The sequence below is a fragment of the Sus scrofa genome, chromosome 15, assembly GCF_054392235.1.
Source record: "Sus scrofa isolate SSC_HxYL_T2T_F1_AM1 chromosome 15, Sscrofa_HxYL_maternal_Yorkshire_Landrace_v2.0, whole genome shotgun sequence".
NCBI lineage: Eukaryota > Metazoa > Chordata > Mammalia > Artiodactyla > Suidae > Sus > Sus scrofa.
The window spans coordinates 152,118,827-152,178,739 of record NC_139397.1 but is presented as its reverse complement, the minus strand read 5'-3'; the positions used below and the strand labels follow the sequence as shown (position 1 = coordinate 152,178,739).

The following is a 59,913-nucleotide window of genomic DNA, read 5'->3' as shown; positions in this document are numbered from 1 at the left end:
GAATATTTTAAAATAATAATTGCCATGACTAAAAGTCATTGCACCTACGTATGATTTTTAAAGACTCTCAGCAAACTATAACAATAGGTAGGCCTTCCCTGGTGGCTCAGGAAGTTAAGGATCTGGTGGTGTCATTGCTGTGGCCCGAGTTCAATCCCGGGCCCCAGAACTTCCACATGCCATGGGCATGGCCCAAAAAAACTATAATAATCTATGAGATAACACTTATGTTAATAATAATATGATAAAAGACACGCTCTCTTTATGACAAGGACACCTATGAAACACTAAACACCTGAGGTCCACATCATATTTTATGGTGAAATACGGAGCACTTTTTCTCCAGCTGGGACCTGGGCAAGAATGTCCACTGTCACCATTGCCATTCGACGTGGTCCTGGAGGTGCTGGCCTGTGCCTTCAGGACTGCGATGCCAAGGGTGTCTCTCGTGAAGGGGCAGTGGGGACGCGGAGGCCAACACTCCCGGCCAAGGAGCGCTGTGCAGACGTGCTCAGTGCCTTTTCAGAGTCTCTTCTCTGTGATGAGGGAAAGAAACATGGCGGCTGCCCACTCATTGCTGAGGGACCCTCCTACGACATCCTGGGGGAAAACGAACGGGCACTCACGTGACACACACACGTCTCCCCCAAACAGAGGACAGCCTTCCTGGATCTATATTTAGTTTTCATGTGTCCATTTGTTTGTGTGGTGGCACTTGCAGCACATGGATTCCCAGGCCAGGGGTGGAACCCGTGCCATAGCAGTGCCCAGAGCCGCTGAAGTGACAATGCCAGATCCTTAACCTACTGTGCCACAGGGGGACTCCAAGTTTAAAACACAAAACCCCTTCTCAGCAAGCAGCTAGCACACCAGAGACACCTCTTTACACTGGTCCCCAGACCACTCGCAGCCAGAGCGCCGGCCCTCTGGTCACCGCCTGGTTCAGGGAACTTCCCACCCACGAGGAGCAGGTGGGCCTTGTCTCATCCGTGTCTTCAGACCCTGGACACCCCTGCCCATGCCCTTGGGCCCTCCCCTGAGCTGGCTGAAGGTGTCCTTGACAGGAGCAGCCTTGCTGCCCAGTGCTGGGCATGGGGGAGGCTGGAGAGAGAGGCTCAGGGTCAGGGTCAGGGTCAGGGTCAGGCAGTCTCATCTCCAATGGCCCTAGACCCAGGAAAGGCCTCTGCAGGGCCAGAAAGATCAACAGCATCCCCTCCACCTCCTTAGAGAGGACAGGATGGCCCCTCCGCGTGGACACAGTCCTCTTCCTGGCCTCTGGCCTTTGTCTTCCCAGCTCTTGCCCCAGCTGCAGGCTCAGAAACCGTGTAACCCAGGAGGAGAGCAAGCAGTGGCCAGCACAATGCTTGTCACACTCAGTAGTTGCCTCACACACAGCTGGCTGCCCGAGTGCACATGCAAACAAGAGAGCCAGCGCGTGTCCTGGGGGCTCAGGTGCAGAGGCGCCCTGCAGGCAGGGCCCAAGCATGAGTGGACAGGGCCGAACCTAAGCCAGACCCACTGGAGGAAACAGGCTGCTAGAAATGGACCAGGGGCAGGGGCAAGCGGCCTTAGCTCGGAGGCGGGGTGAAGGCTGAGACCCGAGGCCAGCTCTTCCCACGGACAGCATCCCCCAATAGCTGGGGCCCCTGGCTCACCACCGCCCCACCAGGACATCCTTCCTGCCAGCCTGCCTTCCCCGGTGCCAGAAGTTCTGTGCGAGAGAAGACTGCTAATCCTAGCACATTCCCAGGTCAGCGTAGACTCACCAGGAAAGAATTCATTCCCCCGACCTCCCACAACCTGAAAGCACAAATGCACGCGAGCGCACACCCACGCTCAGCTACCATCAGTGTGGATGTCATCACAGCCTTGGCCTGTCCTAGGGGTTTGCGCCCTGTTGGAGCTGGGCTGGAGGCCTCTGCCCAGGTCTTTTCTGCTCACCTGGGACTCACAACCCATTTTGATGAAACTGCTTCCGGACCTGCCTCATCACCCCTCCTACACCGGGAACTCCTTCCAAGCCAAGGACCCAATGAGGGGCGTGCCCCTCAATACTCAGGTGTCAGCAACCATTTGTGGACTGAATGCAAGATTCCAATAACAAGAATGAAGAAAGCAGCTGTGAGACCCTGAGCACAGATTCGATTCTGAGGAGTTCTAGAGGCCCATGAGGCTGATAATTTCTAACAGAATGGATTTCACCTTTTACTGGATGAATGGGTGCAAACAGAAAAGGCTAAAATTAGGGAGGAAATGCGATGCTAGGCTGAAGGCAGAATATAGAGCAAGACCACAGAGCAGGTGAGCAGGAGAATCTCTGCGGGAAGTGAAAGGGCTGCCTGTTTTCTCTTGCTTCCAGAACAATGCACCTCACCATTGACGTCAATGTATGCGAAGAAACAAAAGGCCTTTGGGAGTGTGCAGGGTGCAGCTGGGCCTGGATTTGTTTGGCATTTGTGTGCACGCACTGAGGGAAGGGCGCGGGGGGTGTGCCAAGGTGTGACTGTCGGAGAAGCAGAAGGAGGGGCCACCCTCTCCAAGGAGTGCGAGCCCAGCGGCGGGTCTGCCAGCCCATATGTAGGAAGGAGGTTCCTGAAGTTGGTATCGCCCCATGTCACATCCATGTCTGATGAAGCTGCACGCGCACCTGGCCGAGGTGAGGGGAAAAACGGACTCGCACATAGAAATACCTGATGTGGATTTGGCTTTGGGAACTGGCAGCTTGGTTTGCTACAGGCCCCGGATCATAACTCTTCTTCCCTCCTGTCCCTGGTCCCCAAGAGAGCCTAGGAAGAATGGATCAGTGGAAGGACAAACCACAGGCCTCTTCAGCCCTTCAGAGCCCAGCCAGCTTCGCCTCTTCCATTGGACCCTGCAGCTTCAGAGCCTGCTGGAGCGGAGCAGCCCTGCGGGTTCCTGCCCCACAGGAAAGCCTTGGGCCTCTACCTAGTCTGCGAGGAAGTTCTACTCTCTCCTGACGCTCTAGACAGAAGGCCGGGGGCTTACATGCCCCAAACAATGCTTACTGAAAGAACAAATGGCCACAGCCTAGGTCCCCAACACCTTTCCCAGTCTTCAGGTGCTGCCTCCTCCATGGAGCCGCCGGGCATAGCTCTAGCCCTGGTTAACTTACCGTCCATATTGCCCAGTTGTGCATTTCATTAAGTTCCCTTTTCATGAGACGGTCCCTTCTCCCTAATGACGTGGCTGAGAGCAGGGACATCATTTATTCCTTTTGTACATCCTTGTAGTAACAAGGACCCTCGTTGCTAAACCAAAACTTGCGACACAAGGTCTGAAAAATAAGAAAGCCCACCTGGAAGCTAGTGTCCTGGTAGATCTGGGGCAATTGTCACCCTGAATGGTCTAGGTGGGCGTGAACCAGAAGCTCCTGCAGGGCGGTTCTGTCGGGTCCCCTGGGCAGCTTCAGCGCCCAGCGATGAATGAATGAGAGTGAGTAAATGAATGAATATGAATGAGCGGATGAAAGATGCCTGCAGGGAGTTTCCCAAGGCCTTGGCCGCGGGCGGGTGCGCCTCTGGCCAGTTGTTCCGGGTGGCAGCCTCTCGAGCCCTGGACTTCAGGCGGAGTTCGGCTGCCCAGCCCGCCGGGATGCACAGGAGCCCTTCCCGGTCCCGCGCCCAGCTCCCCCGCCCCGCGGTGGTACGCGCCACTCCGCTCTCCCTAAGCCGACAGATGAGAGCTGTCTTGAATGGAAGTCTCCGAGGCCGGAAGTGGAAGGGACCACTCAGGAGGACAGGGAGGGAGGCTCGAGCTCCCCGCGTCTTCATTGAGGAACCGACGCGGTGAACATGGAGTTCCATGTGCGTCTTATGTAAAGAGAGCGATGGGCGCCTCAGCCAATGGGTGCGCGGCGCTTGCAGGCCCGGCCCTCCCGGTATGCAGATGAGGCGGCACTGCGGCCAATGGCGGGCGCCGGGGGCGGGCACGGCGAGCGGTCACGTTTTCCACTATGTGACAGCGGCGAGTCGGCGGCGGTGGCGGAGGTGGGCGGCCCTGAGGGCTACGCGCTGCTTTTGGCGGCGACAGCGACGCGGGCGCGGGGTCGGCGGGCGACGCGCGGACGATCGGGCGGACCGGCGGGGACACGGCCCCGGTGAGTGCGCTGCGCCGCGGGCTGGGCCTGTCGGCCTGGGCGCGGACCCACGTCCGGCCTCCGGGCTTACTGGTTACGTAACCGCCGCCGGGCTGGCGGCGGTCTGGGGTCTCGGCGGCGACGGGCTCCAGACGGCGGCAAAGGCTCCTCTAGCTCGCGGAGGCGCGGTCGAGGGTTTCCTGGGCCATTTGACTCCTCCTGGTCTTGAAACCGGCCTGGGGTGGGTACTGTTCTTCCCATTTCACAGATTAGGAAACTGAGGTCCAGAGAGGTTAGGCTACATGTCTAAGGTCACAGAGCTTCTGAGTGACTCTCACATCCCACTGTCCTTCTCTACATGATTTCTCTATGCACCCTCCTCTTCTCCCCTGCTTTATCCCACCCCACCCCCACCCCCCATGAGAGAAGGCTGGAAAGGCCGAGGCAACAGAGGGTCAGTATGACAGTCCCTGGGAACATGAAGGGCCCCTCCGGGAGCTGGCATCCTGCTCAGAGGCCAGAGAGTCGAGTCTCCGGCTGGGGAAGGACCACCGCTGGGCGCTGGTCTAGGAGTCCTACCTGGCCAGCCCATGAGTCCCCTGCAGTGGGTGAGCAGAGAGACAAGATATTTCCTGGGCCAGGCAGGGCCCGGACACCTGATGTCCACCCTGGGTCTCTGCGTCTATTCTCTCTCCCCAGGTGGGGTAGAAGCCGGGGGCAGGGGCCAGCGTGGATCCTCCTTTGGGAAGCAGCAATCAGTTTATGCTTCTGGGTGTACTTTGGCAGCCAAGTCCTGGAAAGGACCCAGGGGGTGGGTGGCGGCCCGCTCCGGAAAGGCCAAGGTAAGAGATGACAACTGGTTGCCAGGGTTTCTGTAACCTACACAGAAGAAACAGTTTGGAAAGCTGATTCATACTCACAGAAAAACGGAGCCAGAAGGTACCCCGGAAACCATCCTTAGCTTGACTGTTGAGGACACTGAGGCCCAGATGCCCGCTGGGCACACGTCACGGCAAGGCCAGGCCTAGGCTCAGGGTGCCTGCAGGGTCTTTCCATCATCCGGAAGGAATTGATCTGGGTCGGTCAGAATCAGCTTCCGAAGTTCTGTCAGGGCCTAAAATTGGGTGCCGCTGAATCTCAAGGGGGCTGGAATTTGGGGGGAGGGGCCTCCGGCCCCCCAAACGTTAAGAATCCCAGCACCATGGCAGAAGCCCCTCCGTGAATACCTCTCGCCTCCCAGGCCCCTGGCAGCAAGGCCACCGGGTTCCCTCTGCTGAAAGCGGAGGTGCCCGCCTTCTGCCCCCACGCTCGGTCTCCAGGCCTGAGCGGGTTTGGCTGAGGAGGGAGCACGACTCGACCTGAAGCTTTTCAGCAGACGATGAGCTGTTCAACACAAGGCTCATCACTTTTTGTGAGGCGTCTGAGTGAAACGAGGAAAGGGACTCCTTTGCCTTAAGTGGAGCTGCGTGTGTGATATGCCAGCAGGGATGGGACCGTGGGTGTTCGCAGGTATCTGTCACTGTCATCTCCGTGTGACTCACTGTGCAGAACTAGCGCAGCCCCGGCTTTCTGGGGGGGCTGGGGTGCTGGCGAGGCTGCCGCTGGGGGACTCGGCTCCCACCTGGGGCTGGTCTGTGCCGGGGGCCGAGGGCAGACCGTGAGTCTGTTTCAGTCCCCAGCTTTTTGAATTCCTCTTGCCCTACAGGCGATTTCGCGCACAGGAGGCAGAAGTTTCTGACGTGTAGAGCCACCTAACTAACGTTAGCCTGTGAGGCAGGTCTGCCGTCCTTTCTTCGAAGGAAATAGGAGAGATTCCTCGCACTGGTACTGTTTCTCATGCCCTTCACTTTCAGAGAAACGCGGGGGCACGCCTGTGCTTTTAAATGATGATGTAACCGCACCAGCCTCAGCCCATCTCTGGCTCTGGCCGGCTGCTCTCTCTGTGGCCGGCAGGACCTCTCAGCATTGAGTCAAAAGAAAGAGTGACGCTGAGAGTGACCGTATTCGGCAAAGCTGACCAGAAACACACCACCAGGCAGCTCTGCAGCCGCTGCGCGCGTCCCCGCCTCGCGGAACACTGGCCCACCTGCCAGCCTGCAGAGACCCAGACAGGGCCTCTGATGGGCCCGCCCCCTGAGCCTTTCTGCTAAGCCCTGGTTTCAGCGCTGTGCTCTTTGCAGGCCCGTCTGAAACACGTCTGTTACTGTATTTCCAAGTCTAGAGCAGGCCGTGAGCGGGAAGCAGGGAGCGGGACCAAGGCCGCTGCCGGATCAGAGGCCGGCAGCTCCGAAGGCGGAGCTGGGCCTTCACCAGCCCCCAAGGCCTGGAGCTCCCTGGCGCTCTTCGTGAGGGGACAGAAGCCCAAGAACAGCTGGGCTGCCCCAGGCACCCAGACGCTGAAGCCAGGAAGCTGAGGTCTTTGCAGGTCCGTTGGTTTAAATGCCGTGCTTCTCCAAATGGGAGGTTCTACGTGCAGGGCAGAGATCTGGGCGGGGAGGGGCCGCTCCCCAGCCCCCTGCGCTCCCGGAGTTGGGCGGCTGCAGTCACATTTTCCTCAGTTACCCAGCCGTTTCCATGGAGAGCGCCGGTGTTTATTTGGCAGGACAAACATTTTCTCGGGATTGCAGCAGGCTGGCCTCGGGGAATTGGCTCTGACCAGGAAGTAGCAAACATGTTATAAGATCCGCGGTTGTAAAATACCCGGGGCCTGCAGAAACAAAGCACAGGCTCTGGGATCCCTGTCACACAAAGTTCGGAAACAGGCTAAAGGAAGGGGGCTAACGCATTCTGGGGGGTGGGAGGTGCCCTGGAGACCCCCCCAGGCCTTTGCGGGCTGGTGGCTTCTGCCTCGTGGGCTGGGGGCTGGGTTCAGTTTGGGGACATACATAGAGAGCTTACCTTTTGGGACTTCGGCTACTGTCTTTTTTTTTTTGTCTTTTTAGGGCCACACTGAGGCATATGGAAGTTCCCAGGCTAGGGGTCCCATCGGAGCTGCAGCTGCCGGCCTACACCACAGCCACAGCCACGCCAGATCCTTAACCCACAGAGCGAGGCCAGGGATCGAATCCACACCCTCATGGTTCCTAGTCGGATTTCTTCCTGCTGCGCCACGAAGGGAACTCCTTCTGCAACCGTCATCTCTCCACTTCAAACCCTTGATGATCCAGAGATTGGCTGTACACGGATTTCTGCTCCCACAGAGAAGAGTACATCCCGCCGAGACGCAGGGAGGCCGAGTGCGAGAAGCCTTTACCACGCTGGCTGTGGCCATGGGGGTAGAGCTGGGGCCCAGGCTGCCGCCCCTTTTCTCGACCGCGTCTTATGGAAACTATGAGCGTGTGTGAACGTAGGGAGGCCGGCGGAATGAGCGCCTCAGCCAGCCTCGGCTCCTTTCTGCCCTTGGCTGCCCTCCTTCCGAGGCCCTGCCCGCTTCCGCCCCCTCCCAGGCGGTGGCCAAGGCTTCCCAGACGCTGAGCTCATCTGGACGCTCCGAGTGCTCCTCGGTCAGGGCAGCCCTCGCTACCGAAGGTGTGGCCGGGGGCCCGGAGTCAGAGTCTGAGCTCAGCTCCTTTGCTGCCATCTGACAGTTTTCCTGGGCCCGAACCCGTGGGTGGACACCTTAGAAGTGACAGCGACAGACAAGAGGCTCCCTGGCTCCCACCCAGAGGCACGCTGGCCTCCCCAGTGCCCCTTGGCAGAAGGGCTGTCCTCTCCTTCCCAGGGCCCCTGGGCTTGTAAGGACCCCCACGCCGCCACCTCATGGAAACAGGTTTCCCGTGGCTTCCACGGGGCCCTGGCAGTGGGCACGCGCGGGCGCTCAGTGAATGTTTGTGGAGGGCAGGAGGCAAAGTCTGCTTTGACGGGTGCGTTGGTTTTGCCAACTTGGCAAAATGAGGTCGGTCCATTAGAGCTGTGGGTGCTGAGCGCCGCATTTTCTGCAACAGCGAAGCTCGGATGATTTGGTTTGGGTCGTTGTTTCCCATTCCTGCCGTGCTCGCCCTGCCCTCTCAGCAAAAAGGTTTCTCTCCCACCGAAGGTGATCCTGTGACCTTGCTCCGTGAGTCCTCAGACAGGCGCCCAGGGGCTGGGCTGGGAGGGCCAGGAGCTCCCCGGAGGAGCCGCGCAATGAGCCTGGCTGTGCGAGGAAGCAAAGTGCATGCCATCTTTGCTGCCTGGGGCAGCCAGAGCCAGCTCTCGCCACCATGAAAGAGCTCCTGTTTTTTATTTTTTGAGTTACTTTCTGTTCCCCTATTTTCCTCTAACGGTTGGCAGTGACGGTAAAAGCTCGCCTTCGCTGGGCACTGCTGCCTTCCTCACGCCGCACGGACGGTCGCACAACCCTGCCCTCACCTGTAGGAGGCAGAGGCTGCTGGTGCCCCTTACAGATGAGGAAGCCAGGCCCGGAGGTGCCGACACGTGCCAGGATGGCACAGTCAGGAGGCAGAGGACCCTGCCCACGTCCCCCTCTCCCGGGTCTGCTCGCCTAGCCGCCCCCTGCTGCTGCCCCGTCAATTTACTCAGCAGGGGGCACCGGCCCACTGCTTGTCTGGGGAGGGCTGAGGGATGAGCTGGGTAGGGTCCAGGGAGTCAGGGTCCAGAGCGGAGAATGACCTCAGCACCCGGGGCAGCCCCTCGGCCACCCCAGCAGACGACAGAGGAGCCCCCAGCCCCACGGCGGCTCCCAGCTCTGCCCGGCGCCACACCACCCAGCTCGGACCTCACCTCGCCCTCCTTCCGTTGGCCTTGCCCCCTCTGCTCCGGACGCATCTTCAACCTGCCTGGCCTGGACCTTGGCTCCTGCTGCCCCCCTGCCTAGAGTATTGTCCTCCAGCGTCCTCCTGGCCCACCTCTCACTCTCTCCCTTCAGTCGGTCTTAAATTGGATTCTCCCAAAGGCAGAGTGTGGGCCGAGGCCTAAGTGCTGGTGCTCCCGGGAGGCGCAGGCCTGGGGCAGCTGCAGTGAGGGAGGCAAAGTCAGGAGGCCGGGACACAGGCACACGCACACACGTACACGCACGCACACGCACACTGACACCCTGCTTCACAGACACCCAGCAGGCCGCTCAGCCCCTTGGGGCCTCGTCGAACAGTTTATCAAAAATAAAAGAAGAGAGGACAGAAAGAAAAACTCCAGAACAGTCCATCCAAAGGGGGGCGGAGAGGGACCCATCTTCCCTCCAGCTCCTCCTCCGCCCTGTCCTTCAAGTCCAGCTGCCCCATGGGACTTTGGGACTCCAGGGCCCATCCTCTGGTGTGGCGCTTCATCCGAGGTCACACGTGGCCAGCAGAGCCAGAGTCTCTGACGGCCTCAGACGTGAAACCAGGAGGGCCCCGGGAGTGTGTGCCCAGTGGTGGCCCAGGAGGAGCCGGGGGCTGCAGGCCTGGAGGAGGTCGAGGTCAGGGGGCTCAGGGACGAGGTCCAGTGTCACCTATGCGTGGGCCTTCCCTGGCCGCCCTTTCCTAACTGCCACCCGGCCACACCCTCAGGCCTCCTGGACCCCTGCTCTGCTCCCCTCTCTTAGCTGCTTCCCATTGCTCTGCCAAACATGCCACTGCCTGGCTAGTGGCCTGTCCTCTTCACTGGAGCATCAGCTCCGTGGGGGCAGGAAAGCTGTCCGCCCCATTCCCTGTGCCAGTGCTGGCGTCAGCGCTGGGCACAGAGCAAGCTAACCCACAGAAGTGGGCCTGGAGCGGCACTGGCAGGCGGAGCCCTGCCTAAGTGCCGCCTGTCACTTTTACCGTTTTGTTCCTTGTTGTTCTGGGACAGTCTGTTTATGCCCCAGAGTCTTTCCACATCAGCGTGTCTGGTCTCCATCTTTTTAATGGGGTACGTAGTATTCCACAGTCAGATGTCCCAGGTTTTATGCCTCCACAGCATGTGCCAGGCCCTGGGGTACAGCCGGGAGCCATGCAAAGCTCCCCTGCATCAGGGCGCAGCCGGGCAGCCGTGTCATTGCCGTGGAGTGGAAGTTGAGCAGGGGCCACAGCGCTGGTGGGGGGAAGGCGGTGCTGTCTGTGCAGGCCGGGCAGGCCATCTGCAGGACGAGGGCTGTGGGCACAGGGAGCACGAGTTTAAGATCCCCGAGGTGGGAGCACAGGGGCTGGGCCCAGGGGGCGGCTGCCCGGGGGGTTCCGGGGGGCAGCCAGGAGCTGAGCTGTCCACCCCAACGTGGAGCCGCGCTGCGCTCTGTGCCCAGTGGAGGGAGGAGCTCACTTGCCCGCATGGACCACAGTGGGGCCAGCTGAGGCGGGGGCCCAGTTTGGAGGCTGAGGTTGGCGCCTGGCCGGGATGGTCGGGGTGGACAGAATGCCTTGGACGGGGTGCCGATAACCCCCTTGCAGTGGTTCTTTCCGGATTTTTGTCTCTCCATACCCGATGCTCGCGCGTCTCTGCCCTGAGGACAAGAATTCCCACGGAGCAGCTTGGCAGGCGTGGGAAAGGGCCGGGGTGTGCGGGTGCCCTCCAGAATGACTGCGCTAGTCCAACATGGTGCGCGGGAGGGCTCCTTCTGGCCAGCCCACTGTTTGCCAGGGTGCTGTGGGTCCTGTTCGGTTTTGGAAACGCTGCCCTTTGCACCTTCCTCCTGTCTAGCAACAGGGGGCATCTTTCCAGGTTTATGGGTTTTCTCTTTGAGGGAACAGCCTGTTCTTAGCCTTTGGTCTCTCGTCCCAAACAGTAGCACTTTTCATTCTTCCATCGAATTAGCTAGAACTTCCCTGAAGTGCCAAAGCCTGAGCAGGAGGCCTGCTTGTTTTGTTGCTGACCTTTGCTGGAAGGCGCTGGCGTTTGAGGTTCTCCGTGATTCAGCACCAGTACACGGCAGCCGTCTAAACCGGTAGGAAGCTCCTCCGAGCCTTCCTCCCAGGGACCATGTCCTCTTCTCTTCGGAAGATGCCGTATCAGAGCAGAGACACCAAAGACTGGCATGGCTTAACCTCCTTCACAGGCACGCCGTCTGTCTTTCCTGTTTGGACACGTTAGAATTTTCTTTTTTCTTGAAAACATCGTTTCCATCAGAACATAGCTGGGCTGCGCGTCTCCTCGCGGGTTTGCCTGGGGCTCAGGGAGTCCCCGCAGAGGTACATCTGCCTTCAGGATGCATCTTTCTTCCTTCAAGTGTATCTTTCACTGTCGTTTGTTTCATTGTTACTGTGTCTTTTTCAGAGAGGGCTATTAGCTGCAGGTAAGAATGTGGCTTTAACTCTGGCCCTTAGGCTGCTGAGAAAGCTGCTCCCATCCCTGAGTCTGGACTTTCCTGTTTTGCTAACTCTCTGCTCTAATGTGACCTGCTCGCCACCTGCAGCTTTGGCTCATCCCTCATTACCTGTTCCGCCGGACAGTTCTTGATTTTTATTTATGGGACAGAGCAGGCGCGGCCCTCCATTCACTTGCTTCCTCGTGCTGTGGAGGTTGTGTGCATCTTGTGTGTGTTGCACTACATGTATTTTTTAAATTTCTGTTGAAATATAGTGGATTTACAGTGTTGTGTTAGTTCTGGGTGTACAGTAAGGCGATTCAGTTATGCGTGTATATATTCTTTTTTATCCTTCCATGATTGGTGATGACAAGGTGTTGACTCTAGTTCCCTGTGCTGTACAGTAGGTCCTTGTTTATTTATGTAGCCATGTGTATATTTTCATCCTGATCTCCTAACTTGTCCCTCGGCTCTCTTCTTCTTTGGTAACCATGAGTTTGTTTTCTATGTCTATAAATCTGTTTCTGTTTTGTAAATCAGTTCATTTGTATTCTTTTTTTAGATTCCACACTAAGCAACATCATATGATATTTGTCTTTCTCCGGCTCATGTCACTTAGTCCATCCATGTTGCCGCCGATGGCGTCATTTCATTCTTGTTGTGGCTGAGTAATACTCCATTGCGTGAATGTACCACATCTTCTTTATCCACTCCTCTGGGGATGGACATTTAGGGTGCTTCCGTGTCTTGGCTATTGGAAATAGCGCTGCTGGAGGCACCAGGGTGCATGCATTTTTTTCCGAATGGCTGCACCCACAGCATATGGACGTTCCCAAGCCAGGGACTGAGTCTGAGCCATAGCTGCAGCAATGCCGGATCCTTTACCCCACTGCGCCTGAATCCATGGGGACTGAATCCATGCCTCCACAGCGACCCACACTGCTGCAGCAGGATTCTTAACCCGCTGCCCCACAACAGGACTTTTTTTTTTTTTTTTGTCTTTTTAGGGCTCCACCCGTGGCATGGAAGTTCCCAGACTACAGGTAGAATCAGAGCTAGAGCTGCTGACCTATACCACAGCCATAGCAACACAGAATCCAAGCCACATCTGAGACCTACACCACAGCTCACGGCTCTGGATCCTTAACCCACTGAGCAAGGCCAGGGATCGAACCCATGTCCTCATGGATGCTAGTCAGGTTCGTTACCACTGAGCTAGGTTCGTTACCACTGAGCCAAGAAGGGAATTGCTCCTGTATTTTTTTTTTAATGTCTTTTCTAGGGCTGCACCCATGGCATATGGAGATTCCCAGGCTAGGGGTCTAATCGAAGCTGTAGCCACCGGCCTATGCCAGAGCCACAGCAAAGCTGGATCCGAGCCGCGTCTTGGACCTACACCACAGCCTATGGCAACACCGGCTCCTTAACCCACTGAGTGAGGCCAGGGATTGAACCCACAACCTCATGGTTCCTAGTCGGATTCGTTAACCACTGAGCCACAATGGGAACTCCTCTCCTGTATCTTTTTGAATCATGTTTTCCTCTAGATAGATGCCTAAGAGTGGGATTGCTGGATCGTGCGGTAACTCTATTTTTAATTTCTTGAGGTCCCCATGTGTTCGTCACAGTGGCGGTACCAATTTACGTTCCCACCAACCGTGGAGGAGGGTTCCCTTCCCTCCTCACCCTCTCCAGCATTTCTTGTTTGTAGACGTTTCCATGACAAGCCTCTTGACAGGTGTGAGATGGTACCTCATGGTGGTTTTGATTTGTGCTTCTCTCATAATTAGTGATGCTGAGCATCTTTCCCTGTGCCTTTTGGCCAAGTGTCTGTCTTCTCTGGTCACTTCTTTTCAGAAGCTGCATGTTGGCTTCTCTCTGCTTCTTGGTTTGTGAACATGGCAGGGTCTGAGCAAATCTACAGTTTTCCGAAGGTAATATGGTTGAATTCCCCACGGGTCCCATCTCTGGGGGCAGGCAGGCCCCGCATCCGGTGCTGCCTCCTGCTACGTGTGGCCTTGAGCAAGTCAATAGCCTTAATTTTCCCACTGAGATTGGAGTCCTGCGCGCACCGTGGGCAGTGATGGCGAGGGTTGCATGAGACAGCGGGGGTCACGTCCTCAGCTCGGTGTCTGCAGTCACCATCACCTGCCAAAGCCCTCCCCGCGACCTCTCGTCCAGGCCCCTGAGCGCAGGAGAGCTTGGGGGCATGTTCTGTCTCCTGGGGACCTCCAGATCGTCCCCCCACTCACGCCGAGGCTGGCCCTGGGGACTGCGTCAGTGGGTCCCCTTGCCTTCTGGCTTCCTGACCTCGGAGGTCAGGAGAGAAGCCCCGGCTGTGTCCCCAGGCTGCAGGCTGTCTGGGTACCTCTGGTTTCAGGAGCCGCTCTTCCTGGCCCTCCAGGCCCCGGGCCGAGAGCCACTCCCTCTCCTATCTGGTGGCCCTGGGAGCCCGACCACACCCTTTCTACTGGTTCGAGTGGCTGTCTGCTTCCTGCAGGGACCTTGAGGGGACACCATCCTGGCTCCTGCTTTCACCCTCTAAGTCTCTGGTCCTCAGGCCTCAGGTCCACTGGCCCTGTCCTGTGTACTCACTGTCCTGTGGCTGGCTGGTCAGTCTCCCTTTTATCGACCCCCTCCCCGGTCCACTACCCCCAAAGCACCAAAGTTAAACTTTCTGTCCAAACACAGGAGTCGCTGCTTCCAGCGCTTCGGCAGCATCTCATCCAGATGAAGCATGCGTCCACGCTGGCCTCGGACCGGCCCCTCCCCGCTATACCCACTCTCCTCTCCTCTCCTCAGCCGCCGAGCACTGGGACCACCCCTGCCCCGACCCTGTGCGGGCTCCCCGCCTTTCTGCCCTCCTCACGAGCTAACGCCTGCCCCCCAGCCTCGCTGCTGCCTGAGGTCTCCCTCGCCCGCAGCCTGGCTCTGGGCTCTTCTGTAGCTTGCGGTGGCCGTGATTTCTGAGCCCTGCTGCCCCCTCCCCATGACCTGGGGAGATTTGTAAAATGCAGGTTCCCGGGCTGCTCAGCTCCATGGGAACCTGTTTTCCCAAAGCCCCGCATCAGCGGGATGGGGGCAGGGGGTGATGCTTGATGTTCTTAAGACCTCAGCACGAGGCCATCAGCAATTTGATGTCTGGGCTGGAGCTGCCTAACTCCTGCGCCTTCACAGCGCGTGGCAGGCAGGAGCCGGAGAGAGACGGAAGACCGTGCGTGTCCCTGACCGCTGCCGGCTCCTCGGCGACAGGCGGGGAAAGCGCCCTCCCTAAACGCCTGCCGCCTCCTCTCATCCTCCAGCTTTGTCCGGGAGCAGCATGAACGGGTACGCCGACTATGCCCCCAGCCCCGGTGACCCCTCCAAGGAGCACGTGGAGCCTGGGCCCCACCAGGTGCCCCTCCAGGAGGACGTGGACATGAGCGGTGGCTCCAGCGGAAATGAAACCAACGAGAACGGCTCGCCAGGGCGGGACTCGCAGGGCAGCGACTGTGACGACAGCGGCAAGGAGCTGAGGACGCTGGCTGGGCCACCTGGCGCTCACCAGGGGTGGGTGCGGCCTGCGGCCACGGGCGCCCAGGCCGGGCATTTGTTTTCTCAGTGTCTCATTCCGTGGCGATTCGATTGCTTTCGCAGTCTTTGCACCATGATGACCAAGTTTTTCGAGACTTTTGAAAATCTAATTAACTCAAAATAACTAAAATTTACTAGGGTCTGTGCTTCCTTGGAACGATGAGGTTGGTGGTCAGATTGCCCACAGGCAGGTCCTTCGCGAGAATAACGGGACCTTGGCGGGCAGAGGAGTCAGGTGATCTGCGAGCCGCTGGCGACAAGTGATTGATAGAAAACCGTCTCGCGCCTCTAGTCCGGGGTTTGCATCTCCCAGTACTTCGTCTTCCTGGTATCCGAAGGTTTTATGTTCTTTCTTTTTTTTGTCTTTTTAGGGCCACACCCACGGCATATGGAGGTTCCTCAGGCTAGGGGCTGAATCGGGGCTGTAGCCGCTGCCCTACACCACAGCCACAGCAACGCAGGATCCAAGCCGCGTCTGTGACCTCCACCACAGCTCACGGCAACGCCGGATCCTTAACCCACGGAGCGATGCCAGGGATTGAACCTGGGTCCTCATGGATCCTAGTTAGATTGGTTTCCGCTGCACCACGACGGGAACTCGGGAACGCCTATGTTCATTTTCTTAACCACCTATTTTTTCTAATTGTCTCACTAAGGTATAGTCCAGCCTATTGTCCCCTGGTTGGTTGGAGCAAAGAATCGGAGGGAAGGAGCGCTTTGTGAGTTTTGTCTTTATTTTTGTTCTTTTAGTCCAGATGCCTTTAGCCTGATGATGGCGAAGTCCGAACACAATCCGTCCACAAGTGGCTGCAGGTGAGGCCGGTTAGAAGCCCCTGGACTTAGCGCTTTTGGAGAGACTGAAAGATTTGTCATGAGATAGGGTGTGGGGGGTGGGATGATGTGACCTTTGCCAAAGCCCCTGCTGAACCCGTTAGTCACGCAGGCTCCTCCCTTGTGGACCCGGACGCGCCCTTTCCCACGACCGTGCCCACGGGCTGCTCAGAGCCCCTGATGTTGCCCCGGCCCGGCAGCTCCTCCAGCTCCCACCAAGCAGACGTTGCCTGTGTCTTAGACACGCATCTGGAAGAGGCCTCACTTTTTCTCAGGTGTTTGGAACAAACACGTCCTTCGTCTCAGGCCCACAGACACCTTCGTATCCCCACTGGAGCAAAAGCCAGATCTCAGTCCCGGGCACGTCATCCGCTGTGTCCTCTGCTCTGAACAGGCCACCTCCCTAGGCAGGCGCCCACCGTCCTGCCTCCCCGCATCTCCGGGTCCTAAGATCAAAGCTCCTCTTACGACCCCCCTTCCCTCCCTGAGATGGTCCCACATTGTTCATGTCCTTGTCCAGGAAGCCCCTTGGCTGTCCCCTGGGGTCCCTGTCACTCAGCCCTTCTCTGCCCAAAGCAGGAAAGGCGGGCACAGCTCAGGCCTGGCAGGGCAGGGCCAGCTGTCCCCATGTGAAGCGCCCAGACAGAGGAACGTCCTCCGGCGCTCAGCCGGGTCAGCGCTCTGCTTCTCGCGGCCGGTCCCTCTCCCCACGAGACAGAGGCGATGTTTGGAGATGTTTTTGGTTGTCACAACGGGCAGGGGTGCCGCTGAGTGTCCTGCACGCCCCTCCAGGAACTCGCAGACCCAAGTGTCCTAGCGCCCTGGTGGAGACCCTGGACTAGAGGCAGGTTTCTCCAGAAGAGGGCACTCAGGGCGCTGACAGCTCCCTTTAACTCCGCAGCAGCGAGCCGTCCACCAAAGCGGACGCCCACAAAGAGCTGATCAAAACGCTGAGGGAGCTGAAAGTCCACCTGCCCGCAGAGAAGAAGGCCAAGGGGAAGGCCAGCACCTTGGCGACCCTGAAGTACGCCCTGAGGAGCGTGAAGCAGGTGAAAGGTACGGCCGCCTCCACGTTTGTTCCCACCTGTAGAAGTGAGTTTCGGGTCTCTCCAAATTAGAGGCTAGATTGTGTTGATTTTCTAAAACTCCATCCTGAAATAGTGGAAGGAAGTTAGAGAAGCGAATGAAACCTTAACTGGATGGAAACCTCAATTCCTTGGAAGTTTTCTACTATACTTGACTTTTGGAGGAAAAAAAAAAAATGCATAGAGAAAACCAGCTGATAAAAGAAACCTCTTCACGGCACAAAGCTCTTGTGCCCTGGGCTGGGGTCCCCAGCTATTGCCCCTCCTTTAAAAATAGCATGCCCCAGAGTTCCCGTTGTGGCTCAGTGGTTAACAAATCTGACTAGGAACCATGAGGTTGAAGGTTCAATCCCTGGCCTTGCTCAGTGGGTTAAGGATCTGGTGTTGCCGTGAACTGTGTTGTAGGTTGCAGGTGTGGCTCAGATCCCGCATTGCTGTGGCTCTGGCGTAGGCTGGCAGCTACAGCTCCAATTGGACCCCTAGCCTGGGAACCTCCATATGCCACGGGAGCGGGCCTAGAAATGGCAAAAGGACCAAAAAAAAAAAAAAACAACAAACAAACAGCATGCCCCTTGTGGCGCAGGGCTGAGGGTCCGGTGTTGCCCCAACTCTACCGCACACTTAACCCCTGCCTCAGGGACGTCCCCGGGCCGCTGTGCAGCCAAAAAATAATAATAATAATGTGAAGTGCTCCAAAGAGGCTGGCGCCAGAGCTCACGCTTAAAGGACAGTATTTTAGAGCGGCTCCAGGGTCAAGACCTGCCTGCGGCAGTTCATGTCTTGTTTTTCTAAAAATGCATGAATTTCTGGCATTGTGGTCTTTGCAGGAGGGCGGGCGGGCAGGCCGGGCCGGGCGCCCCCTTCCAGCCCGGGGGACGCCGTCACAGGTCCTACGAGGTCCAGACTCGGCTCCCCCCCTGCGGCGTGCTTGGCGTGGGTTATCACGGGAAGAACACGGAGGATTTCTCGGAAGCAGTCAGGGGACTAGGCTCGGGCTTTCACCTGAGACACGGGCGCAGAGCTCTTCCCAGAGGCAGTGCAGCTTCGACCCGCAAACCCGGCTGCCTCCAGAGCGTCGCTGTCCTCAAGCCCGACGCCTTACGGTCCCTTAAATAACTCCCCCCGGTCGCTCCCACAAGCGGACGTTCCGCGGGGCGGGTGCCCCCTCTGGCTCTCGGGTCACCACAGGTGCATCTGTCTCCGGGACAGGGAAGCCACGCGCTGCCGTGCAAGAGGCACCAGCATTTCCAGAGACCTGTTCTGCCAGGCGTCCAGCCCAGGACCCTGCGCCTGGGTCATCGCAGGACGGTTTAGCTGTAGAGGAGACTCCGCCTGGGTTCCTCTCACCTGAGGGCTCCCCTCTCGGGGGGACGTGGCCCAGCCGTGGTCTTGTCACCCTGCCCGGGACATCCCCGCACGGGTGGCCCTCGTCTTCAGTTCCGTTCTGAGCAGTTTGTTCCCGGGGTTGTTTCCTGTGCCAGGCATTTCTAAGAGTTGATTCCGTCGGGCTGGGAGTGGGGGCCGCCCCGCCCTCTCCATGGAGACACCGCCACGGCACGATTCCAGGCCTCTTGGAGAAAGCGAGGCTTACATAGAACTGTGTGGCTGTCTATTAAAAAGTGTGTGTTTTGATCATTTAGAGAGTTCTGTAATCAAAGGCCTTCTGATTTTGCAGTAAAAAACCCCCCAGCTTTCTGCTTAGCTCTCACGTTTCCCCGTGCGGTGCCCGCTTTACCACGAGGAAGGCAGAGTCCCGGCGCCAGAGTTGGAGGCACCGTCCCCAGCTCCCTCCCTGGTCTCCCTTGCAGCCAACGAGGAGTATTACCAGCTGCTGATGGCCAGCGAGAAGCAGCCCTGCAGCGCCCACGTGCCCGCCTACACCGTGGAGGAGCTCGAGAGCGCCACCTCTGAGTTCGTCGTGAAGAACCCGGTGCGTGTCTTACCGGGTGAGGCCCTCACGCCGGAAGCTCCCCTGGGCGGGCCGAGGGCTTCACGGGGAAATGAGTTCCTTCCTTTAAAAGAAGAAAAAAGAAAAAAGGAAAGCGAGGGATTCAGGAGCAGCAGCGTGTTGCAGATTTTGCTGTTTTCCGACCCAGTGTGGTGCCAGCTCGGGGTTAGGGACACACTAGGTGACTGGGTTCACTTGGGGGTGTGGGGCTGGACTCAGCTCAGCTTTGACAGACTCCAGAAGCTCCTGCCTTTTTGTTTTGTTTTGGTTTTTTGGGCCACACCTGCAGCACATGGAGGTTCCCAGGTGAAGGGTCCAATCAGGGCCATAGCTGCCGGCCTACACCACAGCCACAGCAACGCCAGATCCGAGCCACTTCTGCAACCTACACCACAGCTCATGGCAACACCGGATCCTTAACCCACTGAGCCAGGCCAGGGATGGAGCCTGCATCCCCGTGGATCCTAGTCAGGTTCATTAACCGCTGAGCCACGAAGGGAACTCCCAAAGCTCCTGCATTTTTAAGTAACCATGAAGGTGAAGCCACCTTGGAAGCCTGGGGAGAGTGACACACTGCAGCCTAACCCCCAGGGAGCTGGGCCCTGAGCTCAGAGGGCCGGTGGGCAGGGGAGAACGTGTGCTCTCCAGCTCCCCAAGCAGCCACCCCAAGAGAGAGCCAAGCTGGCAGAGGTCTGTGGTCCACAGCCCGAGAGAAAGAGGCCCCTCTCCCACCTCCCCAGTCACCCAGACTAGACCCCAGGGAGCTCTGTGCCCAGGAGTCTGAGCAGGTGGCACCTGCAGGGAGTCAGCACAGCTGGGTTCCTTGGCAGTGGAACCCTGGTGTGTTTTTTCAAACAATATCCCATTTGGGCACCTCTGTGTAAGAGGGGAAAGGAGAGTTATTCTGGTCGGGCTGAGGACAGGGCCCCTGCCCAGCCTCACGGGAGCCACGCTCTCCGCTCTCTGTTCCAGGAAATGTTTGCCGCGGCTGTGTCCCTGGTTACTGGGAAAATCCTGTACATCTCTGACCAAGTTGCCTCCATCTTTCACTGTAAGAGGGACACCTTTTACGACGCCAAGTTCGTGGAGTTCTTGGCGCCCCACGACGTGAGCGTCTTCCACAGCTCCACCTCGCCTTACAAGCTGCCACCCTGGAGCCTCTGCCGCGGAGCAGGTGAGGCCCCGGGACCTCTCCCTTCTCCGCAGACATCCCAGGGCGGAGGGGACACCTGCCTTCCTGGGTGAGGGCCAGGGGTCTCCCCTGACGAGGGACGGTCCCTCCCCCAACCCCCGCTACCCACCCGACGGGGCTGGCGCTGCCCCCTCTGTCCCACGTAAAAGGTGGAGGTTGTTTGTTCAGAATAAACTTAGAAGAGAAGCAGCGCTTCATAAGCGTCAGAGAGGGAAAGCTGCTTCAGATGCCTCCAAGAAACAGACATTTCAGGAAGGAAGCTGATCTGAGCACTTGGCATCTGGACATGAGCCTGCAGGGCCTGGGGAAGGACCAGAAGGACGCAGGTGCCTCTGGAGAGCTTCCTGCAGGTGGGGGGAGGGGGCAGTGCCACGGGGGAAGCAGCGTCGTGAATGCAAGCGTGACACCCTCTGGGGTTCGGGGTTCAGACCCAGGGCGCTTCAGGCTCCGGTCTGCCCCGGACGGCTGCTTCCTCGGGCCTCAGGGCACGCAGGTGTGTCCACTGTCGGGTCTGGCGGCAGGGCTCTTGCATCAGGTGCAATGTGTCCTTGTCCTCCTGTGATGTGGTCGAGGGGACTTTGAGTCTGGAAGGCCTGGAGCTCCCTGGTGACCCGCACAGGCCTTCACATGAGTGGGTGCAGGAGGGGACCGGTGACCAGACAAGTCTCAGCAGACAGACACTCGTCTCGGGGGCGGGGCAGGAGGTACTGGAGGGGAGGGGCCCAGCCTGCTCAGGCTGTTCGGTGTCCAGGGCGGCCGACAGCACGAGTCCTGCAGCACCTGTCCACCTGCACCCAGGCCGTCGAGAGCCCCAAGAGGAGAAGCAGCCAGGAGCCGGGAGAGACGGGGGGGAACTGGACAGGGCTGGGAGTCCCCCGGCCAGGCTGGACCTGTCACGGTCTTGGCCACGAGCCAGCCGGGGCCGCACCGCCCTGAACCAACTCCCATTTCTCTCATCCTTGGCTCCTGGGTCAGCATCTCTGCTCACGTCAAAACGACCCTCAGCCCCCTCTCGCCGCCTCCTGGACCTTGGGCCCCTCGGGTGGTGCTCCCCCTCCCCCTGCTCCCAGCGGGCAGCCAGTGGCCGGGCGTCACTGTCACAGCCGCCGTTCAACAGATGTTCCTCCCGGAGGACAAGAGCCTGGGGCCAGAAGCGCGGTCTGCTTTGGGGATGACTCAGAAAAGAGACCTGGCTCCCAGTTTTGGCAGCAGAGCTGTCCGCTTTCTCCCGAAGTCCCAGCCCGGGGACTGGGCGGTCAGACCCCTGAGGTGTGCGGTGCGTGTCCTGAGGGCCCGTCCCTGCCAGGTCACCAGGTCGCCGCGTGGAGGGAGCTGACTGTGCGCGTGGATTCACAGTGTGAACAGGCTGGGGGCCACCGCCCCACCCTGCTGGCCCCTGACTTTTCCTCTGAATAGAAAGCAAGGACCAGGCGACTTCTCGAAGGCCTTTCCCGGCCAGTAATTTCATGTCGTTCTCCCTGGAGTCATCGCCCGCCTTCCCTCACTTCTCTTGAGTACAGAGAGCTTTGTGTGACCGACCGAAGGCTAAGGTTTCTCTTTCTAAAACACCTTTATCCTGGAAACGCCTTTCCGTCATCGCCGAGGAGGTCGCCCGACTGGCCTCATGATTTTAGTAGGCCTCTTGCGTTTTAAACGAAGTTAATGTTTAGCCACAGGCTTGATGTCAGCCGTGAAATGCCCGGGGTTGCTTCTGTGAGAATTGAGTATCGCCCAAAATGTATAGGTCGCCGTGCTGCGGGCTTTGCAGGCGAAACTTCTGCACGTCAGTGTGTCCTCCAGGGTTGGGGTTCGTGATCTGGTGTGTTTGCGGCAGCACTTTGATTGTATGCCCATTTCGGTAGGCACCACTCTCGTGAGACAGATTGCGCTTTAGCGGGAAATGGAGTGAACCACCTCTGAGCCGGGGGCCGGGTTGGCGCCTGGTAGCCCTGCGTCCACACCTTGACTGTTGACCCGCTGCTTCTGCCTCGTCTGCGGGAAGTGAAAGCCCTGTTTGTGCTCAGGGGTGTGACTGGGTGAGTGACTGGGGGCTTTTTCTTTTAGATTCTTTTGCTCGAGAATGCATGGAAGAGAAGTCTTTCTTTTGCCGGGTCAGGTAAGCCCATTTCCTGGTTTTCGTGCATTCGGTGGCACAGACATTTCATCGTAGGCACATCCGTGAAGGTGGAAAGAGGTCCAGGACGCCCTGCCCTGCGAGCTGCCCATGAGCTCTTTGTGGCTGGAGCTCTGCAGAAGACCTGGCCACATAGCACATGTGTTCCTGAAAAGTCCACGTGGAAACACATTCCCTAAGCTGTGTTTTAAGTGTGTGCCAGGAGGTGGGGCAGCCTGGTCAGCAACGGAGCAACTCCCAGGAGTGTGTCCGCCCGGGGAGCCCGGACCTGCTGTCCATCCCCTAGGAAACTGGCCGGCAGGCCCTGATTAGGGAAGGACGTACCGGGGTCCACGAAGCCTTTGGTGTGGTGTGTTCGGGGAGAGCCCCACAGCTTTCCCAACAGGTTTTTTGCCGCGACTAGAGTGACGGGTTGAGCGCTTCGCTGCAGGGTCAGGAGGGACCCCTGGCCAGACATTGGTGCCCACAGAGGGTGGGCTGGGACCCCACGCCTGGAGCAGCATCCCTCCCCCCAGTTCAAATCCGAACTGCTCAGAGAGGGGCCCTGGAAGGGCTCCCGCTGCTCCTGCTGGTGACTGATTTACTGTCACTGTCCCCCGACATCTGAGTGGAGGGGACAGAGGAGCAGGGTGGTGGGTCCCGGACCCTCGGGTGGGGCGGAGGCAGAGACCACAGACTGCGGGAACACAGGCAGCTCGCCCCGGGTCCCCAAGTGAGGAGCGTGGCTCTGCTCCGCGGACGTCTGTGCATCAAATAAAAGACGGCAGAGCTGCGGCGCTGCCGCGGGGGAGGGGTGACCAGCAACACCGCCTTCTGTGTAACCGACCTCACGTTCCTCCCCCTCCGCAGTGTCGGGAAAAACCACGAGAGCGAGATCCGCTACCACCCGTTCCGCATGACGCCCTACCTGGTCCAGGTGCGCGACCCGCAGGGCGCCGAGGACCAGCTGTGCTGTGTGCTGCTGGCGGAGAGGGTGCACTCGGGCTATGAAGGTAACAGCCGCTCCCAGCTGCTCCCTCGCCGCCTCCCCGGTGGCCCAGATGCGTCTGGCAGGCTGGCTCCCAGCCCAGCCTCCCCGCCCGCCTCTGCCCGTCTCCATCTCCCTGGAGACTCGGCGTCACCTGGCCCTCCCGGGAGCCCCATCCACGCCACCTCCCGTGTCAGCTGAAGGCTCCGGCCCGGGCGTCTCACCCGTGTGTCGGCTGTTGCTGGACCGTGGATGTCCCCCCACCTTCCATCCACGGGGTGAGAGTAGCCCCGAGGGGTCCAGGGCCCAGTCCCTGCCGTCCCCATGCCCCCAGGCCTCTGAGGTGCAGAGTCCCAAGCCGTCCCACCCCTAAGAAGTCGCGTGCGGGCGCTCCTCTCTGCCCTTCTGCTGGGTGTCCCACCCTCCGCCAGGACTGGCTTCTGCAGACAAGTGGCCTGCTTGGCAGGGCTGCGTGAGCCCAGCATTTCCCCGACGCCCGGGCTCTGCGCTGCTGTTTCCTCTCCGCCCCCACCACCATCTCTCTGCAGAAAATCTGCCATCACAGCAGGCCTTTCTCACCAGGTGTCCTTTTCTGGACCTGCCAGCTCCTCAGGCCACTCCCTTCCCCGCCCCCGGCCAAAAGCCCCCAAGTCTGCTTCTTCACTTGAAGCCCAAGGACCCAAGGCACTTTGCCATCCAGCTTGTGTCCTTCAGCAACCCCTCCTAACAGACTGCCCGGTGACACCCGTGGCGCCGGCCACAGAGCAGCCCCGAAACTGCATCCTCACCTGGAAACTCAGCAGGCCACAGGATTTCAGAATTCCCTGAAAGCAGGTGCCTCCAGTAACCTCTGAGCCCCAGGGGATCCAGTTTAGTCCACGTTTAATGGTGCTTTTAATCTTCCCTCAGTGGTTACTGACATCTTTTTTTTTTTTTTTTGCCTTTTCTAGGGCCGCTCCCGCAGCATATGGAGGTTCCCAGGCTAGGGGTCTAATTGGAGCTGTAGCCGCTGGGCTACGCCACAGCCATAGCAATGTGGGATCCGAGCCGCATCTGCAACCTACACCACAGTCACAGCAATGCTGGATCCTTAACCCACTGAGCAACCTCATGGTTCCTAGTCGGACTTGTTTCCGCTGCGCCACGATGGGAACTCCAAAAACAATTTTTCCTTTCCTTTTTTTTTTTTTTTTTGGTCTTTTCTAGGGCCGCTCCTACAGCATATGAAGATTCCCAGGCTAGGGGTCTAATTGGAGCTGTAGCCACCGGCCTATGTCAAAGCCACAGCAACACAGGATCCAAGCCACGTCTGGGACCTACACCACAGCTCGTGGCAATGCCAGATCCTTAACCTACTAAGCGAGGCCAGGGATCTAACCTGCAACCTCACGGTTCTCAGTCAGATTCGTTAACCACTGAGCCATGACGGGAACTTGACGTCTTTTTTAAGAAGGTGTTTCTTAAGGGATAGAAAGGCCTTAGGTATGACTTTCAGATGTTTGATGGGTTCCCACAGCAAAGGATATTCTCCTGTAAATATCCGATAAAGATGCGGAGAGGCTGCTCAGGTCTCAGCATGTTTTTCCCTTAAATGATCAGAGTCTCCTTCAAGGATGAAAACTTTTGGACTTTTGAATGTTCTGTCCATGAATTTGGTAGTTGAGGAAAATTCTGGATGTATGACTTCCTGTATGAAAATTCCAGTCGCCTTTGCCCACTGTTGAAACTGTGAGGCCCTGGGTTAATAGATGCAAACGATTGCCTTTGGAGTGGATAAGCAATGGATCCTGCTGTGCAGCCCTGGGAACTATATCTAGTCCCTTGTGATGGAGCAGGATCATGTGAGGAAAAGAATGTTTACATGTATGTGTGACTGCGTCACTTTGCTGTACAGTAGAAAATTGACAGAACCCTGTAAACCAGCTATAATGGGAAAAATAAAAACCACTTAAAAAAAAGAAAAAAGAAACGGTGAAGTCCCAACACAGTGATTTCTGCTGAGAATTTTGAATCCAAAGACTTGACTCACTTTGTAAAAATAATTTGTTCAGCTGACTCTTGTTGGAGCTTAAAAATCATGGAGATGGGGAGTTCCCATCATGGCTCAGTGGTTAACGAATTTGACCAGGAACCATGAGGTTGCAGGTTCAATCCCTGGTCTTGCTCAGTGCGTGAAGGATCCCTGGCATTGCTGTGGCTGTGGTGTAGGCTGGTGGCTACAGCTCTGATTAGACCCCTAGCCTGGGAACCTCCATATGCTGCGGGTACAGCCCTAGAAAAAGACGAAACGACAAAAAATAAAAATAAAAAATCGTGGAGATGGCCTTCCAGCCTGTTGTTGCCTGTTCCTCACCACGTGGTTTGTTACTGTGGCATTTCCCAGCTTTCTCGATTACAGTGGGTCCACAAAGGTGTTGAGAAGTCTGGCTGGTGGCCGTCCAGCGCAGGGTCTGCCCTGCTCCCTCTGTGGCTTTTTCATTTTCCTTTAGCCTCCATCGCTCTGAATCTGCGTGGTGTTTTCTAGGAATTGGAATGTAACTGCATTAGTACGTATGCCTTAGTATCAGAAATTTGTGCCAAATTTTTTTTCTTTCAGCCCCTAGAATCCCTCCTGAAAAGAGAATCTTCACGACGACACATTCACCGAATTGCTTGTTCCAGGATGTGGACGAAAGGTAAGCACGGCGAGCCTGCGCCCCCCCCGCCCCCGCCCGCCCCGCCCGCTCTCGCCTCTTCTGCCCCCCCGCCCCCAGGCTTCTGGGCTCAGTGTCTCCCCCTTCACATCTGCAGACTCCGACCCCCAACCCCCGCGCCAAATATTTTGTGTTTCATCCTTATCCTGATACTTAATAGTTAGGTCGCTCTCAATGAATTTTCGTGTTTTGGGCATCGGCGCTCTTCAGCTAAAGCGAGGGCTGCACGTTACGTGTGATAATTGACACCAGTGTTTCCTTACACACAAGGGCGGTGAGAGAATTACGCTAAAACCTCCCAAGATAAGAGCACGGCACGGGCGGGACATGCTGGGGAGCGGGTCATCGTTCTCACCGAGCCTGTCTTATTGCCTTGTTTAAACGCCTTTCAAAAACTGGACACGCGAGCAAAGGCTGCTGCACCTGGGAACCGTGTGCCTAAAACGGTGTTAGGGGTAAAGCTGCAGACGCCACTGGTCAGATCCCAGCAGTGGCACCCCCACCAGCCGGCCTGCCAAGGCTGCTACGGGCGGCGGGTCCCCTCCATCCCTCTGCCCAGAGCCCCCTCGGCCTCCCCTCCTGGCTCTCCCACCCAGGGTGCTGGAGCTGGAGCAGGGACCCCTCTGAGACGGCTCTGGGCTAGCTGGTGTGGGGTCAGGGCGGCCGTGCGACCCCCAGCTCCTGCACAGATGCGTGAAGACAGAGGATGCCGCAGTGGTCAGGGCAGCGCCTCCTCCAAAGGCACCTGGGAAGCGTGCTGGGCTTTATTAAATGGGCATCTGCGGAGGGTCAGGACCTCCCCGCTGCCTGCCCCTGACCCAGGTGCCCCCACCCTCCGCCCAGGATGCAGGCCACAGGGCCGCCTGATAAGCTCTGCTCTGGGGCAGCCTGGGAGCATCAGCATCGTCCAGCCCCAGGCCAACCCCCCGCAGCAGGGTACCTGGGCCCCACCCAGCCCTGCCCCACTGCAGCTTGGAGGCCAGGGCCTGGGAGCTGCATTGCGAAGCCACCGCAGGGTAATTTTTATTCCTCCAAAGCCTCAGAACCCTGGTCTGCAGCCACCCCCGCATCCACTCTTTTGTGCAGAAGGGTGGAGGGCAGGTCCTTTGGGGCCGACAGTCCGCAGAGTCTTCCTTAGCAAAGATGGCAGGGCTCTCCACCCTCCGGCCAGGCTGCACCCCGTCCAAAGGCAAACGCCCAGCGAGCGTGCCCTCAGACAAGGGGGAGGAAGTCAAAGCATGACGCCGGCCCTGAGGGGGCTCTGCCCACGCGGCACGGGGAGCTTCACTCTAGAGCCCAAGGGAGAGTCTGGCCAGAAAAACCGAGATGCAGCTCAGAAGAGGGGACGGGACACGGCAGAGGCAGAAGGAGCTGTATTGACGTTCAATGCAAGACGCCCCCCCGAACGTGTAATGGCAGCTCCCAGGGAAGAGCTGACGGCCCAGAGCCATGGTCCCCTGCTGGCAAGGGCGACCCTGGGGAGCCCGGTAAACAGGACCACGGTGGCCTCAGAGCAGAAGGAGAGTTTCTTGAGCTGGAAAAGATGCACACGGACCGGGTCTTTCCAGGCCCAGGCAAACCTGTCTTTAGAAAGCCCCTGTCAGGCCGCATCTGACCACACTCACAAATGACCTAAACAAAGGAAAAGATCTTACAAGAAGAAAAGAAAACCTTTGCCATGACTGATCCTTTCAGGAAGTCAGACCCAGAGCTACTGCACTGAGCCTGTGACAGGCAGGCAGGGCCGGGGGCGGCTGGTTTCTGGTCCTAGACCCCCGGCCAGGCTCCCCTCTTTTGTTTGCTGGTCCATTAAAAGACTGTTTCTCCCTTAGCACGGTTCCCACACTTTGGTCTTCGGGGAACTTGGAGTCACACTGGTTCCGGAAGATGCCCTGCTGCCCTGCTGGGGGCTGTGCTCCGGCTCGCGTCCTGGAGCACGGCCGTGACCCTGCGTGTGCTTGCCTTGCAGGGCGGTCCCCCTCCTGGGCCACCTGCCCCAGGACCTGATTGAGACCCCCGTGCTGGTGCAGCTGCACCCCAGCGACAGGCCGCTGATGCTCGCCATCCACAAAAAGAGTAGGTCCCCTTCTCGTGGTCCATCCTGGGGGCGTCTGCCCACGGTCAGCGCCCGCTGGGACGGGTCAGACCCACTGCCATCATGCACATGAGGGGTGCCCACCTCCGCCTGAGACCCTGTGCTGTCGGCCGAGGGCGGCCCATGGCCCGAGTCCTCGGCGTCTCGTTTTACGGGAGGAAGGGAGGCAGGGTCGCCGTGTGGCACGGGGCTGGGGAGGGGTCTGCGCAGGCCTCCCAGACACAGGTGACGCTGAGCATCCCCTGGGCGGGACCAAGAGGCTGCAGGGACCTGTGTCCTAAAACGTGTAAGGACCCTGCCGCCGACCGTCCCTTGTCGCAGTTTAAAGCAACACCGGGCATTGAAAATGGTGGCTTTGAAGAGCTTTGGCAACGATTCCAAAATCCAGGGCCTCTCGACGTCTCGTCCCGACCCCGCGCCCCGGTTGCTTGTCTTCTGCCCTGAAGCCTGTTTCCTGTCCCCCAGTCGTGCAGTCCGGCGGGCAGCCTTTCGACTACTCCCCCATCCGCTTCCGCGCGCGGAACGGGGAGTACGTCACGCTGGACACCAGCTGGTCCAGCTTCGTCAACCCGTGGAGCAGGAAGGTCTCCTTCATCATCGGGAGGCACAGAGTCAGGGTGTGAGTGCTCCCGGGCCCCGGCCCCCTTCCCCGCCGGGGCGACCGGGGCAGGGCGGGGACCAGGACCTGCAGTGACCTGTCCCTGCCCCCGGGTGGGACGGGCCTCGTCCAGGCAGAGCACGCAGTGGGAGGTGGGGGGTAGCAGGTGGCAGCCCGGGGGTCTGCAGGGAGGAGGCGTCCCAAATCACAGAGACCAATGGAAACCACGCAGGGGGCCCCTGAATGAGGACGTGTTCTCGGCTCAGCCGTGCATGGAGGAGAAGGCGCTGCAGTCCGGCGTCCAGGAGTTCACGGAGCAGATCCGCCGGCTGCTGCTGCAGGTGGGTGCTCTGCCCACCACCCTGCGCCCCACAGGCAGCTTAGAGCCGCCCGGCGCCTTCTCAGGCCCTTCCGGCTCCCTCCACCTGCACCACCTGCACCCCGGTGCCCATGGGGTGCTCTGTGCACCAGCACATGGTCTGGTTTGGGTGAAATCCGTGCCAGGCCCCAGGCAGTGGGGCGCAGCTGCAGCCTGTCCGCTTGGGGGCTGTCCCGGCCTCGTACATTTGGGGCGCCCTTGTCTGTGCTGTGGCCCTGGGCAAGCGGCAGAAGGCTGTGCCCAGACCCCTGTCCCCCGGCTGAGCCCCCAAGTCCCAGGCGTTGGCCCATATGTGGCCCCGTGGGTGCAGGCTTGGGGACATCCCTTCAGTCCAGGACGCCACGCTGGCCCCAGGAGGACTGGAGAAAGCCCTCCCCCGACCTCAGGGACACAGGACCCAAGAATGGTTCCAGGGACGGTGGGGAAACTGTCAGTCTCTAAACCCCGCAGCGCGGGCGCTGAGGGCCGGGGTCCCTGGTAGCAGCGTCTCCTGCGGACAGGGCTCCGGGACCAGCCCTGGGGGTGGAGACTGGGAGCCCCCGAAGCCTGACCCTGGGTGCAGCCCGGCCCCGCCCGGCCCACACCCGGGGCCGCCAGGCGGGTCACGGCCTCTGTCCCTCTCTCCTCAGCCCGTCCCCCACAGCGGCTCCAGCGGCTACGGCAGCCTGGGCAGCAACGGCTCCCACGAGCACCTCATGAGCCAGACCTCCTCCAGCGACAGCACCGGCCAGGAGGACCCCTGCCGGAGGAGAGTCGTACGTCCCCTCCCTCCCCTCGGCCCCCCCATCCCTCCGTCCCTCCGTCCCTCTGTCCCCTCTGTCTCTCCTCCCCTCTCTCCCCCTCCATCCCCCTCTGTCCCTTCTGTTTCTCTGCCCCCTCTGTCCCCCTCTGTCCTTTTGTCCCTCTGTCCCCCTCTGTCCTGCTGTCCCCCTCTCTCCCGCTCTGTCCCTCTGTCCATCTGCTGTGGCACAGACGTTGCTTTACACGCAGCTCCCCCGGGGCCGGGCCTCCCCGACCTCAGCGTCTCTGGCCGCTGCACTCCGCTCCCTCCTCGCTCGGGACTTTGCAACCTGGAAAGGGGTGGGAGCAGCCGCACACTGTGGCCAAAAGTTTGAGTGCAAATTATTTAAAGCAGGCAAACCGAGCAAAAGTGAAGCTTCAGCGATAAGATCAGGGTTAGAAAGAAGCAAGTGCAGCGAGCCATTGCCTTGATCCCTGGCTCTTCCTCAGGATGGTAAAACCCGCTTCCTCGAGCGCTGCCTCTCAGGTCCCACTCAGGACCTGCCTCTCTGTGGCTGGGCTTAATTCGGCTCTGCTCTCCGCGCTGCGGGGCACAGGCTGCAGTTCACAGGGTCCCCTGGGCTGACGAATGTGTCCGTTGTTTTTCTTCAAGGAAATTTGTAAAAATGATAACAAGGTCAAAAACGAGAGCCATTACCCTGGTGTATCTGGACAACAAGAGAGCCAGTCTGCTGCAGGTAACACGGAATCCACCGTTCCTCCCCCGCCCCCCCGGCACACGGAGGACCCCAGGCCAGGGATCGAACCCACACCACAGCAGCCGCCCCCTGGCACCCCTGCAGTGCCAGTGCCAGATCCTTAGCCTGCTGAGCCCCCAGAGAAGGCCAAGCCACCATTTCTCACTGAGACTTCAGAGTGGGGCCAAGACTTTAACTCTGGTGCAGGGCCTGCACCTCCATGAGCGTAGGGCTCAGCCTTCCCTCCACACGGCAGCCCCTTTCCAGGCAGCCCCCTGCCCCCGGGGGCCCCGTGTCCGCTCTGCCAAGTCGATCGCAGGAGCACATGCTTGCCTCGGGGGCCCCCCAGCTGCCCTGCAGGCCGTCCAGCCCCAACACATCCTCGGCTCCCTCCACCCGGAGCCTGACCGGCTCACCACCAGCAACCTCACACCCGCCTGCTGCGCCTGGGCCCTGTGCCTCCAGGAAGCCTCCAGGGGGCCAATAGCCTCAGCTTCCAGGCACTTCGATGTGCTCCACTCTGGGCTGGGGGTTTGGGAATAATCGTGAGCAGGACAGGGCTCTGCCCTGAGGGCCCCGCAGGGGAGCTGCAGGTGGCGTGGGGCAAGAAGGGAACCATCGGGGCAGCTGTGTTACCTCAGAGTCCTGCTGGACCCACCGCCCCCCAGCCCCGCCCCCAGGCAGGGAGTATCGATTGAGCCCAGAGCGCCTGTGGGCCTATTGGCCCCAAAGTTTCAGGCATTCAAGTAAGAACTGGCCTTTCCACTGCTGAGTCCTTGACCCTGGCGGTGGCCAGGCAGGGGTGGCCAGGGGGTGGCCTCAAAGAGCGGCTCCCCCGCGGATGGCCCAGCAGGCAGCGCGGACTCCAGCCTGTCCCTGGGTTTCCATGGCCATGAAGTTTATTCTGAGCCCCCAGCCTTCTCTTTGGGTAGAATTAAAAATGCTTTATAGGAGTTCCCATCATGGTGCAGCAGCAATGAATCCGACTAGGAGCCATGAGGTTGTGGGTTCGATCCCTAGCCTCGCTCAGTGGGTTAAGGATCTGGCATTGTTGTGAGCTATGGTGTAGGCTGCAGGTGTGGCTCAGATCCTGCCTTGCTGTGGCTGTGGTGTAGGCTGGCAGCTGTAGCTCCAATTAGACCCCTAGCCTGTGAACCTCCATATGCAGCAGGTACAGCTCTAAAAAGGAAAAAAAAAAAAAATGCTTTATAACCTGGAGGGTACTCTGGGGGCAACGAGTATTCGCTGAAAGAGCAATCTTGTCACTCCTCCAGCGACACAGAGCAGCTCCCTGGCGCACGTGAGCACTGTCCCGGCTGCGGAAAAAGACAGCTCGGGGGCCAGCCTGCCCGAGGAGCTGGCCTGCAAGAACCCGCCCGCCGGCTCCTACCAGCAGATCAGCTGCCTGGACGGAGTCATCAGGTGCGCCCTCCCGGCCCCCTCCCCGCGCAGCGGCTCAGGCTCCCTGGTTCTCGGTTACATGAAGCCCTTCCGCCCTCCGCAGGTACCTGGAGAGCTGCAGCGAGGCCGCCACCCTGAAGAGGAAGTGCGAGTTCCCCGCGCACCTCCCCACGCCCAAGGCCAGCGACAAGCGCAAGGCCACGGCCAGCCCGGGGCCGCATTCCGCAGGTGCGTGTCTGTTTGCGCTGCTAACCGTGCCACAGTTCGGGTCCTGTCTGGTGGCATCCGGGCATGGGAAGGCCTGGAGCCCCCTTCTTCCTCTCGCAGGAAATCGGAGCGGCTTCAGAGGCACAGGATGGGCGCGTGGGCTGGTTGTTAAGTGACCAAAGGGGCTCAAAACTTTCCTGCAAGCCGGAGGCAGAGGTGATCCTGGACTTTGAGGACAGGGCCCTGGGGCTGCCGGAGGTCTGCGGCCTCCCGGGGTGTCACTCTTGGGCCGGCCGGACTCCATGACATCTCAGAGGAGGACGGGCCTCTGAGTGTCCGCGACCTGGGACTCAGATTCAACCTCAGCCCCTCGAACCGTGTGCCACACCAGCATCAGGAGGGTCTCCCGACAGGACAGGCAGTTGGACAGCTCTGTTCTGGTGGGGTCTGTCCCAGGCCGCAGGGAGGGAGAGCCGCCCTTCCTCGGACCGGCTCCTGGCGGCCGGTGGCCTCCTCACAGGCCTGGGGGCGCCTGACCCAGAGCCCGCAGCTGCCCAGCCGCCTGCCTCCTCCCAGGACTCTGATGTCCGCGTGTACTTGTCCCCATTTCAGAATTCCCTCCTGTCCTCCGTGCCCCTGAAGGAACCCCCGAGGACACAGCCTCACCTGCCAGGCTGTGTGGGCACGCCGCCCCTGGGCCCTGGGTCCAGCCTAGGCCTGGGCGCTTCCTACCCCAGCAGGTGGTGCTTATCGCCTTGTCACGTCTGCTTCTGTTTTCTCTTGTAAAGAGACAGCATCGGCCTCTAAGATGAACAGCCGTGCGGACGTTAGCACGCACTTGACCTCGCTGACGCTGCCCGGCAAGGCGGAGAGTGTGGTGTCCCTGACCAGCCAGTGCAGCTACAGCAGCACCATCGTTCACGTGGGCGACAAGAAGCCACAGCCTGAGCTTGGTACGCCGCTTGCTTCCTGGCTGCTGCTGAGAGCAATCTGATTTGAGCAGAGGAAGGGACAAGTCCGGATTGCCAGCCTCGGATTCTCTAAGTCTGCCCAAGTGCAGAGCAGCCCAGTGAGGGGGTCCAGGGAATCAGGCACATGCAGTGCAGGACGGGGAGGCCACATCTGTCCCGACCCCCGCTGCGCCCTGGCTCCACCCGTGACAGGTGTCTGCTCAGGTGCGGATACGGAGGAGCCTCCCAGGACTGGGCAGGGAGCCTGGGACTCCCCGCTTCCCGGGGTGGGGTCATGAGCCTTTCCGCCGCCCAGCCTTGCCCTCCCGGGTTTGAGGACAGGAGCCAGACAGGCGGCAGCGCCAGGACTGCCAAGGGCGACACGCTGAGTTGTCCTCCAGACTTGCAGGAGGATGACAAGTCCTGCAGTTGCTCTTTGCTTGGAAGAGGGGCATGACGGGGGCACGCCTCCGAGGGTCAGGATCCAGCCCTTAAGGGTGGCCGGCAGGGCCCACCTGCCCCATCCGGTCTGCACCCACGGTGCCACTCGCCTCACGGGCAAGCCCTGTGGTCCTGAACCAGGATCGGGCCGGGCACCAGCCTTAGCCTGTTGTGCCCCAAAAGCGAAAGGCAGCCTGGAGCATCTTCAGTGTCAGAGCTGAGACCCCAAGGGACCCCACATTTAGAAGACTGACCGTGGAGCCCCAGGCGATGGGGCTTTCTGCTTTGTCTGCCTTTGGCCTTTGGTGTTAAATTTCCTAGAAAGCCGAACAAACACGTGGTGCGTTTCATCCCCGGGCCTGGGCGTCGTGAGGGGATCTTACGTGTGAATGATTTCTGTTTTTCATAGGCGCGGTGTGGGCTTTTTCAGGTGTAAGATGGAGGGGCCCTTGCAGGTGAGAGCTCTGTGTCTTGTTACAGAGACGGTGGAAGATGCCACAAGTGGGCCTGAGTCTCTGGATTGCCTGGCGGGCCCTGCCCTGCCCTGCAGCCTCGGCCAGGACCCCGAGCCCTTCAGGAAGCTGGGCCTCACCAAGGAAGTGCTGGCTGCCCACACCCAGAAGGAGGAGCAGAGCTTCCTGCTGAAGTTCAAAGAAATAAGGAAACTCAATATTTTCCAGTCTCCCTGCCACCATTACTTACAAGAAAGGTCCAGGGCGCAGCCGAGTGAAAGAGGTAAAGTAGCACCACCGGAATGAAACGTGCGTCTTTAACTTTATTCTTAGCGGTACTAAGTCCAGTCCTGCTTTCAGAGGCTGAAATATCCCCCGTTGGGGACACGTGAGTTTGTTAGGTAGCTCTTGGAACTTGACCCGTGATGCAGGTGACACTCTCAAGGATGTCACCTTGTGTGCCAAGGGCACAGTGCTATAAATAGCAGTGACAGTCCCAGCCTAGCCCCTGCCCCGGGGCAGGGGGAGGCAGGGCGGGGGCACTGCCAGTGCTGCCATGTCACACAGCTCTTACCTGGGGGCCTCGAAGGAGCAGGAGACCCTACCCGCCCTTCCCACCCAGACACGACCCGGGGAGACCCAGGTGGGCTGGCTCGACCCACAGAGGAGCAGCGCGGTACAGACGGAGTCCTTGGCGTCGGGCTCCACAGAAGGAGGAAGCCCCGGAGGACGCTGCAGGAGGGACCAGCACCCTTGTCCCCAGAACACATACCCTCCGGCGGGCTGGCCTTGGAGCTGGGCTGCCAACTCCAAAGCCAGACTGGCCCGGGGTGCCTGAAGCTGCCCTTTAGGCTGAGAGCCCCCAGGTGGTCAAGGCCAAGGGATGGAGTGGCATAGCTTCTGGCTCTTTCCTGGTCCTGGGGCCTGACTCCCAACCCCCAGCCACCTTCTGGGGCCCCACAGACAGAGCGGAGCAGATGGGAGATGCCACATCCTTCCAGGGCTCCCAGGCCCGACACAGGGATCCAAGCTAAGAGCTGGTGAGCCCGGGAAACACGCACCATGGGACCCAGCTCCCCCCATGTCCCTGGGCAGACACACCGAAACCAGAAGTGAGAGGCCGACACCCTCCTTGAGGATTGTATCTTCCCCTCTCCTTTCCCCTTCCTCACTAGGCTCAGGGTCACTGCCAGCACATGGGGGACCTCGGTGGAAATTGGGAAAAGGTACACCCCCCAACCGTGGCCACAGCTTGCTGCAGGAGTCCAGCCCCCTCCGGCCCCTTGGCCCAGCAGTTTGTGCAGTGCCCAGACTGCACAGCTGTCCACAGCAGCCCTGCCCGGACCCTGGTGTGCTATCCCAGGAGCCCAGTGCTTTAGCTGCTAGTCCCAACAGGGGACAGATTTCCTGTGGGAAGAACACCAGACAGGCCGAATCACAAAACCTCCACCCACTTAGCAGTTGGCCTTGAGCTGGCTGCGTGTGGCGAGCTGGCAGGGGACGTCCCCACATACCTGCTGCAAGAGGCCAGATTTACCCTCTATGACAGAGAGGGAGAACTGAGGCTTCTGGGAACCGGGCCATTGCCCATCCTGCCCCAAGGCCCAGGGAGGTGGGGGGACATGCCCAGAGTCCCTCATGTCACCAGTGGAGTCCCCCCAGTGTCCTGAAGAAGGCCTCTCTGGCAGCACTTGTCATCAGAGAGGAAGCACCAGTTCCAAGGGCTAGTGTCCCTCTGACCCTTTGACCTCACGGGGTGGAATCGCAGGCTTATTTGGCAGGTGAAACAGGAAACGTCTCTTTTTAAGGAACAGCGATAAAGTTCGGTTCTGCCTTTAAGATTTCACAGACCTCTAACGGGGAACAGCATCAACTTGCCAGCTTTCCTACTGTTTTGGACGAATAAAACCTTTTAACACCACTTGTCACCATTACTTCATAAAAGAAAGGGCATTTTATTTTATTTTTTATTTTATTTTATTTTTTTGTATTTTCTAGGGCTGTACCCGAGGCATATGGAGGCTCCCAGGCTAAGGGTCTCATCGGAGCTGTAGCCCCTGGCCTACACCACAGCCACAGCAATGCCGGATCCAAGCCGCATCTGCGATCTACACCACAGCTCTCACGGCAACACCGGATCCCTAACCCACTCAGCGAGGCCAGGGATCAAACCCACAACCTCAGGGTTCCTAGTCGGATTCGTTAACTCCTGAGCCACAACGGGAACACCAAGAAAGTGCACTTTAATGTCAGAAGAACACGAGCAATGTGACCTTGCAACAGAGGATAGTCCTTTGAGTTGATTGAATCCAGTTCTGTGAAGACCTGACGTTTTGCCCTGATTTTTCTCACCTGAGGATCCGGGCGACCAGGTGGATGGTGGCCCCGGGTGGCGTTGGGAACATGGGTCTTGTGCTTCAGGTTTCTGAGATTCCGCAGATCTCTGACAGTTGAAGTCACGAGAAACACAACACAATGTTACCTTTAACGCTCCCTGTTTTCCCATTATTTTAGCTGCTCCTGGACTAAGAAATCCCTCCGGGGTGGACTCATCTTGGAAAAAAAACGGGAAGAACAGAAAACTGAAGTCCAAACGGGTCAAGCCTCGTGACTCCTCGGGAAGCACTGGGTCTGGGGGGCCGGTGCCCCAGAGGCCCCCGCTGCTGGGTCTGAATGCCACAGCCTGGTCACCATCGGACACGTCTCAGTCCAGCTGTCCCTCAATGCCCTTCCCTGCCCCGGTGCCAGCTTACTCCCTGCCCGTGTTTCCAGTCCCAGGAACCGTGGCAGCAGCACCCCACGCCGGCTTCGCGGTGCCCGTGGACACCCAGCACGAGTTTGCGGTCCAGCCCCCGGCATTCGCCGGCCCCTTGGCCCCAGTCCTGGCGCTGGTGGTCCCCAGCTACCCCTTCTCCTCAGTGGCCTCGAACCTGCCCCAGACCTTCTTCCCCGGCCAGCCTAGCTTTCCATCCCAGGTGACTCCTGCCTCACAGTCTGAGTTCCCTGGTCAGACCTCATTCCCCAAACAGCCACATGCATGTCCTCGGGCAGAGCGTGGGCCACCAGCGTCACGTGTAGCCACCCCGGCCACCCTGCCATCAGCCGCTGGGCCCGCAGGCAGGACCTCCCCGCCGCTCTTCCAGTCCCGCGGAAGCTCGCCCCTGCAGCTCAACCTGCTGCAGCTGGAGGAGACCCCCGAGGGCAGCGCCTCGGCCACGGGGGCGGCAGGTGCGGGGCCAGACTGCAAGCCTGGCTCGGCCTGGGACCGGCAGCCGAAGGCACTGACGACCGTAAGAATCTCCTGATGCCCCTTCTCTAAGGCAGGCAGGCAGGCAGCAGACGTGGGCACCATGGGCAGGGCATGCCCACGCCCTGGCCTCAGACGTGGGTGTCCCCACACTGAGGTCACTCCCGAGCCATTGCAACTTTGCCGTCAATAGGTGCGCTAGAGAGGAAGGTTTTCCAGGTAACAGGCCCCATCAGCGTCGGCCAGGGAGCTCCTGGCGTCCCGGGGTCTGAAGGAAGAGTGACCGTCTGTCGGTCGCTGCAGGGCCCAGGGACCACAGGGAACGTGGGGACTTGTCATGGCCTCGGGGTTTTGAATGAATCCTTCAAGGATAAAGCGCAGTCAGGGTGAAGTCTAGAATGCAGCCCCTTGGAGTGGAGCCGGCGCCCATGGCGAAGGAGCAGGGCCAGGAGGGAGCTCAGAACCAGGGCCGGGTCCCCATGCCCCCAGGCCTGAGGGTCACCTCCGCGTCCTCTCTCCTGGCTAATGAGATGGGAGTGAGTTCCAGTTAGACCCTTCTGTGTTCTGAGCACTCAGGCGTGGGACGGCGTCAGCTGAGGGGGTGCATCCATGGGCGCCCTGCGGTGGGGGAGCCGCGTGGGTGTCCCCGGCCTGTGCACCAGGGAAACGACAGGGGAACCCAGGGTGGCTCTCCCAGCAGCTCTGTCTCCTGACTCCTGGGCCTGGGGTCCAAGGATGGGAGGGTCGGGGTGCGCCCGGGCCCAGCCCCCTCGCGCCCAGCACCGTCCCCACCCTGGGGGCACAGGAGCGGGAAGCCCTGCCCCTGTGAGGGGCACCCGTGGGGTCCTGTAGAGGCGTCTTCTGCTTCCGTTTCTGCCCTGGGGGAGCGGAAGCTTTTCCCCAGGGATCTGAGAGCTGCCGTCTTTAGCGGGACTCTCCTGGACTGAATGCGATGGGTGGTGTCCCGTCCACCGCTGAGATGCTCACTGTGGTCCTAGTAACCGTGGGGCCTGTGCAGGCGCCACGCGAAGGAAGGGGTGGCGGTCACTGTGTCCCGGGTGTTTGTGCAGACGGGCCTCACTCTGAGCGCGATGCATGATCCGGTGTCTCCTCCCTGTCCCCAAAGGGCGAGGAGCCAGCCGACGCCCAGAACAGCGACGCCCTCTCAGCGTCCAGCGGCCTGCTCCACCTCCTGCTGCACGAGGACGTCTGCTCTGCCGCGGGCTCGGCGCTCTCTGGAAGCGGGGCCTCCGCCACCTCCTGTTCCCTGGGCTCAGGCTCACAGGGCTGCGACGCATCCCCAAGTGGGACAGGTATGTCGGTGGCGCTGGGAGCATCTGAGTGCTGGGGTGCGTGATTCAGGTGCGTTTGGAAGGCTCGCACACGACGGACTGGTGTCCTTGACTGTCCACCCTGCAGGGAACCAGCTGTACCCGAGCCGCAGGCGGTGCTTTGGGCCCGGATCAGGCGCAGCCTGGGTCCCCAGGGGATCCAGCCACCCAGGCGGCTCTGCAGAGCCCACGGCAGCTCAGACGGGCAGGCAGAGCTCCTCCTGCCTCTGCCGGTGCCAGTGGCGGGCCGCAGCCGGTCCCAAGGCCCTCTTGTCTGTCCCTTCCGAGGTCATCAGGCCCCGCACCCCAGGTGGCCCTGGTTGGACTGTCCCTCTGGCTCCACGGGTGTGCTGGAAGGGCCGGTCGTGGTCCAACTCCCCGAATTAGCCCCTGGGGAGAACCTACCGCGTACCCATGTGCTTTACACCAGGACCAGTCCCCTGTGACCTGGAGCCGCCCAGGCAGGAAAATCGTGCACCCTCCCCAAACCGTAATTCCCCCGCTTCCCCGAAGCGAGTGGGGCCCCTCTGCAGACCAGCCACCTCTGCCCGCCAGCTGGCTCCCCTGTGGTCTGGCCGAGTCAGGAGGTGGTGAGCTCAGGAAAGAGGACCACGGCTTCTAAGGTGTGGCCCTGCCTGGACGCCTCAGGGCCTCCCCCAGAGACAATCGCCTTGTTGGCATCATGATACCCCGTTTTTAAATGGCCCAAGTTCCCGCTGGGGCGCAGTGGTTTAATGACCCGGCTTGTGTCTGTGGAGACACCAGGTTGAGCCCCAGCCCTGCAGCTGTGGTGTAGGTCGCAGCTCTGGATCAGGTTCCGTGCCCCGCCTGGGCACTTCCGTGTGCCTTGGGAGTGGAGGAAAGAGGAGGGGAGGAAAGAAGGAAGGGAGGGAGGGAGGAAAGCAAAACAAAGAAGGGGCGTTCTTGTTGGGGCTCACTGCGTGAAGAACCTGACTGGTTAGCAACCATGAGGATGTGGCTTCCATCCCGGGCCTCGCTCAGTGGGTTAAGGATCTGGTGTCGCTGTGGCTGTGCTGTAAGTCACAGCCGCAGATCCCATTCGACCCCTAGCCTGGGAACTTCCATGAGCCGCAGGTGCGGCCCCACAAAGAAAGAAAAAGAAGAAAATAAATAATCCAGACAATCTGAGAACTGGAAAGAGAAGGGAAAACCCACCAGCACACGCACTGGTCAAACCAGGCGCCTCGGCTCCCTGAAGCCACTGGTCCTTCACACATGCGTGCAGGAGGCCAGGCGTGACTCCACCTTAAAGGGGTTTTGGGTTTCTTTTATGGTTTTTATTTTTCCCATTATAGCTGGTTTACAGGGTTCTGTCAACTTTCTACTGTACAGCAAGGTGACCCAGTCACACATACATGAAAACATTCTTTTTCTCACATGATCCTGCTCCATCACAAGGGACTAGATATAGTTCCCAGGGCTGCACAGCAGGATCCATTGCTTATCCACTCCAAAGGCAATCGTTTGCATCTGTTAACCCCAGATTCCCAGTCTATCCCACTTCCTCCTCCTCCCCCTTGGCAACCACAAGTCTATTCTCCCAGGCCATGGGTTTCTTTTCTGTGGAAAGGTTCATTGGTGCCATAAATTAGACTCCAGATATAAGTGATATTATATGGTATCTGTCTTTCTTTTTCTGACTTACTTCACTCAGGATGAGAGTCTCTAGTTCCATCCATGTTGCTGCAAATGGCATTATTTTGTTCTTTTTTATGGCTGAGTAGTAGTCCATTGTATATGTATACCACATCTTCTGAATCCAATCATCTGTTGATGGACATTTACGTTGTTTCCATGTCTTGGCTATTGTGAATAGTGCTGCAGTGAACATAACGGGTGCATAACGGGGTCTTTTTCAAGGAAAGTTTTCTCTGGATATATGCCCAGGAGCGGGATTGCTGGGTCATATGGTAGTTCTGTATGTATTTTTCTAAGGTGCCTCCGTATGGTTTCCCATAGCGATTGTGCCAATTTACATTCCCACCAACAGTCTAGGCAGGTCCCCTTGTCTCCACACCCTCTCTAGCGTTTGTTATTTGTGGACTTGTTAACGTCGGCCATTCTGACAGGTGCAAGTTGGTACCTTCTGGTAGTTTTGATTTGCTTTTCTCTAGCAATCAGTGATGTTGAGCATTTTTTCATGTGCCTGTTGGCCATCTGTATATCTTCCTTGGAGAAATGTCAGGTCTTTGCCCATTTTTCAGTTGGGTTGCTGGTTTTCTTGCTGTTGAGTCGTATAAAGGTTTTGACCCGCCCCATTTTGCGTTTTTAAAGGCAGCAGCGACACAGGTCACAGCAGCAAATATTTTGGAAGCATTGACTCTTCAGAGAAAAACCACAAAGCGAAAGTGAAGGCGGACAGGGCGGAAAATGAGCGCTTCATCAAGAGCGTCCTGCAGGAGCCCGTCTGGCTGCTGGCGGCCGACGCCGACGACCGTGTCATGATGACCTACCAGATGCCGGCCCGGTAACCGCTCACCTCCTGCTCGGGGTGCGGGAGGGCTCGGCCGGGGTCCCCCAAACCTGACAGGACTTCCCTCAGGGAGCCTTTTCTCAGGCTGAGTCAGGTGCCTAGACAGAGAAGCTGGGCCCCTGAGACGATTCCGCTGGCTGCACGGAGCCCTGCGGTGTGGACGGTGCGGCTGGAGCCCTGCGAACTAACCTGCTACCGCCGCTGAGTAGACAGGCCCCAGGGACCTCCAGGGCATCACACTTGATGTTTACAAAACATTTGTGCCAACGTTGTCTCTTTTACTCTGTTGCCAATAACGCTTTGGGGTCAATAGTGTGTGTGTGTTGGGGGGGTGTCTGTCCGTCTGTCTCTCTTAGAGATGCAGAAACCAAGAGTCGAGGTGGGTGACCAGCCCAAGGCTGCCGGCTGCCCTCCAGGGACCCGGGTCTGCCCCTCGGCTCTGATGGCCCTGAGGAACCGGAGACCCTCCTGGTCGCTGCCCCTGCAGAGCGCCCCCCCCTCGGTGGGGGGGAGGGTCCTGGGGGGAGGAAGGAAGGCAGGGCTGATTAACCCTGAGGTTCAGAACAGCCAGGCCCCTGGGCTATGGGGCCGCTGTGAGGTACACCGGGGTGAGCAGGCGGCGTTTCTGCCACCACCTTGCCTGCAGGAACCTCCAGGCTAAGCACCCCCTGCAGAACCAAGCGTCCACAGACACCCAGCTCTCCTGGCTGATTAAAGTAAAATTGAAATCAGAATTTGCCTCTCTAAGGAGACTGTTGCCTCAAGTAGGGTACTTTGTTTTAAATGGGAAGGAAATTTATGTTAAACAGAAGCATCTAAGGTCCCACGATTAACACTGGAAGGGTTGGTAGAAAGGCAGCGTCCTGAAGCTCACCTACTTCTCAATGTTTTGCGAAGAAACGTGGACACGGTTCTGCGGGAGGACAGGGAGAAGCTGAGGGCGCTGCGGGGGCTCCAGCCCAGGTTCACGGATGGGCAGAGACAGGAGCTGCAGGACGTCCACCCGTGGATGCGGTCAGGCGGCCTGCCCGCTGCCCTCGACGTGCCGGTAAGCAAGCTCTGTGATGAGCTCGCTCCGTACCAGCTTTGCAGCTGTTGGGAAAGTGTCAGACTTTGGAAGTTCGTTAGGAGAGTTCCCCTCGTGGCTCAGCGGTTAATGAAGTGGACTAGGGACCATGAGGTTTCGGGTTCGATCCCTGGCCTTACTCAGTGGGTTAATGATCCGATGTTGCTGTGAGCTGTGGTGTAGGTCGCAGTTGCGGCTCGGATGCAGTGTTGGCTGTGGCTGTGGGGTAGGCAGGCAGCTGCACCTGCACCTCCGATTCAACTCTTAGCCTGGAAACTTCCATGTGCCGTGGGCGTGGCCCTAAAGAGACCCCCCCCCAAAAGAATAAGCTCATTAGGAAAAAAAAAAAAAGGAGACAGACCATGACACGGTTAGGTCTCCTCCAGAGAACTGTCTTCCAATGGCTTTTCAACATCGGGTCCAAAAAGGTCTCCTAAATATCTAATCTCAATCACATACTGAAATTTAACTTTTTTTTTTTTTGTCTTTTTGCCTTTTCTAGGGCTGCTGGAGTGGCATATGGAGGTTCCCAGGCCAGGGGTCAAATCGGAGCTGTAGCCACCGGCCTACGCCAGAGCCACAGCAACTCGGGATCCGAGCTGCGTCTGGGACCCACACCACAGCTCACGCAACGCCGGATTCTTAACCCACTGAGCAAGGCCAGGGGTCAAACCCACAACCTCGTGGTCCCTAGTCGGATTCGTTAACCACAGCGCCACGATGGGAACTCCCTGAAATTTAAATTTTTTTCTTTCCATTCTGTTTCCAGTTAAAAATAAAAACCAAAACACCTTTTCTATCATAACCCCCCAACACCCACGTAGCCCATGACGGAATGATGGGCACAGCAGTTCCCACCCTCCCGCTTTCACCAGGCTGCCCTGCCTGCCTCTGTTCCTTCCGCGGGGTGGAGGTGGGGTTCCAGAGGTGTCTGTGCACCCCGGGCTCCCCCGGACTCCCCCTGAGGCCCCTGCCCTGGGAGCTGCTCTTGTCACAGTCTTCGTGTCCAGCAGCTGAACGCACTGCCACTTCCACCCTAACCCACAGTTAGCGCCTCAGGGAAGGATGGGCCCCGCCCTCCCCGGCCCCGCCCCTTGCTCCCCGGCCCCGCCCCTTGCTCCCCTGCGGTCTGCTGCGCCTCCTGGTCTCCTTGCTCTTCTCTGGTCCACCCCACACCCCAGGCTCAGGGTTTACACATCTCTGTCTCCACTCCCTCCAACACTCTGCTCTTGCTTTCGGATGGGAAGTCGCGCCTACGTGCTGAGCTGAGACCCCCTAAGACCCACCTCTGTGGACTTGATTGCAGACCTGGGTGCGCTCGGAGAAAACCTGCCCACCGACTCCTCGCCCAACCCCCTTCTGCTCAGGCCACAAACCTCAGCCTCCCCCTGGGCTCGCCTCCTCTCACACCCCCTCCCGACCCCCAGCAGCTCATATTAGCTTGACCTTCCAGGTGGGTCAAGACCAGCCACTTCCCAGGGTTCTGGCACCACCACGGGCCCACCCACAATGCCACCGGATTGTCACAGCAGCCGCCCAGCTGCAGTCTGTTCCCCTTGTCCGCTCCCGTGAGATCATGTCACCCCTCAGCTCTGAGCCTCATCTCAGAAGAAACTGCTCCCGCTGCTCCAGCTGCGGGGCCTCTTGCCTGTTCCCTCACTCTTCAGGCTGTTCCCCTTCTGTCTCGGGGCCTCCGTGCCTGCCCCGTCCTCTGCTCTGAATCCTCTCCTCGGGTGGCCGCCTGGCTCATCGGGCAGGACTCTTTCACATGCCCCTGAGTCACTTGTCTGTTGCTCCGTAGCAGGGAACCCCCAAGTGTGGTGCCCAAAATGACGATCATGTGTGGCATTGGCTTCGTTGGTTCGGGAATCGAAGAGCAGCCTAGCAGAGTGGGTCTCCCGGGGTGAAGGCAAAGTACGTGTCGGGGCTCGTGCCACCCCAAGGCAGCTCCCTGGCGCGCCTGTCACCTTGTGCTGGCTGTTGGCAGGAGGCCCCGTTTCCTTGCCACGTGGATCTCTCCCTAGGGCTGCTCGGGTGTCTTCCAGGCATGATGCCAGCTTCCCCAGAGAGAACTAGGAGCTGCAGTGCCCGTTTTGACCCATATGTCACCTCTGTCACATCCTCTTTGTTAGAGGCCAGTCACTGAATCCAGTCCTCCGCTTGCTTGCTTGCTTTCTTTCTTTCTTCCTTTCTTCCTTTCTTTCTTTCTTTCTTTCTTTCTTTCTCTCTCTCTCTCTTTCTTTCTCTCTTTCTTTCTTTTTAGGGCTGCACCCACGGCATATGGAGGTTCCCAGGCTAGGGGTTGAATCAGAGCTGTAACCACCAGCCTATACCACAGCCACAGCAACACCAGGTCCGAGCCGCATCTGGGACCTACACCACTGCTCATGGCAACACCATATCTTTAACCCACTGAGCGAGGCCAAGGATCAAATCTGCAACCTCATGGTTCCTAGTCGGATTCCTTTCTGGAGTGCCACGACTAGAACTCCTAGTCCTCCACCTTTTAAGGAAGGGGTACCAAAGAATTTATGGGTGTATTTAATTTAATTTAATTTATTTTATTTTATTTTTTTATCTGAGCCTGAGGCCTATGGAAGTTCCCAGGCCAGAGATAGAACCCAAGCCGCTGCAATGACAACAGCGGATCCTTAACTTGCTGAGCCACCAGGAAACTCCTGCAGGCATATTTTTAAAACCACCACAGTCACCCTCTCTGTAGCCTCTTCTGTGCATCCGGTGTAAAATTACCGATGTCCTCGGTGCCACGTTCCATCCTTTAATGTGCCGGGAGCACCTCTCATTCGGCTTCTCATCCCTCCCCGAGCTGGGAGATCACCTCCCAGGGACTCGGATTTTCCCTGCTCACTGCGGAGTCTCAGTGCTGAGGACGTGCTTGGAGCACTGCAGGTGCTTCATCCTAGCTGGGGAATGAACAAATGAGGCGGTCGCTGTTGTCCCATTTTACAGATTAGAAAAGTGGGGTTAGAGAAGATAGGTGATGCCTCCAGGCCCCGCCCACAGCAGGAAGAGGAGGAGCTGGGCTGGAGCCTGAGCCTCTGGCGGATGTCAGCCCCTCTCTGGGCGAAGATAAGGGCCCAGGGAGCTGCAATCGGGGACCCCGGGGAACAGCTCCAGCGTCCTTTGCAGGCAGGCGGGATGCCAGGGCCCATGGGCATCTCGGAGGCTCCCGATCCTCCTGCAGCCTCACTCAGACTGAACGACTTTTCCGTGCCAAAGGTCTAGTTTTTGTCACTGGTTTACATTTTTTCTTTGAAGGAATGTGTTTACTGTGGAAACGAGGGGAAAGGCGGCATTGGTGTGCCATCTGAGGAACATCTCCCTGCTCCGGGGCTCAGCGAAGTGGCGGACACCAAGGAGGAGGGAAGCGGACCCCCCCTGAGTCACAGAAACCGGGAGCAGACGTAGTGCCCGGCCCGAGAGCCCCGACCGGCCTCCGGCGGCGCTGCGCACAGAGAGGTCTTCACATTTGTTCCAAAGAAGTGGACGGATGTAACTACATGGCTTTTTTTGTTTTAGAAAAAAAACCATCATTTTTTGAAGGGGTGATTTAGAACTGTGGTGGAGTTGGAAAGCTTTTGTTATATTGAAGATATAAACGTGGAGGTGTTCCCGCTGTGGCACAGTCTTGTCACTGCTGTGGCACAGGTCACAACCGTGGTGCCCATTTGAGCCCTGGCCGGGGAACTTCTACATGCCGCGGGTGAGGCCCAAAGATACATAAAAAAGAAATAAAATATAAATACGGAGTTTTAGGGGACCGGGGGGAGAGAGTTTCCTTATTGTCTAACTAGAGAAAGACTGACTGTCTGCAGAAGTGCGGGGCCTGAGCCATCCCAGGGGTCCTGAGAGAGCGCTGAGGCCTCTTCCCAGGGCACCAGGGCCCACTGGCTTCCGGTGAGTTGTCCCGAGGCGTCATACCAGGCTAGGCTGTGACCTATAGCTGAGAAGCCAGGGGTGACTTTGAGCTGAGGGCCAGGGCTCCCAAGAGCTTCGCCAGGCTGTTTGGATCAGATCAAATTCTGTCCTCTGGGAGAGGGGGTGGCTTTTTCTCTAAATTAGTCAGACTAGATGTTTTTAAAACATACCAAGTGGAGGAGACCACAGTCTCTCCTGATTTTCTTTGAAAATGTTTTGCATTAAATGGAAATGTTTTGCATTAAGTGAAGCTGGGAGTTCCCTTGTGGCACAGCAGGTTAAGGACCAGCAGCATTGTCACTGCCGTGCCTGGGGTCGCTGCTGCGGCACAAGTTTGATCCCTGGCCTGGGAACTTCCGTAAGTTGCCAATGGAAGGCCAAAATAATAATAATAATAATAATATAATAATAAAAATAAATGGTGTGAAGCATAGTTTGGCAAGCCAGCAGCTTCAGCTTCAAGTGTGGTAGTGGCAAATATTTCAACCTGATGTAGCTTACGTTTGGGGTGAACAAAGTTGAAATGCTCACTCTGGACTAAAGAAGCCTCATGGTTTGTGTGACGGACTCTGCCATAGAAATACACATCAACAGAAATACATGGACCCTTCTGTCTATTGCACCATCACGCCTGGGTCCTTTTCAGACGGGATCACCAATATGTAGATACCAATGCGTTGTCAGTCATCCCCTTATCGTGGCTTCCGTCTAAACCAGGCTTTGATGGCCACCCTTGAACCCACTCATGTCTTTCCTTTGGTTGGCACCTCCCAGACATCAGCCCTGGCCCAGCCAAGCCAGCGCTTTCTCCCCGCGGACGGCAGCCGCTGACCTGGGGGCTGCATCTGCATCCCCCAGATTGCTGTGAGTTCCCCACTCCCACCGCACCCTGAGCTGGGACCCTGACCCTCATGCTTCTCACGAGCCTGACCTCAGTGGTGCAGCTTCCGGTCTGTGCAGGGACATCCACTAGTGTCACTGGCACTTTCGGGTGAATGGGACCCTGGGGGAAGAGCGAGACCAGACTGCCCACCTTTTGCGAAACCTCATAGTGCGTCATTAATCCCAAAGGTTGTTTGGAACAACGTTATCTTGGTCCCCAGAGTGAATGAGCAGGTACCAGTGGCCAGACAATCGACTTAGGACTGGACGGAGTCTGTAGAAACTTACACGGAAGCAGCCCTTGCCTGGTTCTTTGATGGTGAAGCATCTGCTGGAGGAGGTGTCGTCTCCTTGTAATCCACTTGGGTTTTGTGGGCCAAACCATTTTACGCCTGAATATCAATCCTATTTTTCATAAACTCAGACACAAAAAGATTTTTTTTTTCATTTACAAAGTAACATCACCTTCAGAGGCCCCAGACGAGGGGTAGCCTGTGCGTTTGTGTGGAGATGAGATGCTACTAACGTTCCTGCCTCTCAAGTCAGATCATTAAGGGATTCGCCGATAGCCAGGGCTGCATTGATGTCACCTAAACACAAAACTGCCAAAACATTCTCTACTGTCACGAATGTTCCCCGTTGGCATTATCTCACTCTTCGCACATACCTGCCCGTTGTTAACTGTGTAGCTTCAACCGTGTGCTGAGAAGTTGACAATAGGAGCATTTGGTGAAATTGTTTACATGGCGCCATGCATCGTCTTATGTTTTCTTTCGTATGTGTGCTTACGCGGGTGTTATAGAAACTTCTCAATTTGAAACTGAGCCTTCTTTTTAATATATTCCTCAAAAGAGATGTAAATAAGCTCTCAGAGTCTGTGTCATGACATGTTAGGCCTTGCCGGACAAGTGGTTTGTTCACGCACAAACCGAACTTTCTTCACCCAGTGCAATATGTTTGTTGGACTGCTTGTGTCTTTTTATGACTTTTTTGCCTTTTAGAAAATTGGTAAATAAAGCAAGTATATTTTTATTTTTTGTGTGTATTTTTAACATAGCACAGAGAAAAGGCTGAAGATCAAAGATTATCAAAGGATTGTTTTTTTAAAAGAATGCGAGAGGGAGGGAGTTCCTGTTGTGGCCCAGCAGTAACAAACCCGACTAGTATCCATGAGGATGCGGGTACTATCCCTGGCCTCTCTCGTAGGTTAAGGATCCAGGGTTGCTGTGAGCTGTGGTGCAGCTCACAGACGTGGCCCGGATCCCACATTGCTGCGGCTGTGATGTGGTGTCACTCCGGCAGCTAGCCGGGAACTTCCATATGCCGCCCTAAAAAGGAAAAAAATAATAATCCTAGAGGGAGTTCCCATTGTGGCTCAGTGGGTTAAGAGCCCAGCGTCGTATCCATGAGGATGCTGGTTTGATCCCTGGTCTTGATCAGTGGGTTAAGGATCCAGCATTGCCACGAGCTACAGCATAGGTCGCAGATGGGGCTCAGATCTGATGTTGCCGTAAAAAGAAAAAAAAAATGTTTTCATGTATAAATAAACAAATAAAACCCTGGAAATTCTGGGGTAGGGACTCTTCTGTTGCAAAGGCCCCCCTCGGCCTCTCACTGGCCGCTTGCCGTCTGTGTGACCGACAGGCCGCCCCCAGCTCAGTGAATGCTGATGGAATGATGTTGATGGAACACTGAGAGTCAGTCCCCCCCTCCCCGAGGTTTCCACTCCCAGAGGGGGCATGGGGCCACGCAGCACAGCCGCCGGTGCTCCTGTCCACCCAGAGGGGACCCCAGGCGCCTCCTCCATCCTGTTCCCACCCTGCCCACATAGTCTGTCCCAGCTGGGCTGGCTCCTGCGTGCTGGCCACAGGGTTAAAGGCAGAGGGCTGACGGATCCAGGGCCAGAAAGGTGAGGCAGGCAGCCGGCCCAGCCTCCTCCGCCCAGGCCCCGTCCTTCCTCGCCCTGTGTGAAGCCATGCGGGGCCTGGTCCAAACAGCGGAGGCCCGATCCTCCCTCCTCCCACTTTTCGCCCCAGGGCTGCGGTGGAACTGGAGCAGGGCGATGAGCGGATCCTGGACCTGGTGCCCAATCTTCCAGAAGCTCCCTGAGCAGGAGGGAGGCTTGACTCAGCCTCCTGGCCTGGCCACCGAAGTCCAAGTGGTGGAATTCCCGTCGTGGCTCAGTGGAAACGAACCCGACTAGTATCCATGAGGACGCCGGTTCCATCCCCGACCTCAGTGGGTTAAGGATCCGGCGTTGCCGTGAGCTGTGGTGTAGGTGGCAGACACGGTTCTCCCGCATTGCTGTGGCTGTGGTGTAGGCTGCAGCTCTGATTTGACACCTAGCCTGGGAACTTCCACATGGCATGGGTAAGGCCCCAAAAAGACAAAAAAATAAAATAAAAAGTAAATAGGAGTTCCCGCCGTGGCGCAGTGGAAACAAATCCGACTAGGAACCATGAGGACTCAGGTTTGATCCCTGACCTCACTCGGTGGGTTAAGGATCTGGCGTTGCCATGAGCTGTGGTGTAGGTCGCAGACGTGGCTCGGATCTGGCGCTGCTATGGCTGTGGTGTAGGCTGGCAGCTACAGCTCCCATTAGACCCCTAGCCTGGGACTCTCCATATGCAGGGGGTGCGGCCCTAAAAAGACAAAAGACCAAAAAAAAAAAAAAAAAAAGTGAGTAAGTCTAAGTGGCGATTGGGGGTGGGGAGGCTGGGCACACAAAGGCCAGGTCCCCAGTCTGCAAACTCCCTAAATGGCCATATATGGCTCTTTCACTGAACTTCTGCGTGCCCTCAGGGGCTCCTAACTGCATCTTTATTTCCCACATAACCCCAGAGCCGCCCCTCCCCTTTATTTCCAAACCAAAGGCAGTTTCTCCAAGCCTCGGGGCTGACTGCCACAAGGGGCCTGGACATCCATAGGCTGGCCACCGCCTTTGTTCCCTGGGAATTTATGGCCTGCCACTCCTGCCGTGAACTGGTCCCCCTGTGGACACGGCAGCCCTACCCAGCCTCTGCTGGCCTCTGCTTTTGGATGTGAGGGGATCAAAGAGCCCAAATGCTCAGGAAGTCTGTGCTCAAGCAACCTTTGAAGGTGGAATCAGTGCAAGGGACAAATGGCAGGAAGCGGTCTGCTGGGGAGGCCGTGCAAAGGAGGGAGAAAGGGCTTGGTGGCTTCCAGATGAAGTGCCCAGGCTTCTAGGAGGAAAAGGCCTAACAGCCCAGCCAGGGGGCCCACTAAGGAAACTGAGGCCGACTTCAAAGATGAGACCTTGGGCAACTTCTAGTCTAAGCAGGAAGGATTTTGCGGACTCACACAACCTGCCCTATTCCTCCACTTTTATTCCCCAAGGTACTTGGTCAGACGGAGGCACATCCCAGCACTTAATTTCTCCTGCCTTCAACTCCAGACAGTATTCCTCGATCCCTCACCCCATGTAGACAAGGCTTTTGAGACCCCTAGCCCTTCGTCGGCCTCCTCCCTTCCCCTGACAACTGTAACCTGTCCTTTTGTTTTTACAAAGTCAACGTTATAGTCTGCAACCATAATGAAGCCTTCCTTGCCTTTTCTAGATTGATTCTAAATGTCGAAGCCCTATGAAGAGCGTTACATCACTGGGACTGTGAAAGAATTGGCTCCTGGGCCAAGTAAGTGCTAAGACTACATTTCTCTTCTTGGGCGGCTTTTGGGTTTTCCCGGAGTTCCTATGGCCTTTCATTTTTTGCCTGCACCATTTGCCTTTATCGTTCATCCTCCACCTCCTACATTCAGCTCCCCATCCAATCAGGAAAAGACCACCTTTCCCAGAGGGCCTCCCTAGGGCCCTGAGCATCCTGTACCAATATGAACCTGCCTTTCAACACAGCATTCTAAAATACTTGTTTGATCGTGTTGAAACAATATAATCAGTAATGGGAAGAGTATGGATCAGAATACAAGAAATATCACTGAAATTACTTTTCCATACCTGAGTTTCTCAAACTAGTGGAAACTTTTTTTTTTTTTGCCTCATCTGCAGCATGAGGAAGTTCCCAGGCCAGGGATCAAACCAAGCCACAGCAGTGACAATACCAGATGCTTAACCCACTAGACCACTAGGGAACTCCCAAAGTAGTGGAACTTTCATTGCAGTTCCTTGGGGGGTGAGGGGTGGGTGGCTCTCCTTCCCTGGGGTGATGTCTAAATGGTCCAGACAAGTCAAGTCACAGGCCAGCTATTGGCTCTCTCGGCATCTACCACCCAAGCCCCTCCTCATTCTGCCAGCCTCACCCAGGAGTACAGGGGGAAGGGCACTTGGGCCTCTGACCAGGCTGGGGAGGATGGGAGGAAGAGAGCCAAGCTTTGGGCTTTTGGGGGACACAGGACAACAGGGGGCGATTGAAAGAAAGGAGTGGGTTCATACCTGGGGGAGCAACGCAGCCCTAGGGACGTCTCGGGGCCCTGCACACAGAAGAGCAGAGACAGGGAGTTCCCGTCGTGGCTCAGCAGTAACAAACCCAACCAGTGTCCACGGGGACATGAGTTTGACCCTTTCCCTCACTCAGTGGGTTAAGGATCCGGTGTTGCTGTGAGCTGTGGTGTAGGTGCAGACGCGGCTCGGATCAGGCATTGCTGTGGCTGTGGTGGAGGCTGGCACCTGCAGCTCCAATTTGACCCTTAGCCTGGGAACCTCATATGCCACATGTGTGGCCCTAAAAGGCAAAAAAAAAAAAGAGAGAGAGAGAGAGAGGGAGGGAGGGAGAGAAAGGAAGAAAGAAAGAAAGAGAGAAAAGGAAAGAAAAGCAGAGACAGCCAGGTGAGAATTGGCAGAAAGGGCCCCCAGGTAGTTATGAGGTTAGTGAGGTGACTTCGAGAACCATCAGGCACCTGACCAAACTTGCCCTCCCTGTGGAGGTCCCTCTGGTGGGGAGTCTTAGGTGAAATAGTCACCTGAATAGCTGTCAGACCCATCTTCATGTATTTATTTATTTTATCTTTTTAGGGCCACACCCATGACATATGGAGTTCCCAGGGTAGGAGTCAAATTGGAGCTGTAACTCCCGGCCTGCCTGCGACCTACCCCACAGCTCAGGACAACACAGGATCCTTAACCCACAGAGCGAGGCCAGGAATCGAACCTGTGTCCTCACAGATATTAGTCAGATTCGTTTCCACCACACCACGACGGGAACTCCAGATCCATCTTCAGACCTCAAACCGACCTCTGTAACTACCTGGGAGCCCCTTCTGCCCGTTCTCACCTGGCTGTCTCTGCTCGACTTTTCCAGTCTGTGGCCTAGTCCTACCACCCAACCACACTTCAGTCTCTGGAGTTTTCTTTGCCCTGCTGCCTGCCGGCTTGGCTTGGGACATCTCACCTTCCCACCCACCCAGCGCTTCTGCTAGGCCAGGCTCCTGCTCAGGGAAAATAACGGGTCCCGGTGAGCACCTACCCCCACCAGGGACACTTATCCCCTGGAGGGGCGAAGAGCAGACCCTGACAATCCCAGGCCCGGGAGAGAAGCAGAGGACTGAGCAAGGGCAGGGCAGGTAGAGGGCTAGGGAAGCTGAGGCCTAGACAGGGAGGAAGGAGCCACCCAAGGGGGGCCCCAGCCTGTTCCAGGTGCAAGGATCCGTGTGTGCAAAGGCCTGGCGGCTAGAAGGCAAATTGGTATTCTGGCTCTGCTGGGGGGTGGTGAGACCCAGCAGCGGCCAGGCAGGGACCCACAGGGCGCGGCCCCACCCACCACGCACCCCACCCTCGGGGAAGCCGGGCCAGCAGATGGGCGGCCGGCCTGGGGGTGGCGGTCGTCTGGCGGCCACAGGCGCACCCACCGCCCGCGCCCGCTCGAGGGACAAAGCGGGCCGAGACAAAGGCGCGGCCAACACCTGTCGCTCTTGGCTGGGCCGCCGCTTTTCTCCGCTGAAGGGGCTGCAGCTGCCAACTGTCACAGGCATCAAGTTACGGCGACCAGACGGCAGCCTCGGCCAGCCCGGCGGGGCGGGACGGGGCGGGGGCAGAGGAGGGGGGAAGGGAGCCGAAGGGGGAAAAGAGGGGGACGAAGGGGACAAGAGTTGGGGATGGGGGCCAAGGCGAAGGAGCAGGAGTGGGGGACCAGGGAAAGACGTGCAGTGGGGTGAGGACCAGGGAAGGCTGGGAGGGGAGGGAGGGCGGGGGTCAGGGAAGGGGGTGCAGAGAGGGTAGGAACTAGGGAAGGGCGAGCTTGGGTTGGGGACCAGGGAAGGGTTGGCGGTGACAGGAACTAGAAAAGGTGGTCGGCAAGGGGCATCACCAGAGAAGGAGAGCCTAAAGATAGAGCAGTGCGGGCGGGGCCGGCGGAGGCCCCCCGAGCAGGCAGAAGATGGCAAAGCTTGAGTCCGCAAGAAACGCAAGGTGGCCTCGGGCCCGCTCCCACCCCTGCTGCCCTGGGGGCCCTCACCTCCCAGGAACTCCGCAGCCACCCCAGCCGGACCTGTAGACCTCTCTCCAGGTCGGTAGACGGCGGCCGGTGCGGTGGTGCCCTCATGGGATTCCTCTCCTGTTGCGCCTTCGGTCAACAAAGTCAAGCGTGAAGGAAAGAGTGAATGAATGATGGGTGGGTGAGCTCCGGCTCGCACACACAGCCCACCGGCGGACCTTGCTCAGGGTAGGAAGGCAACCTAGCGCACCTCGGGCTCCAGCGCCCCGGGTCGTCGCCCCCTCGGGTGCCCCTCAGCGCCGGGTTCGCCCAGAGGCGGGGCTGGGCTCCCCACCCCCACCGCGCCCGCAGGCCACGCCCTGCCAGCTGCCGCGCGACCCGGCGGCGGGGCCAGACAAAGCGCGCCTCTCTCATTGGCCCGGGCGGCCAATCGGTGCATTGAGATGCAAATAAGGCGCTATAAAATGGGCGGGCGCGACCGCCGGCGTAAGGACGCGGCGTCAGACGCGGGGAGGCCGGGAGGGCGGCTCCCGGCCGCTGAGCTGCGGGCAGCGCGGGGGGCTTCTAGCGCTCTCCGCGGTCTGGTCGGTGTGGGTGATGGCTCCGCTGCTGGCGCCCGGCCGGGACCGTGCGGGTCGGGAGGATGAGGACGGCTGCGAGGCGAGGGGGGACCGCAAGGTGCTGGCTGTAGCCGCGCGTGGGCGAGCGGGCGGGCGGGGAGCCGTGCAGCGCCGGGGCTCAGTTGCTCGCTTCCCGCAGGCCCGGAAGCCTCTGGTGGAGAAGAAGCGGCGCGCGCGGATCAACGAGAGCCTGCAGGAGCTGCGGCTGCTGCTGGCGGGCGCCGAGGTGAGACGGGCGGGCGCCCGAGGGCTGCGGGCGGGCGGGGGTCGCGGGCGGGCCGGGCCTCACCGCCCCTCCCCCACCGGGCGCTCCCGCCCGCGCAGGTGCAGGCCAAGCTGGAGAACGCAGAGGTGCTGGAGCTCACCGTGCGGCGCGTGCAGGGCGCGCTGCGGGGCCGGGCGCGCGGTGAGTGGCGGCAGGGCGCGTGGGCGGAGGCGGGGAGCGCGGTCGCCTGGCCTGCCCCTGCCCCGGACCCAGCCAGGGCTTCCCGGCCTGAGACGGGGTGCGCGCTCCCCACCTCTCCTGGGTGAGTCACCGTCCGGGTGGGCCGGGCCACGGCAGTGGCAGCTCACGGGGCCCGGCGCGGCTCTCTCCCCTTCCATCCTCGAACGTAGAGCGTGAGCAGTTGCAGGCGGAAGCAAGCGAGCGCTTCGCCGCCGGCTACATCCAGTGCATGCACGAGGTGCACACGTTCGTGTCCACGTGCCAGGCAATCGACGCCACCGTCGCCGCCGAGCTCCTGAACCACCTGCTGGAGTCCATGCCGCTGCGCGAGAGCAGCAGCTTCAGGGACCTGCTGGGGGACGCCCTGTCCGGGCCACCGGGAGTCCACGGGCGGAGCAACTGGCCAGTGGGAGGTCCCCTGGGGTCCCCACTGCCCAGCCCGCGGGGCTCCGGGGACGACCAGTCCTCTGACCTGGAGGAGGCCCCAGAGGCTGAACTGAGCCGGGCAACTGTTGAGGGGCCAGAGTTGGTGCCCGTAGCCCTGGGCAGTCTGACTGCTGCGCACATGGCCCATAGTGTCTGGAGACCTTGGTGACCAATGGCCAGTTTGGGGTCTGCAGGGTGGACCCTGCCTTCTCATGCTCTAGTCTCTCCTCCCTGGGGTCCAAGTGTGTCGGGGCAGGGTCCTGGGTCTCTTGGTTCTGCCACCCTCCTCCAGAGGATGGCTTGCCGTGAACAGCAGGGATAACCAGCCCAGCTAGGCCGCTAGCCCTGCTTCCTGAAGGAGTAATATTTATGGACCAGCCCCTGGTGGGTGCAGGGAGGGACCTACAGGCAGGAGGAAGGATCTTGCAGGGTCGCCAGGGCTCTCCGGGATTTCACCTGTCCCAGACTTCTCAGGCACTGTGTGGGTCTGGGGGCAAAGGTGACAGCAATGCTGAGCTGGGCACGGGTGTCCTGGCAGAAGGAGACCTCGGGCCCTGGCAGCCCTGGTCTGAGCAGAAGCTCAAACTTGCCATTCAGCCAGGACACAGGGAGGCATTCTGCAGCTTTGCCCAGAGCTGCCAGAGAGAAGCAAGGCTCCCTGTATGTCTTGCATTTAGCACACTTGAGTTCGTGTAGTAGGTTGCCAGCGTTTGTTCCAATTCTGTTAAATAAAGGATTTTGGAAAGTCAGTGTCATTAATGTGCCAAATGCAGAAATACGAAACCAAGCACATTTTTTCCTGTGTCTAATGCTGTGTTTTTAGGACACCTCGCCCTTGGTCAGCAACATAAGTAGGATGATGGCAGTGCAGATGGGACAGCTGTGGCAGGTCTCACAGTGGACAGTGCTTCTACCTCCCTGTGGCCACGTGGTTCCAGATGGGTTTCCCCTCAGGTCCTCAGGCATGGCCCACCCTCCCGGGAATTGGGTGCACCCTGGTGGTGGATACCATTGCACGAGTCGGTCGCCAGAGCAACAAGCTCTAAGGAAACGGCCTGTCCCTGGACCATTCTGCTCGTGAGCTTCTGGGAATGAAACGAATGCCTGGTTGCCGGCCTTGTGGTTGGGACGTTCCTTTCAAAAGTCTGGGTCCATGAGTGCGATGCAGATGGTGATCTACTGAGGTTGTCCCTTTTCTTGATTGAAGAGGCCGCTTCCCCAGTGCCAGTGACCTTGGGGTCGGGGAGACCCACCCAGTTTCCCGCCTAGGCAGCTTGAACTTGAGGTCCAGTTGGGCCCAGGAGGTCAGAAACCTTGAAAGGAAGGGGATGCCCCCTTGGGCTGGGTCAGGGCCCGCAGAGAGCCTGTGGTCCGTTGATAGGAGCCACTGCCACAGAGGGCCCAGCCCTGCACCTCCCGCCCCAGGACCCCAAAGCAGCTTGTTGTTGTCCTCACTTAGAGTTGGCAATGCCCAGGTGGGGTCAACGTGTGACAGTTGAGGATTGACACCTGGTCGCCTCTTCTGTGTGTGCCCTTTGCTTTAAGAACATCTGTCCCGGAGTTCCCATCGTGGCGCAGCGGAAACAAATCCAGCTAGGAACCATGAGGTTGCGGATTTGATTCCTGACCTTACTCGGTGGGTCACGAATCTGGCGTTGCTGTGAGCTGTGGTGTAGGCTGGCAGCTGCAGCTCCGATGAGACCCCCTAGCCTGGGAACCTCCATGTGCCGCGGGTGTGGCCCTAAAAAAAAAAAAACCAACTCTCCCCAGAGCCCTTTGAACAAGAGCCCCTCAGCAGGTCCTGGCCACCAGGGGTGTTTCACCATGGCTCCCCTGTGATCCAGTCTTAGGCCTCAGCCACCAGGCTCTAACCAGATGCACCTTAATTTTAGTGACTGAGATGAGTTATGGAGGGGGTGAGGTGGCGAAGGCAGGTCCATAAAAGAGCTCAAGAGAGATGGAGACATTCCTGGGATTATTTTAATCGGCCAGATAAATTGATAGAGGTCATGTCCACCAGGTCCACCTGTGAGACCTCTGTCCCCTGTGACTCCCAGCAGCAACCAGAGGCCACTGTCATGAGCTCTGATGCCATTTGGGGAGCATCAGCCAGGGACTGTTTAGAAGGAACCACTCTTTACACTGGTGCCCAGACTTGGCACATCCTCCCAGAGGCCGTAGGAAGGGAGCCCAGGCCATGGGGTTCACAGTACAGGAGGCTGGGAGTTCCTGCTGTGGTGCGAGGGGAATGACGGAGTCTTGGGAGCGCTGGGATGCGGGTTTGATCCCTGGCCCGACACAGTGGGCTAAGGATCTGGCTTCACCGCAGCTGGGGCTTAGGTCGTAACTATGGTTCGTATCTGATCCCTGGCCCAGGAACTCCCAAGCAGGGGCAGCCAAAAGAGGAAGAACGACAACAAAAAATACAGGCGGCTGAGCTGGAGAGAGAGGTGTTTCCGACACCAGGGCCCTCCTGAGGTCAGAAGCCACTAACCCAGAACTCTGGCCCTGTGCCCCCGCCCACCCGTGAGTCAGCTTCCCTGAAGCCCTTGAGAGAAGCCGCTTTTCTTTCTCAACAAACGTGGCTCCCAGAGCAGAGACCACTGGCAGCCTCCGTGGGGCCAGGGCAGCTTCTGCCTATTGTGCAGCCTGGGCCCACTGGTTTCCAGCCTGCTCTCCTTCCTGTTCTGCCGGACGAGCCTTTCGCACCCCCTCCTCTCAAAGCCCCTCCAAGCCCTCACAGCCTTGCTCTAGGTGTTTGGTAGCCCTGCTTCATCATTCCTGGGAACTGCCTCCTTCCCACTTCAAACCCCTGGCTTGTGGTATTAGTCTTCTATGAATGCCATAAACTGCCACAAACTTGGTGTCCCAAAGCAATGTGACTGTATTCTCGGGCAGTTCCATAAGACGTCTGAGACGACTCACCAGGCTAAGGTCAAGCCAGAGCTGCACTTCCGGCTGAAGGTTGAGGGTGACTCCCTTCCTTTTCCCACCAGAGGCCGTCCACATTCCTGGGCTGGTGGCCCCCTTCCTCCAGCTTCAAAGGAGCCACGTTACACCTGACACGTCTATACCACATTTCCTTCTGACCCTCCTCCACTGCCCCGCTGGTCTCTCTACTTGTAAGGACCCGTGATGTCTTTGAGGTCACCTGAATAATCCCTGCCTCAAAGTCCTTAACTTTTTTTTTTTTTTTTAGGGCCGCACCTGGGGCATATTGCAGTTCCCAGGCTAGGGGCAAAGCGGAGCTGTAGCCACCAGCCTACGCCACAGCCACGCCATATCATATCTGAGCTGCGTCTGCGACCTACACCACAGCACATGGCAATGACGGATCCTTTAACCCACTGAGTGAGGCCAGCGATCAAACCTTTGTCCTCATAGACACTAGTCAGGTTTGTTAGTGCTGAGCCACAATGGGAGCTCCAAGGTCCTTAACCCTCAAAGAGATCTGCAAAGCCTCTTTTGCCATGTAAGGCGGCCTCGTCATAGGCTGTGGAAATGAGGGTGTGGACATTCTGGGGAGCCATTACTCTGCTGACCACACCCACCTGCGCCTCTGCCCAGGCATTCTGCCTTCCACTGAGATGCAGGGCAGTGCCAGCCCTTCACACAGGATTGGGGTCCGTACCCTCTGACCTGCTCCATGGACCCTGCTCTCTCCCAGCATCGTCAATGGCTCCTCCCTTCTGGATCATTCTCATCAACCTGGGAACATCTAGCATGGACCTCAGATGTCTCGGGCAATAACCATGCCATGGACTTGGTCACTCGTTGAACCCTAAGCTTCTGCCTTCCGTCCGCTCCATCCCAGGAAACCTGTTTAGACCGCTTCAGGGTCTCCTAGGTATTGTCCTACCATTTCCTTCCCAGTCGCGTTTCTTGAGAATAGACTCCTTTCTTAATTTCCTCACCTGCTTGCTCGTCACACAATTTCAGAAAGACCCACATTGCCCACAATTCTCCTGAAAACTTCTGGTGTGTCAGGATGGCCAAGTGGTCTAAGACGCCAGATTCAAGCTTCTGCTTCCTGCCGAAAACTCCTGGTAATCTCCAGTGAGTCCTGATGGCGCTTTGGTTTCCATCTTACCTGTGTTACAGCATCTGACCTTGTCCATAACTTCATGCTTCTTAAAATGCTGTGCTCTGCTAGTTTTCTCACTTTCTCTTCATTTCTGCTCAAGTTCTAGGCAGGGCTGTTCCCAGGGCCCCCACCCCACCCCATAAATGGCATGTGCCCCGCATTCCCTCCCTCAGACCTCTTAATCTCGAGACCAAGCCTATGCGGTCTCCGCGGCTTCGCCTGCTGTGCCACTGACTCCAGCAGGGACATCCAGCCCAGGCCTCTCTGGAGCTCTAGTTTGCCCTCGGATATCCCACGGGTTCTTCAGACTCAGCAAGCCCCAGCCTGAACTCAGCCTTTCCTGCAAAGCCTGCACCTCCTTTCAGAGTCTGGACCCCCAAGAGCGGCATCGTCACCCATCAGGGAGAAACCCCCTTTTCCTTCAGCCCCACCTGCCAGCAGCGTCCAGGAACCGTCATTTCCATCTCTCTCTCTTTTTCGGTCTTTTTTTTCTTTTTTCAATTTTTGGCTGCCCTGCAGCATGTAGAGTTCCTGGGTCAGGGATCAGATCTGAGCCGCAGTCTCGACCTAAGCCAAAGCTACGGCAATGCTGGATCCTTAACCCGCTGTGTGGGGCGAGGGATGGAAAAATGCATCCCAGGCTTCCAAGGCACTGCGGCTGATCACATTGAGCCACAGCGAGAGCTCTTGTTTTTTTGTTTTGTTTTGTTTTGTTTTTTTCCAATGGCCACATCTGGGGCATATGAGAGTTCTAAGGTCAGGAACTGAATCGAACCATGGCTGAGTCCTATGCCGCAGCTGCATCAATGTGGGATCCTTTAACCCACTGCACTGGACTGGGACTCAAACCTGCACCTCTGCAGCAACCTGAGCTGCTGCATTCGGATTCTTTTTGTTGTTGTTTCTTATTTATTTTGCATATAGTAGTTTGTCTTTTTTTTTTTTTTTTTTTTTTTTTTTGTCTTTTGTCCTTTTTAGGGCTGCACCCACGGCATGTGGAGGTTCCCAGGCTAGGGGTCTAATCAGAGCTGAAAACCGGTCTACACCACAGCCACAGCAATGCTGGATCCTTAACCCACCGAGCAAGGCCAGGGATCGAACCTTCAACCTCATGGTTCTTAGTTGGATTCGACGGGAACTCCATGCACTCCGGATTCTTAACCCACTGTGCCACAGCAGGAACTCCCATTGCTACCTCTCACGGGTGGAGTGAAGGAATGAATGAACAAGCTTGCACCTTATCTTGCCCCTTTCTCTCTG

At 58.2% G+C, this 59,913-nt stretch overlaps 2 protein-coding genes and 2 long non-coding RNA genes across 11 annotated transcripts; 2 read left to right on the top strand and 2 right to left on the bottom strand.

Annotated features, from left to right (window-relative positions):
* Positions 1–296: 296 nt before the first annotated feature.
* Positions 297–7,461, bottom strand: LOC146396233 (uncharacterized). The gene is made up of 2 exons (XR_014829195.1): positions 6,995–7,461; positions 297–6,803 (listed from the first exon to the last, which is right to left on the bottom strand). It is a non-coding gene; the product is annotated as an uncharacterized LOC146396233 (long non-coding RNA).
* PER2 (period circadian regulator 2) lies at positions 3,793–45,611 on the top strand. 5 transcript variants are annotated; one of them, XM_084998825.1, is made up of 23 exons: positions 3,954–4,117; positions 14,594–14,840; positions 15,615–15,677; positions 16,600–16,751; positions 18,589–18,710; positions 19,701–19,902; positions 21,985–22,036; positions 22,904–23,046; positions 25,618–25,696; positions 27,684–27,790; positions 28,275–28,428; positions 28,640–28,748; positions 29,416–29,541; positions 30,180–30,264; positions 31,539–31,686; positions 31,769–31,893; positions 32,661–32,825; positions 33,744–33,998; positions 36,230–37,005; positions 38,089–38,275; positions 40,589–40,781; positions 41,685–41,835; positions 45,133–45,611. In XM_084998825.1, the coding sequence occupies exons 2-23, from the start codon at positions 14,611–14,613 to the stop codon at positions 45,280–45,282; spliced, it is 3,774 nt and encodes a 1,257-aa protein (XP_084854951.1). In that variant the 5' UTR covers positions 3,954–4,117; positions 14,594–14,610; the 3' UTR covers positions 45,283–45,611. The 5 variants fall into 5 exon arrangements, with proteins under 5 accessions (XP_020930547.2, XP_084854951.1, XP_020930550.2 ...); XM_021074891.2 differs by having other exon boundaries at positions 16,597–16,751; XM_021074887.2 differs by lacking the exon at positions 3,954–4,117 and adding an exon at positions 4,305–4,938 and having other exon boundaries at positions 16,597–16,751.
* Positions 45,612–48,036: 2,425 nt separating this feature from the next.
* On the bottom strand, positions 48,037–53,385 carry LOC146396232 (uncharacterized). Its single transcript, XR_014829204.1, has 3 exons — positions 53,329–53,385; positions 53,100–53,207; positions 48,037–48,173 (listed from the first exon to the last, which is right to left on the bottom strand). It is a non-coding gene; the product is annotated as an uncharacterized LOC146396232 (long non-coding RNA).
* Positions 48,711–55,318, top strand: HES6 (hes family bHLH transcription factor 6). 4 transcript variants are annotated; one of them, XM_084998872.1, is made up of 7 exons: positions 48,711–49,044; positions 50,253–50,327; positions 51,662–52,100; positions 53,151–53,306; positions 53,838–53,924; positions 54,023–54,104; positions 54,314–55,318. In XM_084998872.1, the coding sequence occupies exon 7, from the start codon at positions 54,373–54,375 to the stop codon at positions 54,736–54,738; it is 366 nt and encodes a 121-aa protein (XP_084854998.1). In that variant the 5' UTR covers positions 48,711–49,044; positions 50,253–50,327; positions 51,662–52,100; positions 53,151–53,306; positions 53,838–53,924; positions 54,023–54,104; positions 54,314–54,372; the 3' UTR covers positions 54,739–55,318. The 4 variants fall into 4 exon arrangements, with proteins under 4 accessions (XP_084854998.1, XP_084854997.1, XP_084854996.1 ...); XM_084998871.1 differs by lacking the exon at positions 51,662–52,100; XM_084998870.1 differs by lacking the exons at positions 48,711–49,044; positions 50,253–50,327; positions 51,662–52,100 and having other exon boundaries at positions 52,835–53,306.
* Positions 55,319–59,913: the final 4,595 nt, after the last annotated feature.

Excerpts from the sequence above, each read along its gene's own strand:
- PER2 (XM_021074887.2), top strand. The coding sequence starts at position 4,455 with ATGATTTCTCTATGCACCCTCCTCTTCTCCCCTGCTTTATCCCACCCC. Across the intron at positions 18,711-19,700 it reads AGTTCGTCGTGAAGAACCCG|GAAATGTTTGCCGCGGCTGT; the intron begins GTGCGTGTCTTA and ends TCTCTGTTCCAG. Across the intron at positions 31,894-32,660 it reads CCCGGGGCCGCATTCCGCAG|AGACAGCATCGGCCTCTAAG; the intron begins GTGCGTGTCTGT and ends TCTCTTGTAAAG.
- HES6 (XM_003359692.5), top strand. The coding sequence starts at position 53,676 with ATGGCTCCGCTGCTGGCGCCCGGCCGGGACCGTGCGGGTCGGGAGGAT. Across the intron at positions 53,757-53,837 it reads AGGCGAGGGGGGACCGCAAG|GCCCGGAAGCCTCTGGTGGA; the intron begins GTGCTGGCTGTA and ends CGCTTCCCGCAG. Across the intron at positions 54,105-54,313 it reads GCTGCGGGGCCGGGCGCGCG|AGCGTGAGCAGTTGCAGGCG; the intron begins GTGAGTGGCGGC and ends CCTCGAACGTAG.